The sequence below is a fragment of the Mercurialis annua genome, linkage group LG7 (assembly GCF_937616625.2).
Source record: "Mercurialis annua linkage group LG7, ddMerAnnu1.2, whole genome shotgun sequence".
NCBI classification, from domain to species: Eukaryota; Viridiplantae; Streptophyta; class Magnoliopsida; order Malpighiales; family Euphorbiaceae; genus Mercurialis; species Mercurialis annua.
In genome coordinates this window covers 7,224,897-7,287,029 of record NC_065576.1, presented here as the reverse complement: position 1 = coordinate 7,287,029, position 62,133 = coordinate 7,224,897, and the positions used below count along the sequence as shown (strand labels likewise).

The window sequence follows — 62,133 nt, the reverse complement described above, 5'->3', positions numbered from 1 at the left end:
TCCGTTAAATAATGACGTGTCCAAATAAAAAAATAATGTGGTTAAAATTCAAAGATCAATTAGCACTTTTTTCTTTTAATCTACTTCTCCCTTGTTCATCGCGGGGGTCAAAAAATTTTAATCCAGCCAGCCGGTTTCAGTGGTGGCATTTTTTACAGCACGGACTTTAAAATTTGGCAACCGATTTTCATTTTTTGACAAATCAAAACACCAAGCTAAAAAAATACTAATGGGGACACTATAATATACAACCATGTCAGTATTTTTGTTGTTGTATAATTGACCGGTGTTTCAATTTGCCAAAAAATAAAAATTGTTAACTGACATTGTCAAGTTCTAAAGGTCATGTTGTAATTGCAAATTACGCTAAAATTCATGATTTAATTTATAATTAATCCTTATTAATTTATAATAGTTTTATAATAATTAGATAACTATTTTATTATAAAAGGACTAATTTTTACTCATTTTGAGAGTATAAAGAGTCAAATATGTATAATCTTTAATCACAAATACTTTTGCCTTAAATAAATAAGGCTCAAACATAATTTTTTTATATAGAGTTAATGGTCAAGTTTTTTTATACCATTTTTCATGAATATATTGAGATAACAATAACTGGTGGAGTTTGCCTTCTGATAACAATAACTGGTGGAGTTTGCCTTCTGATCTGATGATTAAACTTGCAAAATAGAGTAGAAAGCTAATCAGACGGTAGTTGTCTGACTAACTCTTCGATGCTAAAATTAGTTTAGGATTTGAGCAGCGTTTTAGCGCATTGAATGTAATTGTGTTTTCAGGTAAGCTCAAACTCTTTATATAGTAGTTGAGAGAATACCTAATAGACTTCAAATAGGAAAGATATTCGTACTCAGTAGCATTGTGTTTGAATAGAAAAGAGATTCTTTATTCAAAAGAAGTTTTATTCAGGTATATCTTCCTGAATAAGTTTATCTTCCCGGATGGGAGTTTGTATCCAAATAGAAAATAGATCATGTATATTCGGTTTTCTAGATATGATTCTTCGAGTATTAGGTCTCCAACAATACGTCTGAGCGACATGCTTTTACCGAGTCTTTTGAGAGTCGGGCTTTCTGAAGATTCAGACGAATCTTCCTTTAATCTATAACCTTGGCGAGTTTTTTAGACTCGAGTGCCGATACCTCAAGGCTTTCGCCTTTTCGGCGAGTGTTAGGATTCTCTCATAAAGGTAGATCATGTACGACTCGATTTCATTATAGTTATATTGAAATTCAGTTTCAATCAATTACTATAAAAATTTAAATATTCTCGATCTTTTATCACAACGGCTTTTTAATGAATTATCCTCAAACTATTCTACTTTTAGAAAGTAATTATAAAAATTTAGGTCATGAATTGTCAATTATATTTGATATCCAATTTCATAAAATATTTACAGAAATATCTTTCTTTAACCAGCATTTATTCACCATTAATACATCATAAATACACTATAATTACACTATATATATACTATCAGAACTCCAACAATAAAACATAAGAAATGATATTTTTAAAATCAAAAGGGAAATTTGAAAAAAAAAAAGTGTGAAATATAATTATTTATAAAAGTTGGATACTGTTGTAATTATTTTTTAAAAATAGAGTATTATCCATTTTTCAATACCTTTTATCTATTTTAAAATAGAGATGAGTTAGAGATGACATAAATATAACATTTTTAGGGCATTTCGAAAACACTCTAAAATTGTCAAATTTTTTATTTTAAAGAGTCTGATAACAAATTAAAGATACAATGGATTCTCTATTTTTCAAATGTAGAGTAGAAAGTGAAAATGGTTTTCCACATGTAGATAGCCATTTTTACTTTTTACTTAATTTTTTAATAAGATTTGAATTTCAAAAAATTAATTAGTTATTTTAATTTTAAAATATAAGATTTTTTATTTATATTATTAATAAAAATAAAAATAAATTATATTATATTATATTATATTATTAATAAAAATAAGAAATAAATTATATTATTAATTAAAAAAATTATATTATTAATAACAAAAAATAAATTTATATTATTAATATTTAATATCTACTAATTGTTATTTATAAAAAAAACAAAAAAAAATAGAGAGTATTAAATTAATATTATCAATATTTTATAATTTTATTTTTTTATTAAATTAAAATAAATTAAAAAATTAATATTAATGAGTCTATTGGAGTAAAAAATTTCACTCTCTATCATTAATATGCTTTTTATTTTATAAAAATGTTTTTTTAAATAAAAAGCACCGTTCGAAATATTTTTACACGAGTTTAATCATTTGCTGTTTGGTTTAAATTTTTATTATTTATCTATGACTTAAGGTGCTTAGATATAAATATTTTTTAATCGGATATAAGTATTTTATTTGAATATAGATATTTTCTGCTTAGGTATTTTCTGTTTGTTAGGTTAAAATTACTTCGAAATTATGAGTGGATCAATAGTTTACTTTTGTTTTTTGTTTTTATATATATTTAACTTATATTTATAATTTATGTACTGTATTATTCATCTTTTTACTCATGTAAAATTTTCACTTCATATTTTATCTATGATAATTTAGATGTAAGTACTTTTATGATGTCATATTTTACCCTGTGAATTTTAAGGGATTGTGACTTTATTTGTTATTGGATGTATATTATCATAGACGATAGTTTTTTATTTTAAATAATTAATTGTTTTTATTGAAACGATAAATTTGTCATTATGCATAGAATCAAAAAGCCGGCCTTCATATCCAAAAAAATCCAGATACCTAAATTCTTTTTCTCTTTTAATATTCTTTTTTTATTTTTTTCGTCTATATATTACCCAATTTGTATAATTAGCTCTCAATAAATTAATTTCCTGCCTCCCAAGATGATGCGAATTTTTTAATTTAAATAAGGTTATGAAAATATTTTATCTACCAAATAATCGGTGGCGTAACTGTTGTAGATTTAGGGGTCGATGTTCGATGGTCCAGTTAGTAATCTGAAATTATTATAGTACTACGTCTAAGTCCTGCTTATCTACGCGAAATTAAATTAATAATTTATTTAAATAATTAATTTATTAAAAAACATATATAAAAACGTGAAAAAAATTCATAATATGCAGACTAATAAAATAAAAGTCTCTTTTAATGTTAATAATATATTATTTGGAGATATTGATTATCTCTAATATTAATACTCTTTTAACAATAAAAACTTAGATAATTTTATTTTTAAAGATTAATATTTAATAAATAAATAATTTGTAGAGATTAGAAGTTAATATATATTAAAAACTATAAAGTGTAGGGATTAGAAGTTAATATAGATTATAACACTATAATATGTAGAGATTATAAATTAATATAGATTAAAACACTTATTAAAATAAATATAATTAAATAAGTGGTTTAAAAGAAGTGGGATGAGATTTAACGACAAAATTCTATTTTGTTAGAATCAATGAGAAGCCTCCGACTCAATTATATAAATATATAGATATTAAATCTATTGAAAATGTCATAGACGGTTTTGAATAATAAATTTTGAATGAAAATAGCATGTATTAATATTGTAGTTAATGATTTTTTATCTATTTTATTAGTATTTTTGTATAAAAGCGATTATAATTTATAACTCATTCAATAATTATTCATACCATAAGTTTTTGAAATAAAAAGTTCTTTAATAAAAAAATTGTGAATTTGAAAGTGCCGCAATAGACGGATTTATCAGCAAAACAATTCGTCAATGATGGATGCGGTTTTCAGAAATTTAATAGTACCGTTTTTTTTTTAATAAATGTAAACATCCTCTTTTATTTATTCCGGTTTAGATTTGTATAGAAATTCGGATTCTTTCTTTTTGTAGCTTGTTTTTCTCATTTGAAGTCGTAGCCTGAAGTGACACATGTTTTGAATTGAGAAATTTTGCCACTTCTTGTGGCGTTTTATAAAATTTTATTCATAAAAAAAAATGTTTGATATGAAATCTTCCCAAGTCCCACCATGAGTAGATATAAACATAAATAATGATATAATAATTAAAAAAGATAATTTCATATAAACATTTTAAAACATATATATTTTGAATGGATGATTTTTTTTTGGCATGATATAATCTTCAGATGATACATTTTAATTTTATATTAGACGCTATAGCATTCATTTAAAGTTAGTTTTGATAAATTCTTTTAGTTCAATTAAATTTTTGTCATTAAATTTTAATTAATTTTTTGATTATTTGTATGAATAAGCTTAATATTATTTTTAATTGGATTATTTTAGAAAGAGATTCTTAGGTAGATTCGGTTTACCTTGTCATACATGGACTAACCTATTATATTATGACACGTCATTAAAATAGTGGCACTATTGTAATTTTGTTTATTACTTTTTTACACTTTTAAATAGTAATATTACGATAATGCCATTATTTTAATGACGTGTACTGATGTGATAGGTTTAGTTTATGGATGACGTGATGAATCGAGTCTACCTAAAAATGTCTCCATTTTAGAATACAAATACTAAGATCATCGCATCACTGTATTTTACTACTATAACTAAAATATACACTAAAATCGATTTCTTTTATAACTAAATCACTTAGTATTACATCGATTTAGTTAAATCGTTTTATTTTAGTATTTATATTTTAGATATTTAACTAGTGTAGTGATTTTTATTGTTTTAATTTAGCTACTTGATGCTTATTTTCTCCATTTTTTAAACTTGTCTATGTAGTCAAATGTATTTTTTTTTTAATTTTAAAATAAATTTTACCATTATCTTCTAAATATAAAATATCCAACAATAAAAATCGATGAAATAATTGATCATCCAATTATAACTTCTTCTTTTTTAAGGAATCCAATTATAATTTAGGAGTATCATATTTCATAAAAATAATTAATAGTTTTTATTTTTTTTAATTTTTAGCTATTATTTTTTAAAAATAACATATTTAATATTATCATATAATAAAAATAAGAGTGACACTTACATATGAGATTAGTTTCAAAAATCAGTAAGACTTAATCAAACTGGCTAAAACTTTTCAATGCATTTATAAAATTTTGATTCTGAATTTTAGTAGGACTAACTATTAGACCAGCTGCTAATGTAATTAGATTTTGTCTTTAATGACTAATAATCACCCATGCCCTGAACTTTAGGGCTACGGGTATAAAACCCCCTGATGTTTAATCCCCTGATTTTTGTGGCGGCACCTATCACAGCTCTTATGGACGAAAATACCCCTGGCGCCGTTTTTTGTTTAGCGGCTGTCTTTTAAAAAAAATTGACAGCACCATGTGTCAGTTGACACATCATCTAAAGACAAAAAAAAAATACCTAAAACACCCCCTAAATATAATATCTGATTAAATCAAAAAACTCAACCCAAAATCCAACCACCCGTTCAAACCCAAACCACTCGTTCAAACTCAAACCACCCCCAACTACAGCCGCCACCCCACCACCGCCGAAAAATTTTCCGGTCATCTTCTCCGAGTGAAAGATGACCGGAAAATTTTCCGGTCATCCACAAGGCGGATCTGTTCTTGGAACAGATCCGCGCCCGGATCTGTTTTTGGCTTTTCTTGGAACATATCCTTGCTTGGATGGGGTGGCGGCGGTGGTTGGGTTGATTGTTGTGGTTAATCAAATGGTCTAGGTTAGATTAAGTTGATTTTTTTGTCTTTTTCTAATTTAAATTAGGGGTATTTTTGGTGTTTTGAATTTTTAAGGTATTTTACTAATGTTGCAGTTGATGTGACGCCTTCAGTTTTTTTTAGAGACTGACGGCTGACTGAAAAAGACGGCGCCAGGGGTATTTTCATATTTGGAGTTTAGGAGTTTTGTGAGCGCCGCCACAAAAATCAGGGGATTTAGCGCCCATTTTTAAACATCAGGGGGTTTTATGCCCATAGCTCTAAAGTTCAATTAGCCATCTTCAACAGACACCTAGCCATCCATCCAAATTAAAACAAAAAAGAACATATTCCCTTCGGTCCATAGTACTTATCTTATTTGAAATTTTTTTTTGCTCCATAATATTTGTCATGTTATAATATTAAAAGAGCATTAATTGCTATTTTTCCATGTTTGCCTTCCATTAATTTATTGAAAAAATACAATAAACAAATGAAAATAATAATAATAAATATAAACAACTTTCAATGTAAGATTAATTTAGTAAAAATGTTTACAAATCAAAGTATATTAATTGTTTTCTTATTTCTTGTGTCAGAGACAAATGCGACAAATATTCTAGACCGAAGGGAGTATTATATACTTACTCATGCACACATGTCAATTATATACAGCTGTAAACAGCCGCACTAAATAAAATTGATGGTCAATATTATGTTATTGATCAGATAAATAAATAAATAAAAAATCAGAATAGTATGCTAGAAGTAATTTAAAATATACCAGTAACAAATAACATAATTAGATCTATTTTTGTAACAAAATATAATTTGAAATATTTTCTATTATTTCTCTACAATCATTCCACTTAATTGTTAATTTTGCTAATGTACGAATGCTTTATTAACTTTTCTAATATTTAACTAAAAAAATCAGGTTTGGTGGTGTTAAAAAGTCAATTTTAGATTTATCTAAATTTGACAAATTCATTGTTAATCTGTTTAATTTTTTAAAATTGATTTATTTATGTCTACAATAGCAATTGAATGTGAAATTTTTTTAAAATAAAAAAAGTATCAATAAAAATGACACATTGTTCGATAAATTAATTTTGAAAAATATCAAATTAATTTTGAAAAATTGAATAGTTTTTTCAGCGAGTTGCAAAAATTAGAATGAATTTACAATTTTTAAAAAGTTTAGATAGATTTCCAAAAAGTCAATAAAATTGACTTTTTAATAACATTAGACCTAAAAACGAATAGCAACCATGATAATAATAATCAATGTTATTATTACTAATAAAATTCAAAAGCTTAATTATTGAAAAAAAATTAACTTTTTTTTATTTATAAATAAAACTTTCAAAATCGTCAATTTTCGATCATTTTTAAAAAAATTATTTTCATTGTAACCTTTTGTTTAAATTGGAGTGAATAAGGGTTCAAATATTCCCTTCATATTTAGAATTTTTGATAGTAAAAAAAATAATTAGAACAATATAAAATAATATAAATGACATATTTGAAATTTTTTTCATTCTAATTTGAACAAAAAGTTAATTAAAATTGAAAACTGAAAAATAAACTAAAATTGATGATTTTAAAAATTTAGATCATAAACATAAAAATACTAAATTGTTTTAAATGATCAGATCAAATTTAAAATTATTTTTGTATTCAGCTAATAACAATCAGTTCTATTATTACTAGTTGGCACTATCTAAAATATTATAAATGCCCTAGCAAATCGCACCAAGAGCAGAAATTGAATAAATGTTCAATATGGAAATAAATTCTTATCTGAAGATTAAAAGGAATATTATATTAGCGGATCCGAAACGGAAACATGTGTTTAACCTCATCTCGGAAAATTGTTCTTTCCTACTAATTTTATATAGGACAATTAATTGTCGATCATAATGTCACAAGCGTAGGATTTTATTTCTATCCCGAAATTTAGCTTCATTATTTTTAATGCTGATAGAATTATTTAAATTGATGACCTCTTGCTCGTATCTTCTAATATATATATATATATATATACACACACACACACACACGCGCGCGCGTATATAATTGATAAGATTTTTTAGATCTATTTTTAAGATCATAGAATGTACTTATATAAAAATAATTTATCATAAATAAAAATATAAATTCTTCTTCGTTGTTTTTAAATCATGCAATTCACTTATGTTAGAGTAAGTCATTTGAACCGGGTCCAAATAAAATTCTATTTAACAATTTGCTTTTCAAACTATCCATTTCTGACTGACTATATGATAAAATAAAATTATTTTTTAGGATTAAGATTCCCTCATGTTCATTTGAACATGAAAGGTCATGTTCATTTGAACATGAAAGGTCATGTTCATTAAATCTACACCATTCATTATATAATGAATGATGTAGATAAAAAAAGTCCAAATTTAATTAAATTAATTTACACCATCTATTTTATAATGAATGTTGTAAATTAATAAACATGACCTATCATATTCAAATGGAACATGAGAGAATCCCAATTCTATTTTTTAACATGATAGTAATTCACATTTTAGGTACGGGGATGAATTTTAAAGCTAATTCCATATATATGCTAAGATTAATAGACCCATGCATTAGCATTAAAAGTAAACTCTGTATATAGAAAGATAAAAAAAGCCTCAAAGTTGTGCTGTATTAAATAAAGGCTTAATCACTTAAAATCCCCTCACCTTTTACCTCTTTTATAATTATATTTTAATGTGGGAAATTTTTCAATTGTACCCTAATTTAGGTTTTTATGTTTTAATTGTATCACAAAACATTAAATTGACCTCTTTTCATTTAAAAAAAGTTTAAAATAATCTTTAATTTTTTATATTATTAATAATATTAGGATCTAATTTAAATGTATGCTAAAAATAAAAAATTATTTTAATCTTTTTTTTAATGAAAAGAGGTCAATTTAATTATTTGAGAAATAATTAAAATACAAAATGGCAAATTAGGATAAAATTGAAAAAATTTCTACGTCAGAGTATAATTATAAAAGGGGCTAGAGATGAGGGGATTTTGAGTGATTAGGGCTTAAATAAATAAGTTATTTTATCTATGGTTATAGATAAAGGCTTTTGTTCCCTCATCTCACTCTTATTAGTAATACTTCTTTCTACTCCTAACAATAGACTTAAGATTAATTTCATTTAAATTGAGAAAAAAAAACAGCAGTAATAGAAAATCATAATTAATAAGGAATATCTATATTTAATTTTTTATATATTAAATTTTTTCTAAATATAAATATAAATTAGTAACAGTATGACAGAAAATCAACAAATATATTATGGTTTTAAAAACAAAGTAACCTATATTTGGGAGGAAAAATAACAACTTTATTATTATACAAAAGAGAGAGAGGGTGAATTAATTTATTACGCATATAATTAATATTTTTAAGATTGATAAAATGTATTTATTCAATGATATTTTTAAGCTATAATTAATTTTTTTTTATTTTTTATTATAACGTGAGAGAATGGAGTTTGAATTTAGAATTTTTAGATTTAAAAATTATATTTTTATCACTAAACTAAGTTAGTGACTAATTAAGAGGGGGAAATAAATCTATATAATATAGGAAGAAGAAGGAAAAAATAGAAAGAAAAATACACATAATCAAGCACCAAGACCAAGACTTTGAAATAAATCTTATATTTTCTGTACAAAAACCAAAAACATTTCACCTAAAACGTAATCCTATATTTTGACTAACAGGAATTTGTCATTTTTTTCCTTATCTTTAATTTGCTAGTTTTTTAACATTATTATTATAAAATTTCCAAATAGAAAAAGACACATTATTTATTAGTTCTTTTAATGATTTGTTTAAATAAATTAAGATTTTATCATTTATTTATTAATTGAAAATTGAAAATACAAATACAAATACATTTACTTAAGTGTCTTTTATATTTATATATTGATAAATGTGAGACGAATGAAAGTGTGCACGCGTGCGTGCACGTGTATACACACACCCACACACAAACACACGCGCGCATATATATATATATATATATATATATATATATATATATATATATATATATATATATATATATATATATATATATATATATATATATTTATTGATTGAATTAAAATTCTATGATATATTTATTATACATTATTTATTTTTGTTTTTCTATATTTATGACTATAAATAATTTATAGTTTATACATTAATAAATCACAGTGTGCAGTAGAATTAAAAGAAATTATAACATTTTTTAAATTTTATCTATTTTATCTTTTTTTTTTTGTAAATATCTTTTTTTATGAATTGATATTAATTGAAAGTCAATCTTATATTAACTTAACGTCCAGTTAAAATTAATCTACATTAACTTTAAATCCTTCTTATTTTGGATTGTGAGATATAAATGTAAACTTTGACCTTTTTCGAAAACAAGTACGCATAATAAATTTATGAAGTATATTAATGTAGATTTTTTTAAAAATTAAGACTTTTATATAAACAATCTTAAAAATATATATAGAAAAATGGATAGGTTGACAAGAGAAAAGCAAAATTCTAAGTCTTCGAATTAAGAGATTGAATGAAATTTATAAAACCAAGCTGCCAATGTTGATTAGAAAGAGAAGATAGGGAAAACAAAATTCAAAACATGTGCATGGCAGTCAAGTTTACTGATCGACTATTATTTTTCTTTTTGCATAGGTACGAAACTTTGAAAAATATTAAATATGGTTGTATAAGTAAGATGTTTATTTATTATTGTGACGGTTAATTTTATGTGGGATCTACTATTCAAAAATGTCGAATCTTAATGCTTTTATATGTTTAATAAAAAAAGGTGAATGAGAATTGATATTTAAAGGGTTACATTTTGAAAACAAAAATTGAAAAAAAAAAAATTATTCATTCATACATTATTTGTAAAATTTCATTAAAGTGATTTATATTAAATTGTTCATTTGTTCAGTTGCAAGCTACTGGACAAATCAATTAACCAATGCGGATGCAGCTTATTTTGTGTAATATTTTATAGCTTAAATGCACAAAAAAAAAACACTAATTTTTATGTTTTTGTTATTTGATATGAATTTTTAATTTTGACTTATAAATATATAAACTATCTAATTTTTGCATATAAAACCATGTTTGTATTTTCTTCAAAAAAAAAACGATGCCGTTTTAGGTCAAAAACAATGTCGTCTTAGGTCAAAAATGGTGTCGTTTTATTTCAAAAACGGTGCGCGTATTATTATTGCAAAAAATAGATAGTTCATATATTTATATGCCATAATTAAAAGTTCGTGTTGAATACAAAAAACACGTGAAAATTAGTGATTTTTGAAGAATTTAAATTTATTTTATATTGCATTTTTAAAGTGGATGAACCTTATAAGGCTCGTTATTCCTTAAGTTGAACATAGTTATTTGACTTATCATTGTTCGGCGAGTTCCGAGATCCGATTCGGTGGACGAATCAAGACTCGGTTCAAAATGATTATATGAAATTGGTTTCCATCATTTATCATTAAATAATTACTGCTAATTGCTTATTATTTTGTCCAACACAAAAGGGAGTAGATAGTAATATAGATATAAAATTTAAATCTACATGGTTTGGATTGGAGTGTTCTAAGAAAATTTATATAAATAATTTACTACATCCACTCCAAAATAATAGTGCACTTTTCTTTTCTTTTTCTCCAAATAATTGTCCATATTCTTAGCAAATCATGATTTAAAATGTTAATTTTTTTATAGGCCAAACCCTCAAAAAATACCAAACCTTTGCGATTTTTGTCAGTTATGACCAAACCTTTCAAAACTTGCAAATATAACCCGTTTTAGAAAACTATGTTTCTTTTATAGCCATTTTTTGAATCAGTTTGATATTTATTGTAATTAAACCTTTTATTATGACACAACACATAAATGTTTGATATTTTATTGTGATTAAATCTTTTTCAATCTTATATACATGGTTGTCATATTGTCAAAAATCGATTTGATTCGAATTTGGCTATAAAAGGAACATAATTTGCTAAAACGGGTTACATTTACAATTTTTGAAAGGTTTGGTCATAACTGACAAAAATCGCAAAGGTTTTGTATTTTTTGACAGTTTGGCCTTTTTTTATATTATTCTTATTTAAAATTTAACATTTAAGCCATTAGCATAAAAAATAAATTAGTTATAACATCTAGTAAGAATAATAATAACGAAAAAGAAGATAAAATTATAAAAAGTTAGAGCATTAATTATATTTTTTAAATTATGTAAAAAGAAAAAGTAAATAATTTTTAGACAAAGTATATACTTTAATATATTTTATAATTTTTTTAAAAAAATCATTTTAATAATATAAAACACAAACCATTAATCTTTTTTCAATTTGCAATAGTAGTTATTTTATTTTTATTTTTAAAAAAACTAATATAGAAATCAAAGCAGCAACATGAAAATATACAAGACTTTATAAAACTTACTATTTTTTTCAAAAAAATAAATTTATCCTTTCAAAAAAATTACATTCTATACTGTCTTTATTTCTTTAGACTGAATTTTTTAAAATATTATTTTTCATACAAAGTTTCATTTTTTTGTGATTTTTGATTTTTTGTATCCTTATATTTTTTTCATTTAATATTTACATTATAATAATATTTTAATATTTTGACTTTTTGTACCTTTTAAAAGAATCACATGTTGGGTCGTTTTTTATCAGTTTTAATATCAAACCAAAATAACCAAAAGCATAATAAACTGGGTAATTTAAAATTTTAAATCATTTTTACTCTAATTTTTATTTTTCCAATATTTTTCTTTGATATTTTTTGCTCATAATTTTTCCGCACTTATTATGTAGTACAAGATATTTAATTTTTTTCACAGTATTGTCTTCGTCGTCAATTTTAATATCATCTAATGATCAACAAAATAGCAACAAAATTTTAATATATCAATATTGCATTTTATTTTTTAGTATAATATTAAATTCGATCAAAGACTCTAAATACAAATTAACAAGATCAACCATAAATCAAAGGGTTAATTCCTAAAAAAATCACGAACTTTACACGAAGTTTCATTTTAATCATGAACTTTAAAAGTTGTCATTTAAAGGCACGAACTTTCATTTTGTTTCAAATCTATCGCCAAAGTAAAATCCGGTGTATTTTATCTTACCAAAAATTCCTAATACTAAATACTCTAACTAAAAGATAATAAGATTTAATGTCGATTTATAATTTTGGTCTTTCATTAATGGTTTATTGAAGAATTTAGTCAACAAAAATACACTGAAATGATAGATTTGAAACAAAATAAAAGTTCGTGCCTTTAAATAGCAACTTTTAAAGGTCATGATTAAAATGAAACTTTGTGTAAAGTTCGTAATTTTTTTTAGAAATTAACCCTAAATCAAATGAATATCAACACAAGAACAATATGCGTACAACACTGTAAAAAATAAACAATCAACCATCATCAAACTAATCATGTTGCATAATGAAAATAAAATCAAAAAAATAGTAAAACATAACTAAGATGCACAAGTAACACAATATAACTCCAAAAACTCACAATATTTGTTAAAAAAAAGCATTATAATGTATTAAAATGATTTTTTAAACACTTTAATATTGGAAAAAAATTGTAAGAAAAAGAATATCAAAATAAATTAGAAAAGAACTGGAAAAAAAAAACGTCAAGTGACGACTCAACATTTGTTGCTTATTTTTTTATTAATCAACTCAAAGCATTTTATATAGGCTTGATAATACATAAATAAAGAAATTTACTATAAAATGAAGCAACAACCTTACGAAATAAAGTAAAGTTTAAATAACTAAAATTAAGTCAAATAATATTAATAGAGTAATGTGTAAATAACTAAAATTAAGTCAAAAAAATATAACTTAACTAACTATAAAAATAATATTTTTATTACAACGGACAAGAAGAGGAGAAGATTCAAATCTGAATCTCGCATACATTATTATATACAATCACTAGACTATATGCCTACATAAATATAGACTTGATACATCATTTGACCCCTAAACTATACCATTTTACTCTATGTGACCTCTAAATTAATTTCGTGTTCTATTGAACCTCTTAACTCTTTATTTTTTTGTTCTATTTAACCTCTCATTCGAAACGTGATTAAAATGACAATTTTGGACTAATTTGAAACTTGAAATACGTTTAAGGACCAAAACTAGAGGTCAAGAACAGTATCTAGAGTAAAGATATGCAGGGCGGATGTATAAGAACAAATTAAATAATGACATTAAGTACTGGTACTCTGATTCTCCTTTACAAAAGATGTTGAAGGATGGAATTAATAGTATACAAACTTTAGGGTGGTTAGCATGCAACGTATACAAAAAGGAAAAGGCAATCAGAATCATACCAGTTTACTAGCTTAGTATTTGATAACATGGTGTCTCAGCCAAAGATCATACATGACCATATGGAATGCATCATATTTGATTGGAGGCGAATTCCACTGAAAGTGCTTCTGGACCTGATATAACATGAAATTGAGAGATTGTAGTCAGTAATGACTAATGAGTGCTGTTACGGAATATAAAGTCGCTATTACAGAATATATAGTCACTATTACAGAATATATAGTCGCTGAGGGAAATCTAGCTTTAAACTAAGAACATCCTAGCCAAATAAACAAAGTTAAGCTTGGAATTAAAAGGTTTTTTTACCTCAACTAAATTCTTATGCAGTGCCACAAATTCTTCATCAGATATATCCTTGAGAGCTTGCTTGAGCCGGTAAACATCATCTTCCTTGAGTATTACAGAAAATCTTTTCCAGTCGACTATGTCATTGAATGGCAAGTCATAGTAATTGGATAGAATCACTGCAAAAAATAGTAAAAGAACAATGCCGGTTATTGACTGTCAAATTTTGAAGAAACAGCCCAAATCTCAAACAGAACAGTACTGTGCAACTCTATTCATATGCGAAGTTGACAGGTTAATGATCACTCAAATGGTGCCAGAAACTATGCAGCTTCTCCGCCATTGTTATTGTACCATTGAAACAAATGTGTAACAGATGTATGTCAGAGATGCGCATTTTTCATGCTAACTAAAGAGGAAATAAAAAAAAATGGTATGTTCACTATCAGTTATGCTCTCATGTGGCCTTCATTTATTGCTATAGCACCTACAGGAATTCAACGTTCTCATTATAGCTCAAATATATAAAAGAGAGAAATTATAAATGTAAAACAAGAGTTTCATGGCATACTGAGCATGGTGCTGCAAAAACCACCTGTCATTACTGAAGTCAAATATCATAATTGCTAACCACCAGTCAGTCAAGCATCTAAAAAGCAACCAGAAACAGGATAGCAATACTGATAATACGGCAGGTCCTTTTTTCAGAAAGGGAAAGAGCAGGAAAGAGTTGGTGGGACCGAGGCAATTACTGGGAAACTTGATGTTAACCATTAACCTCATCAGTTGAGATATAAGATACATACAGATACTTATGGTTTTCGACAATTACCTGGAACACATCCGTAATGGATTGAATCAGCTATGCGAGCACTGTTAACCTGAGAACCACCGGGGCATATGCAAAACTTAGTCCTGTAAAATCTCTTTTGATAGACAAGATGTCCAGTAGCCCTATTTATCCGGTTGTTTGAAATATCAAGTTCAGTGTCATTCTCCCAAGTGCGTGCCAAAATGACTCTAATTTTGGAGTTCCTATGACCAGCCCAAAAACCAAGTGTTGTTCTGCAAAGAATGCTTCTTGTTAAATAATGAACTCAAGAAACCATTATCCATTTAAGAAATAATTTGATCCTTAACTGCATATGAATCCTACAGTATTTACCAGAAACTGCACAGGCAGTAATTCAAGCACATAGCTATACCTCCTCTATAACAATTTTCTTAAAGAAATGGACATAGACAACCAAATTACCAGTATCAATGATGTTAAATTTATCAGAATTTACAGTCATTATTAGAAAGTAATGGTACTACTGATTACTTAAGTTGTTTAAGATAGTAATAGTATCTTAAAGATACAACTTCTATTGTAACAAAAACTTGACTTTCTTGCGAAATATTATGCGCAAACTGAAAAGGAAATTTAAGGATTGAGTAGGGATGTAGAGAACCCTCTCAAAAATGAGCAGACTCAGGTTGGAAACACAGCCAGCTTACAGGTAAATCAGAGCTCCGAACAATCACAGAAAGCTCACAAGTCAGTTTAAATTATTACCTGTTCTCTACATCGTTTCCTCCAGCTGGGAGGGCAAATGGCTGTAGTACTTGAGGAAGAGCAACATCTTTGTGAGGAATGAATCCGACATCATAACTCGGGGAGCACACAGCTCGAATTGCGTTCTTCACAAGAAATGGTACCCCTTCAGTCGCCCTCACACCAACATCATGACAGGTAACAAAGAAGTGATCTGCACCCAAGGTTCTGTTCCAATAAGGGTACTTGGCTGCTAAGCCCTCAACATAATTCTGAACAATTATGGTCATATTCTCGTAAGACGTTCCCTAGACACAACAAAACAAAGCATCATATACCATTATTGAAAGGACCTCTGTTTTAGAGTAGAGAAACTCAATCTATCAATCGAAACAAACAACACCAATATATACTCTTCTCGGTATAGTATCTAATTCGTCATTATCATGCACTTCACAGATAACGAACTAATCCCTTCTCTCGATTAATTAATCCAAAAGAATTCAATTCAAACAAATTAAACTCGAGATTTATAATAACATTATCATCATATGATCATTACATTATCCTACAATATGCATAACATTATCATATCATTGTTTTCAGAATGTACCTTGCCGCGCATCTTATGGCAAGAAATAGGAATGAAAAACAAGTGAGCCTGATCCGGATCGTCAGTTCGAAACCGACTCTCGCGAATATTCTGGAAAAAATAACCCTCACTAGCATATTTACCAGTCAATTTCCTAGGCGTTTGATAAAAAGTTTTCGGATCTCCGTCAGGATATATATAAACCTTGAACTTCCGCTCCATTTCCTCATAGTTCAGTTTAAATATCTTCCCTGAATGATACAGATCCGATGATACCACTTCATCTACAGTATTGTCAGTGGCGGAATCAACGACGGAACCGGCAGGGACACGTGGAGGAGAAATGGAAGAGGAAGGGGATGAGAAGTGGAGAGAATTAATTGAGAGGTAAGTGAAGGAAATTAGGGTTAAGATAGCGAGAGTGAGAAGTGAGCCTTTTAGTGAACACATGTATAGTTGTTGAACTTGGAGTTTTCCGGCGATCATCGCCGGCGGCATTTAGGGATGGGCGACTGAGAAAAGAAGCGTGGTTTTTGCTTATCAGTACTGTTTCTGTCTGTATGAGTGTAACTAATTAAAACGAGTCAAAGTAAGTGCGATTTTGAGCTCGTTGTGTATGATTAGCCCCCTGTCTTTTGCATCTATGAAACCCTTTGATATTTAAAAATGATTACTAAACCACCTGATCTTTGTGCCGGAACTCGCTAAATCCCTCGAGTCCAAAAATCTGTGATTTTTTTCAAAAATGGTGATGTGGCAACGAATTTTTCATGTCATACCTAATAAAAACCTGCACCCGCGTCAAATGTCAGCCGACACTCATCACAAACCAAAAAATACTCCAGAATTCAATTAAAAAAATAAAACTTAAAAAAACCTAACCTAGTCAAACTCAACCAAACCACTCCACCTCTAACCGCCACCTTTTTTCCGGCCACAACCACCGGCCCTTCTGTCGCCGTCTCCATGGTCGGAATTTTTTTTCTAGCCGTCTCTGTTCTTGAAAGAACAGATCGGGTGGTGCTGTTCCTTGATGAAGGGGATGGCCGGCCCGAAAAAAAAATTGGCCGTGGAGGCGGCGGCGGGAGGGTGGTGGTAGCCGGAGAGCAGTGGCCGGAGAACGGTGGGATGGTGGGCGGTGGTTAGAGGCAAACTAGTGTGATTAGGTTTAATTGGGTTAGATTTGATTAGGTTGTGTTGTTATAATTTTTAATTAAATTTTTGGGGAGTTTTTTGGAATTTTTGGTAATGTGTCAGCTAACACCTGATATGGGACAAATTTTTGTGCTGAAATTTAAAAATCGCTGCCACGTCACCCATTAAAAAAAAAAATGGCAATTTTTGAGCTCAGAAGGTTTAGCAAGCACCGCCACAAAAATTAGAGGGTTTAGTGATTGTTTTTAAAAATTAGGGGGTTTAGTGATCACAATTCAGAGATAATGGGGTGATTATTAGCCGTATGATTATGATGAATTACAATTTTTAATTTTTCGATTTTGGGATTTCTTATGGTTATTTTAGTTTAGTTTTTTTATTGAACTAAAGTTCTTTTATGAGTGGATTGTTTTTAACATATATGACATAATTTACAGTTTTATTTTTTTTATTTGAAAATTAAATCATAGTTTTCACCTTTATTTTTATTAATATTGTAGACATTTGTTCAATTTTAGAGTCAATTAATTAAATAAGAACATTTAATTAAATATAAAATTAAATTTAGTTCTTGAATTTAATATAAATAAAAATAAAAGTTTATAATTTTATGAGATTTGATAGTTTAACAAATTCAATTTATATTTTTCTTATTTTTATTGACCATTAACCTTTTGAATTTTCCTACTTCTCTTACTTTTAAAAAATTAAATACTACAAAAATTATTTAAAAGAAACAGAAAAATGAATAAATATGTAAAAAATAAATTAAATTTATTATTAAATCTCATAAAAAATAGTAATTTTTATTTATACTTAAATTTAAATGAGTTTTAGAACTAGACAAAAATTAAATTATATGATTTAAGTTCTTTGACTTGATTAATTAATAACGGTAGGATTAATAAAAATTGAGGATTATATTATATGATATTCAAAAAAGAACTATCGATTATGACAAATATGGAAGTGTTAGAATAAGTTAGTCTTTATTTTTTTGGGTAATTGATCCTAAAGATCACTGAACTTTTGAATTTTTTCATTTCAGTCACTAAACTATTTTTTTTTTCATTTTGATCACTGAACTTTCATTTTTTTTCAATTTGGTATTTTCCGGCCAAAAATGCTTAGGTGGCAGCCGGAATTATTTTTTTTAACCTGAAAACTTGCCATATATGCATTATTTAATCTAAAAACTCATTTTAAAAGTGAAATTATGTATATGTGATAAATTATCAAAATTAAACTTGTAAAATCCGGTTGTCACACGTCAATTTCCGGATGCCACCTAAGCATTTTTGGCCTGAAATACCAAAATGAAAAAAAATGAAAGTTCAGTGATCAAAATGAAAAAAAAAATAGTTTAGTGACTGAAATGAAAAAAACTCGAAAGTTCAGTGATCTTCAGAATCAATTACCCTTATTTTTTTGGTATGAAGTTACTCTTATTTTGTTTTAGATCAAAAGAATGAATTGTATATTGTAGTGTTTTGTTTGTAAGTTTTGTGACGAAAAAATTGAGACAGAAGCATGAGTTGGTCATCCAACTGTCTCCAGATCAAGATCGAGCCACCATCACTCTGTATGGTCCCGTTGACAATGGCACTCAACTCTTTATGTGTGACAGCGGCTCGGGGGTTGGCGCTGCACTCGCTCTCGATGATCGGCCTCTAGTGCAATGTAATGACCCTCTTCTTCACTATTACGAGAATGATCAAGTATTTGGTGGTATCAAAGTTGGCAGAGCTTCTTTCTTGGTTGATTTTCAATGGACACAAATTCCTTATATTTCTAACCGTCTTCTCGAGAGCCGACTTGACCCGGGTGACCGGAATTACGAACCTCTCGAGAGTGTTTCTCCGTGGAAAATCTTTCTACAGTATGCTATTATGCTGCCCGGACTAGTGGCCAAGATTACTATTAAAATCGTAGACCACGGGGACGTGGCCTACGTCTCTGGTTCTATTTATGCTCGCCCTTGCTGTTTCCGCCTCAAATCCCACTTGTCAACAAGGCCACCCAGACGAAGGTGGATGCGGATGGGAAGATTCAGCTGAAGAGGTCAGTTGTGGCTGTTCCACCACATGCCTCTCTGGTCATTGGAGCTGATAACCTGTTTGACAACCATGGCAAGTCTGTTGCTGACCGTGCCATCACTTTCTTCATTCCGGCCCCGAAGGGGATCCATGATAAGACTATGTCCCAGCGAACAGAGTCCACTGGATATGCGCCCCTCCATGTTGAGGTCGAATGGATTTGGCATCAAGATTGACTTTTTAAACAAAGACAGTCGCGCCCAGTGCCCTAGTTCCGCCTGGTCGTGCCTTGCTCAAGCGGCTACTTCAGAAATTGTGGTCTCAGCTACTTCAGAAGGGAAAACTTGAGGGAAAACAAGAGGAATAATTTCCCATTTTCTGGTGACGTTTATCCAAACAAGGCACCAAAAATGTCAATGATTCCAGGGTTCTCATGAAGATAGCACAACAAAGAAACACTTAAAATAATTTTTTTAGACTATATAAGTCTACTACCTTTATGTTTATGTAATTTGTGTTTCTGTATTACCTATGGTTGTCATTTCTTGTGTTTCTATTTGTTTATGTTGTCTTGTTATTGTTGATTACAATGTTATGGTTTTTTAATATAAAGCTGGTACTACATTTAGATTTATTGTTAAAAAAAAAATATTGCAGTGATATAATTTTAACCATTTGTTTATGCTGACTAATTGTGATTTATTAAAATTCCCCATACTTATTTATTTTCTCACAAAATTGTGATATATTAACTATTACAAAAAGAAATAGTGGCAAATTACATTTAAACTGCAAAAGGAATAATTTTAAAATTTCAGGACTTCTTTTGTGTTAATCCCATTCCCTCCACTATAACAAAAATAACATAAAAAATTAACCTTGCCACTGTATATTTGGTAATGAATTAGTGTAAGTTACCTAATTTACCAATTACAACCTGATTTGAAAGATTTTATTTCTTCAGTCTTTCTAAGTAGACTTAACTAAAGTTGAAACAAAATTCTTCAAATTTACACTTGAAAAATTAACAAAATTGATAAAAGCAACTATTTAAATTTTTTCGAATCATTGTGCCGTTACTTTTTAACTCAGAACACCAAATGTCTGGTTTTTAGGCTGTAGCATGTACAAAAAAATACCACCAGCAACTGCAACATTGAGAGACTCATAGATTCGAGCCATAGATATACTTACAAGCTCACACTCTGTTAGAGATTTATGTGTAAGGCCATGCCCTTCATTCCCCAAAACCAAGCATATCGGCGTATCATCTAAAGAATCTGCAAATCCTTGACATAATTCTGATACGGGTGTCTGTTCGTCGTTGCTTGCCGGATGGCCAGCAAGCATTTTCATTTTGAATTCATCTTTTAGAGTTTCCAGATGATGCCAACTACCCGAGACTATAGGGACCTGAAAGGAAGCTCCACGACTAGCTTTTAGTGCCTTGTCGTTGAATGGATCACAACAGCCGGGAAGTAGAAATATACCACCCTGTTGATGCAGAGGGTACAGTTTAAGATATCTCATTTCAGGATATTGCTAAAATAAAGATTTGACTCCCAAACCTAAGAATTGAAATATGACACATGTCGAAATTAGATGGAACCATCATTGAACCTGCCTTGCACTCAGTTAAAGGTCAACAGAAGTCTGGTTTGAAGGAACAGATTGCCGGGTTTTCATACTGCAGAAATTTTCTTGCAGAATACTAGAAGTTGATGGTTAAGTTTACGGTGCTTGAACTTGTGCATCAAGATCAATTAACTTGCACTTAGCTATTTTACTCAATTAGAGACAATATTGTCTTAGATCAATTAGGGACAATACTCTCTATTATTAGGTCAATTAACTCCCAAATTAGGTCATTGCAGTCCGTGAACTCATTTATTTTTGAACAAGTGTGAGTTAATTGACCTAAAAATATAGAGTATTATCCTTGATTAATTAAAATAGCTAAAATTGAGTTAATTGACCTGACGCACCAGTTCAGGCACAGCGATGAATCTTTACACAATTCTTTTATGAAAAACTATGCTGGAACGTTTCCAAACTGTTTGTATCCTATTATACTGAAGTGGTACAGAACATCTCACTATGCTGGTACCACAATGAAAAAGACAAGATTTATAAACCTGACCGCAACTCTATGGAGATGAAGGTTTGGATCAACAAGTAAAAAACTAACAGGCCAACGATGCATGCAAAACAGAAAAAGGTATACATTTTTTAAAAAAAATTGTTAATACAGATAACAGGGGTAACAGAATAGCATGTGGAAAACCATATAAAGAAAGCTTTGAAGATAGAAAAGAAAACGTATGCATCGTGTTGCTTACCCATCTAAACGCCACAGCTGATCGTATTAATGTGCCAAGGTTACCTGGATCCTACAATAATCAAAACTTTCAAGTTAGTGATGATTCCTAAAATCATTGCAAGCAGCAGCAATCAGAAAGTTACAGCATTAAGCTTGAGTGACTCATTCGTCATATAAATCCAATTATGAGGCATCAGAAGTGCAAGGCACTTCAAATAATTAAAGTTTCTCAGAACAAGTAGTTCCAATTAGCACGTCTCATGCTTTACATTATTTACTAGAGCTCCTTCACAAATGGAATAGATCGTGCGATTAAAAAGACACCTCAACAAGAAAAAGAAACATTGGGTCAACAACAAGAACAGCTTTAGATGAGTTAGAATAACCTGAATCCCTTCGAGGACTAAAATCCGATGTGGAGCTGGAAACCATTTCCGACAATCCGCATTCTTTTGATTGTCATCTACAACAAAGTAGCTCGTCGGGAATTTCATAAGTGCCACAGCTTCAACAGCTTCCGCAGACTGCAACTGCGAAAGTCTTTTCATCACCAGAGCACTCGCGCGCAAAGTACGAGTGGAAGAACTGTCGAGCCCTTCGGGAACCTTAGCTTCCTCGGGAAGTATTAGACACTCCATTTTCACAGTCCTCTCTTTCAATGTATTCTGAAATTCACAAATGTCCCTGCAAGCAGTGGCGGACCCAGAAATTTTTTATAATGCGGACAAGATTGTACTGAAAGTTTGTAAAACGGGCAAAATTGAATTTTAAGGCGGAAAAATTTACTAAAACAGATATAAAATTATATTTCAGACCTTATAGGAGTAGTGCCGACAACAAGAGCAGAAGCGTGGGCATGGCGATAAGGGGAGCTTGAACGGAGCTTAACACAGTGCTTTATAAACGGGTTTGAAGTACTTGTAATTGAATTTAAATGGGTAGGTAGTGGAAATTTCAATTGTGCCGCCAAATTATCTGTATCTCCAATTCTTTCATTTGGTGAATTAGTAGCAGATTTTGTACTAGGGTTCCAGTTTGTGAGGTTTAGTGGTGGTGGTGGAGTTTTTGATGGTAAACAGAAAACGCAGGTGCTCTGCATTTCTTCTTTGTCGTCCCAACTCAAACTTTATAATGTCTGCCCATTTGAACTCCTTAGAAATAAATCCTTACAAGAAGAAATGGCTAAACTCGTCTCAAAGTCCATGTACTTTATTATCTTTATTCAAAAGGTCCTTATCCTTTACTTTTATGACAAGTGTGCTCACTCGCCGTTAACTACCAGATTTACACTTAAAAGATGTATTTTTATCATCTTAATAAGAACATCAATTATGTTAAGAGCTTTTTCTTCTCATTCTCCCTATCAGCGAGCAAGACAAACTTATAAAATATAATTAAGGATATCAAAATCGAAATAATGGTAGTAGGGATTAGAAAAATTGAAATTGAAACACCTTGATGGATTTTACCAAAAGAAATTCGTAATGCACTTTGGCGTATTTATGTTCAAAATTCAACATTAGATAAGCAGAACTTCAAAAGTGTACACTGCCATAGCTGACTCTGTTAAAGACGGGATGTTAAAAGCTAATTCAGCTAAAAATATCTCATTTGTTCTTAATTTTCACATTAATGTCCTTCATGTTCCTATATATATAAAATAAACATGACAAGTCAGTAAAACTAAATCTTTCGAGTCTCCGATGTCGGCAAATTCATAGATAGCCTCTCCGGTATTGGCCGTGGACCGCTGTTTCTCTGAATTATTGCCGGCATATAAATCGTCTCTGAAGATGGCATGGTATCAGCTGAAGTTCCAGTTACAGAAATCCTCTCGGATGTTGGCTGTGATGCAATATCAGACCTATGAGACGCCGAACCTAAATGGCCGTTCCTGTGAGCTGAAGCCGGTAAGTATCTCCCCTCAGATGTCGAAAGAATTGTCTCGCTCCTTTGAAATGTTTGATTCGCACTGTTCAATTGCGAGGCAGCTAATATATCATAAAACCTCTCGGATGGTGGATGTATAGTTGCGTCTGTTCTACGTGAGGTAGGACTCATGCTGTCATTCCGACGACATAATGGGTTATCGTCACTTTTGTATGTGCGCTCAGAAGTTAAAGCTGTTGCAGTATCACTACTTTTTGATGATGAACCAACATTGTCGTTTCTCAGCGACATAGGCAGGAAATTCCTCTGAGACGTTACAGATATATCTTCGATTCTCTGAGATATTACGGGTGGATTTCCATTCCACGTAGATGCCTGAGGTCTACAAATGCTTTCGGGTCTTTTGGACATTGCTTGAGACATTTCTTGGCTCTCCAATAAATCCCATGCAGCTGTGGTAGGCAAAACCAGAGACACTCTGTGATCGGGTATATCACCCTCGACTACATGGGGCAAACATGATATTCCTGAGTTTGGTAAATGTTGTCGCAACAGCTCCCTGCATTTTGGAATATCTCTCGCGGACGCTAATGATATATCTCGAGAAACTCTTTCATTGGGTGAGCCTCCCTGAGGTGGAGGAACTGTAGAAACTCCTTGGATCGCTTCCATATCAAATGAAGGCATGGAAACTGAAACTCCTGTGCTAGGCAAACTCCATTGTTGAGCCACAGTTTTAATCTGGGTATAAAATTGCGCACTTGCCTTTCCTGAAACTTATAAACGGAAGGTAAATTGAATAAAAAAGAACCCTACAACGGTACCTCATAAAATAACTCAACTAACCATGCTCCGTAATTATGAAAGAAAAAATTATACCGCAATAACTAAGATCACCACCAAATGAGGCCTCTCGTTCGTGCGAAGAGGAAAATGGTACTGGAATTGGAACAGGAACATTAACTCCAACCTGTTTCATTCATCTAATGTCAGAAACCGATATTCACTTTGCATTTAGGAGACAAATGCACGTTCCCCTATCCTTCGATTAAGTTTAGAAGCTCACTTAAGCTGTGTATTTTCCTATAAAAATGAACACAATATTTGAGACAGCGGAATCAAATGGAGAGGTTGATTTTCACAGCTCCTTCCCATCAGGCCTTTTCTAAGTTCAACAGTCAGAATTCACAATTGATTTTTAATTTAGAAAATCGTAACATTATACTCCCTCCGTTTTTATTTAGTTGTCCATTTAGCCAAAATTGTACATATCAAGATATATTAAGATAGTGGGTGTTTTGTCTTAATTTACAAGAGTAAATACAAATATAACCCTATTAGTTAATAAATGCATTCTAATACATTTGGAAGATAATAGCTAAAGTCACATTGAAATTCTAAATGGACAACTAATTAGAGACAAATATATTTTGCTAAATGGACAACTAAATAAAAACGGAGTGAATAGCAAAAAATCCATATAACCCACGGAAGGCCAAATGTGCCACCTGGAAAATAAGGTTAACGTACCAGCGCTGCATCAATGTCATTCTGAAACTTCCTTGCTGCAATACCAGATGATGTAAATATGGATGCTCCATTCCCATGCCTGCCAGAGCATCATTCTTAGAATTTGAAAACGGATGAGCTTCCAAGAAATACAGCAAAATATACAGATTCGGATTTTAAGAAATTATCATTAAATTTTACGCTTCAAAACTTGTAGTGTTCCCATATGTTGTTGACCACTATACTTTTGGAATTGCACAGCTTCCATTATTTCGATATAACAAATCGCAAAACGTCAAATTCTTGAGTCAGAATCTAATATAAATTCTCCATAGGATATGCAAGAAAATATTTCAACTTGATCCAGATATGGAAAGAGTGGGGATCGAGAAGAAAAACCTAAAAATTGCGCTATAGAAAGGATGGTGGGTCAAGAGCAGTCTAAAAGTTGCAATCAGACATTTAAATTATCATGAATATCAAATTGTAAATTAACTAAGAGCAAGCTCAGATGGCTACATGAGGATTAAAAGAGTAAAACAAGTACCTGTTTTTATTTACGATGGTTATTGCCTCTTCTAGGCTATTGGCCTGTTGGCAATTAAACAACACAACTGGTTAACTAGTCTCCAAAAAGGGCACGAGGCATTCACATAAAAGCAACAGAAAAAAATCAATAAATAGATACCTGCATACATAGTAGAACAGGACCAAAAACTTCTTCCTGCTCAACACAAACACTGCTGTCAAGAATAAGGCAAGACCTTTGGTTCAAGCATTCTTCAACCGAGTATTATAAACTATCCAACTCTATGTCTTCTGAAGCATAATATAGTTAAAAGCATCAGAAAATATACCTTGTAGCAATCCATGTTGAGTGTTACGTCACACAAGATTGTAGGACCAACAAAACTTCCTTTTTCATATCCAGGAACCTAACAAAATAATATACAATCTCCATAAGGTTTTGCTTAAAATATTAAAAAAAGACAAATCCTCAGCAATAAATTAAAACACCATAAAATGTTCCTAAGCACCATGTCTCAAAACGAGATAAAGGTAGATTTTATTGCATGAGTTCTTTCTTCCGCGATGAAGCACAATCATGTCAAATTTGGCTTCGGAGACATTTCAGAAACTGAAAATTATTGGACGCTCTCAATAACATCTTGAAAACTGAACTAGTCACAAAATCCCAATAAAGTTCCAAACAGCAAACTAATGAATCACAGTGACACAATCGGAATTAAGAAATTCAGGGTCCTCTTTTGTTACAAAGTTGAAATCAAAAGTCTTGAAGAGTTCTATAAAATTCAGGATGGGAATTCAAATTTCATAAGAAATTAATACATAAGAAAGATAATATCAACATTAAATAAATTAACCTCAAAAAAAAAAGTTTTTATCTGAAAATTATAGTTCAATTTCAAATCTAAAATTCTACCAAAAACAAGCGTCAATGAAAAATCTGCACAGCATGCCAACCAGTTCCAAATTTGGAGTCTAAGCCGAAAGTAGGACACAGCACAAAATGAAGTCCTCCTTCGTCCTTATAATCCCAAATACCTTATCAAAAATCTATTTGTTTGTTAAATCTGATCCACAGAAATATGACCGTTTAAGAAACTTATAAAGTTGAGAAAATAATACAAGATATCAGAATTGGACATTAGAACAGAGCCAACACATAACATTGGTCAACAATGTAAGGTCAATTAAACACAAATATGTTCTCTTCTAGGACACTCTCTCCAATATAGCTTACCTGATAGTGATTGTACAGAGGATTATTATACATTCAAGGTCTGGAACTGAATTAAATTTAATAATCAAAGGAAACCATATCAACTAGTCAAATTATAATCAGGTTTGCATCATTATTTAAATTCTTAAACTTTTTTTATTTGAACTTCTAATTTCTAATTCAAAAATAAAAGGGCCTTCTGAAATGCCCTTAATTTTTCAGGATAAACAATGCTCAGGCATACTGAATACTCGATGGAACCTTAGTCCCTGTTAAAAGCTTTAGAAAAATGGTAACAGAAAAAATAAATGAGAATCAGAATATTACTCTAATCAATTCCTTTTCTTGTTCCCCATACGAGAAAACTATTCAGTAGTACTATAGTAAATTATTAGATTTGATAATAAGTTAATGCAGTTTGGCTCCCTAAGAAGCTCATTTCATTCAGTTTTCAAAATAGAAAGTGCAATTTTTGAGTTCCACTTCATAGGTTTTAAAAGATTTAACCAGATGACATATTATTACAATTGGTGACAATTGTAAATAAATGATTTACCATTGCATACATACAAATAAAGGAAAAGTTGCATAATAAATTGTGCATCAAGAAACTATGGGTACGAACATATCCAGATTGAACTACGTATATCAACCTACATAACCCCTAAACGTTTAGGAGAAAAAGACCTGATTTCGCTTCCACATCATGGGACCACAAGTTATATATCTGTTTCCATATGGGCCAATACTACTAGTGTTACTGGGAAATAAACTTTGATTTGCCGTAGCATCAAGGAGAAATCATCACAACGTCCATAATTTTCTCCACCAATCCCTTCTACCTCCCATATTTTATTTTCATTTCCACCAGGAAAAACCTAACCTTTACTCTATGCACATTGGAATGTAATATCACCTCTATTCCTAACAATCCAAAATAATAGATTTAACTCCATGCAAGGAAACAAATCAAAACTCTACTGCATAACGTAATGTATGTTTCTGTACCGGACAATTACGGATAAAATCTTCAAAAGGAACAGGAACAACTAAATACCACAGTGTCTCTCCCATCAAGAAGAAGCCGAGCACCACTGTCTACACCACTTTGAATTAATCTGCTTATGTGATCCTTTACCTGTGAATTAACAATCACATAATACTCATTCAGAATAACATCAGACAGCCGGGAAGTAGAAAACAAGAAAAGGAGAATAACAGGCTTGCTACAAATAGTTTTAGAAGTAAAATATATTCATCCTAGATAGACAGCAAATTATCTCATGTCTGCTGTTTATCTTGTCAGCTCTAGATGCCGCTGCCTTGCCATAGTGCACGTTAATAAGATATCAAACCAACATTATTACCTCTTTACTAATAACTGGACCAACGTCTGCACTGAGATCAGTGCCCGCATTTACTTTGAGTGCTTTGGCGCGGTCCATGAGTTCATCTTCCCTGGAAATTCCAAAATTACTGCTACGAGTCGTATGTATAAACAACAATAAAATATGAGAACTTTCTTAGCTACAGCTTGCAAAATACAGTTGACGAACCCATCAATACCATATAAATTTCTATTACAAGTAGCAGCTAAATTCACTCCAACTGTCCCCCCTTGAGACTCCTAAAAAGGTTAAATCAGGTGTTTTTTTGTTGTCCGCTTGGAAGGCAGGGACAAGCATAGCTTTAGTCTTATGCGAAGATTAATAAAGCAACCCTTATACCGGCTTTCCAAGTGAAACAACCTTAAAAAACTTTACCAAATGCTTGAGGTTTCCTAGTCGCATCTATGTGAGGACAACAACACTAAGCACAGAGTCTCTAACAAGCAGAAATAACTTCAAGCATAAATTTGTAGGTCAGGAATTTGACAAGATTCTTGACCTCTGTTTTTAAGTAGAACTGTATGGATATAGGCAACTATGCTATCTTCTTTAAGACCGGAAACAAAGCAGAAAAAAGAGGCAAAAACAACACACTGGTTACTATTTCTTTTAGCCCTCAAGTTTCTGACACAACGTTTTTCCCCCTGCATGCATCTTTAAATTTCTTCATTTTGTTTCTTTCAGAAAAACTTGCATACACACAAATCAAAGACATCAATCATGACAAGAAGCTAGGCTGAACCCTAATTCTGCAGGAATGTACAAACACGTAATAGTTTTTTAATTATTTTTATTGAAGATAATAAATTTTAAATCCAACCCTTAGCATATAGTTGAATGAGCACAAGCCAAAACACCGAACAAGATAAGTACCATGCCATTGATCCTCCAACAAAAACCGCTGTGCTTAGAGACATGCTTCGTTGTCCTGCAGCACCAAAACCAGCAGCAACCAAAGCATTCAAAGTTTCATCCATGCTTGCGTCAGGCATGATAATTGCATGATTTTTCCCCCCTATACTGGACTATGGAGTCAACACAATAATTAGTCATCCAACAAAATTTGAGTGGATCTAAGGTTCTCAACATATGCTATACATTTTTTCCACATGTGCCTGTGCACAACAAAAGAGATATTGTGCATAATAGAAACAATGGTCCTAACCTGAACACGTTTGCCTCTAGAAGCTGCCCTAGCTTGTATGTGCAATCCAATCTTGCAACAAGTAAACAACAAAGAATGATGACTTTAGCATTAATATAATAAGTGAACAAAGTAAATGCAGTAGTAAGACTAAATGAGCTGAGGGAGAAGAATCACTACAAAGGATAAAAGCAAATAATGGATACACTATTTTTCAATAACTATGGACATTTAAATCCCTAATAAGATTGCAATAAAATTTTGAGATTCAACCATGAATTTGTCATGGTAAAACTATATTAAAAAAAAAAAACTAAAACTGTAACTTACCATGTCTAAACTGATGAATGATATAGCCTTTATATCATCATCGTCACATATATAATTAACAATGTCCTGCATAAATTAAATTCGAGTGATAAGGATTAAATAAAATAAACGAATGCTGATAGCTGGAATGCAAACCACCCAATCTTATCTCTGCTTTGTCTTTACTAACAAAATTTGTTGCTGCCTACTAAAAAGCAAGTCAACTCATCTTATAAAGGAGACACGTTCTATAAAGCATGCACCATTCCTAGGCACGCAGATGTGCATTAGCAATAGAAGAACTTAAACTGAGAGTGGTAAGTGATTGTCATCATAGCCTAGATTGCTATCTTTGGTTGTGGTGATATACATAAGCACCAAAGTCAATTACAAAATAGTAGGAAACCTTAACACCATGTAAAATTCCTGTTTTGCAAATAAGTATCCTGTCAAAACTCTCTGTTAACTGCCGCCACATCATTAATCATCCCCCTTAAAGAGACAGGGGCAAAACTGAGTTGGGAAAACCCCTTAAGCAAAGCAGAACAGCATCAAAAAAGCTTCTCTCATAGGTAGGGGATGCTAAATGGGCAGATAGTTTTGATAACACAAGTATCACGCCCCGAAATACTTATAGCATGTGTTGATACTTGATACTTCAATTAACTCATTGTGATGAAGTGAATGATTTAGAAACAAGAGGACTTCTAAGAAGCATAGACTCACATTTGTTCCATGAACAATATTTAACACACCATCAGGCAAACCAGATTCCATAGCCAACGCAGCAAGAATCGTTGAAGCCCCTGGAATTGTAGAGCAAGAGAAATTACCAATTGTATTCACATCCAAGAAATTCTCAATATCAGGGCATTGGTTGCAGCATTACAGTGTCAGGTAGCAAAACTCACCTGGATTTTTTTCACATGGCTTAAGAACAAATGTATTTCCACATGTAACTGCAATGGGGAACATCTGCAAAAGCAATAAACAATTACTATTAAGTATAAACCTTCTCTTTCTGTCTTTGTTCTATATAAATTCTGTTAATATTAACTCCTACAAGGCTACAGAACATAAGTTTCACTTTTTGAATTAAAAACAAAACCAAAAGTGCAGAACATAGAACTATGTTGCAATGACTAATCAAATAATCTGAATCTCACGATTCTCCAAGTATCATAGGTAACAGAAATCATGAGGAAGCATAAGAAGCTAATCTGAGAGAAAACATCAAGTCTATAATCCGAGACTGAGGGCCAAGCAAGAGGAAAGGAAAAGAGACGGAGATAAACAAATACCAAAGCAAAGAAACTAGAGATCATAATGCATAATTACACACCGACAAAGGAGTCATTGCTGGAAAGTTGAAAGGGCATATCCCGGCACAAACACCAAGTGGTTCTCTAACGCAGAATGTATCAATTCCATTACAGGCATTAGGAACAAACTCCCCCATCTGAAAAGTTGCCATTCCACAAGCGTTCTCAACTACCTCTATAGGAATATCAAGCATTATAGTCATTATCAATAACAGCGGATCAGCAGTGGATTAAATCTTCTTAAAACAAAGAAGAAATGGTAGTAAGAAAGATGTAAAATAGAGACCTAAACCACGGAGTATGTCGCCTTGAGCCCCTTTAAGTGTCTTACCCTGTTCCAAGGTAATATTCATTGCAAGCTTATCCTGAAATAAATTTTGGGCACATCAGCACAATTAATATAAAGAGCATAAGGTATAAGTATCCAGTGCTAGTCAACCAACCATATCCCTGCGGATAAGCTCCTGGAATTTGAACATGATCCGTTGACGAGTGCCAACTGGGGTGTTTTTCCACAAAGGAAATGCTTTCTTGGCTGCAATAACTGCATCCTTGAATTCTTCATAGGTGGTTAGCAGAAGTTGGGAAACAACCTCTTGAGAAGCCTAATTTAGAAAACAAACTGTATTCATATTAAGGAAAGTAAAATACGTCTGCCAAGAGTGAAAAATACATTGTAATATTTGTTAGCTTACAGGATTTAGCACATCGATGATTGTAGACCCTTTTGACTCCACAAATTTTCCTCCAATAAAATTAGGAACTTTCAGCTATGATGAGCATCCAATATGATGTTCAAGGAAAATACATCCAATCATTATTCATTATTGAAAGAAAAACAAACTAGAAAACTACTACTGTCGTATGATCCTGTCTAAAAAAAGAAAATTCAAATAAATCAACCCATACCGGCTGGTTATTTTGCTTTGATGACCCTCCAACAGAAGTACTGTTCACATTCACAGGAATTGATCTAGTAGGCCTCCATGAATTAACAATTTTCTCTACAACAGGGAAAAATATATATCTTCATCAAGAACAAAACTGCAGAAATATAAAATCTAAATCGATCACCTAACACATGTCTGAAATGAAAAATCTATAGTGAAAAATCATAAGAAAGTCTTATGGTGAAGGAAATAGGTCAGATCACTATTACCAAAAAGCCTAAATTATAGATTAGCAACTTAGTTTTAGTAATTCTTCTCTCTTTCTATTTTTTTGGCACAACTACCAAGAAGCCTCATTTTACAGCAACTACTTAAGTGTTAGTATTCATTCTTTCTCTATATTTTTTAGTTGAGAAGTGTGTCTTGATGGGATTCAAGAGCTTGATTCCCCATGAAACAACTAGGATCAGATTCAGACCTGGCAAATTTCCTTGACGGATCTTAGCTTTGAGGTTGTACAAATGCCTAGGCGTTGACAGCAGTTCCGGATTACTTTGCTTAAGATTTTTTAGCACTTGTAGTGGTTTTACGCCAGCTTCAGTCATCATCTTAATTTGCCTAACCTCTTCTTCAGTAAAACGTCGACTATAAGGATGCTCGGACATATCTTTTAAAGGTTCATGGTTGTGGTCTCCATTTCGTACACTCAATACCCAAACATCATCTTCTTTTTTACCAATTGCTTCAAAGGGACAATTTATAAGACGAGAAGACGCCTTCCTTTTCCGCTGCGTTTCTTCAATCTTTCGCCTATTCCGATAAACACCTCCTCTATCACAACCAAGAATAACTCTTCTATCCCTCCTAGACTTCTTAATGGTCACAACATATCCTTGGTTAGCTCCAAAATCGCGCACGTATTTGATTAGCTCTTCGCGATCTTGAAAATTTCCAGGTTCTGGAGGAAGCATCTGATTCTGTTCCGGATACTCCATTTGACTTTGCATTTCCATTTCTGATCACATAAAGCCAACACAAACAAAAAAAAAACGCTTACAAACCAAATTCTTTCCAGACTATATCGATAAATCACCACAGTATGGGCGATGCAGCCTCGACGACGTGTAATGTCACTAAGTCCAACAAATAATATTACACGTCGTCGAGGTTGCTTGCCCCTATGATACGTTATCATATCTTTTATCATCAAAATTCTCCTAATACAATACAATTATTGATATCAAAATCAAATGTTAACATTAAACATCAATTTAAACACTGTAACCATAGAATCTAAAGCGAAGCTAGATAATCACCTGATTATAGACAATTAAGATGGGAATAAAAACAGTAAAACCTAGGCAATTAGAAACTAAGCGATCAAATAAGCCAAAATTATTCCATGATCAAATTAACTACAGTAGATCAATGAATTAATTAACATAAAATTAGCGAATGAAATTACTCATACTTACTGGAATTTGATCAGTTGCTTTTCATTTTTGATTATAATTTGTTCAATTTTTTACTCAGTTTTTGAGAGTGGAAAGTGAGGGAAAATTCGAAGGGTGTGTGTGGGAGATGGTACAGAATTGTGAAAAGAGTACCGGCACGGAGAAAAGTCCTCGCCAGATGTGTTTGAAGTTCACGCGTTTTTCTGGAGCGTATGCATGAGCAGAAGAAAAATATCAAATCCATTTTTATTTTTTGGAAAATTACAGAAATGGTGTCTGAATTTTTTTTCAATTAAACAAATCGAGCTGCTTACGAGTAGTTCGATGTTGGAGTTGGTAAGAGTTTGATTCATATTCGTTCGTATTCTATATTATTTGAAATCGGGTTTAATTTTATACTAATTTATTTAAATGAGATGAACATATAGTGTTTTACTCGTTTATGTTCACGAGCATCTTGTATATGAGCTCGTTAATTTGTTCGTGAACAAGCTTGTATATAAGCTCAATTAAGAGTTTATAAAATGACTCGTATATGAGCTTGATAGAGAGTTTGCAAACTAACTGTCATGGTGAGCAAGAAGCAAATACTCCTAAATAAGCATCTAATCGCATGGGTTTCTAACACATAACAGATATAAATGAATTTTATTCCAATTGCATGCATAAAGCCGAAATCGGATGTAAATGTCAGATTGATTTTATTGTTATCATCTTGAATGCTTATGCAACTACTAATTACATTTTTCATGGCAATCCTATGATTTCTATATGATTTAATTCGTTTATAACTAGATTAATGTTATTATCTAATTAAGCCTATTAATAATAGATCTAAACATAAATTCAAAACAATAAACATTAGTTACATACCCAAAACAATAGTTGATATTCATGTTAAGGATACTTTTAAACCTCATTCTTGAGTGTTTGACGATTGTTTATCGTTAGTCTATTAATTCAGGATATGGCAAAAAACGGAAGTTATTCCTCTAATTACGAGTCCACTGGTTTAAATCGGGGTTGATTCCGAATCTGAACGAAGCAAAAAATATTGATGCAAGTTGATGAACCCGAGAGTTGGCTTCATGACCTATGATGCCATTGATGATTTGACACATGGTGCCATTGTTGATGTGGTGACAGCATGCTGTCTGGGATGGGTCCGGGAAATTACAGAAGATAATCCTACAACTAATTACGTTGCTAACAGTTCAAATGGGGATTGATTTAGAGCCCAGAAACAGGAAAACAAGCTACATTATCTGGATCAAAGATCTAAGAGTGTTGAGGAACGAATAGCTATGGCGTCGCATGGACCGATGACAACGCAGATGGACTGGTGGTAGCGCCAGTACACTATAGCGGAGGCGTCATAACTCTTGGTCTCTCGGGTTCAAATTTTCATCGAAAACCGTGCCAAAATACCAAAAAAGTATAATTAAACTTATGAAAATTCACAATAATCAAAATAACACATTAACAGCAATTAAAAACACTATAAACATGGATTTTAGGAAAATAATAATAATCATAACAATATATCAATAACACCAAAAAATACTAAACATGCATCTTAATGAATCAAAAATGAAAATGAAATGCATATATGATAATAATTATGTGTAGACAAGCTGATTAGGGTCCTCAGAAGTACAGTTATGAGTCATGAGGTTATTTTCTAGAGATTTATTGTAGAATCTAGTGAAGATCAATGTGCAACAGTAGATCTTTGAAGAGCGGAAGCGTAAGAGGTTGATTTGATTGCCAAAAGGTGCCTGAAATTTTTGTGTGTGTGTTGGCTATATCTAGAATTTTGTCAATGAGCTAGGGTTTTTGTTTCTGATTGTGTGCCATCCTCTTTTAGGGTGTTCTAATTGTACTATTTATAGAGGTTAGCTAGGGAGGGTTTAGTTAGAGTTAGGTAAGTTTACAACTCTATTTTTAAGTTAATTAACTATTAATTTCCAAATTATTAGATTGTGCCATGAAAAAGGTATCAAAAATGATGTATTGGTCCCTAGAAGTGTAAAAAGGGGCCTTCAGGGTCATCAAGGTTTGGTTTTGGGTAATTTTGTTCGTCAAACCTACAAATTTGCCCATAAAATTTCTAGGGCATTGTAATTAGTCAGATTTCTTAGACTTCTATCACAATCCCTTTGGATTTTTATGGGTTATTTGTGATAATTACGCTTCAGTATTTCAAGTTTGCCATTGTACATCATTAGTCCATTTGAATTCTAACAAGCAGAACACTAGCTCGTCATCTGAACGGGTGTCTATAAAAAAATTCACCTTACGATTCAGTCCCTTATCATTTTTCTATCAGTCCAAAAATAGGTGTCTACAATATATCTAATAACCCAGTTAGTATCTTTGAAATATTAAGATGAATATTGGTTATTTAGGTTAAAGCTCTGTTAGTGATGCGTTGGTCTGTAGCTAAAGATGAAATAGGTTTCTTTTGTGGCTATGGTTTGTTGGCACTTTTGGCGTAATAAGAAAATTGTGGTTTAAGAAAAGAAAGCTAGTTCGGTGGCATCAATCATCAATTCTGCTGGTAATCAGCTGTCTTATTAGCAGGTTGCGCAACTACGTAGCAGGCCTAGCCAACAGACAATGGTGTTAGAAAAATGGGATGGTCTAATAAAGTGGAGACCTCCGGAAGTTGGCTGGTTCAAATATAATATGGATACAATTTTTTTTTGGAGATAGCGGTAAGATAGGGATCAGCTGTGTGGTCAGAGATCATTTGGGTGATATAGTGCAGGCGAGAAATGTGGTGATGTCGGGTTCGTTTTCTCCTAGAACTGCTGAAGTAATGAGCATTAGAGAAGGATTATCTTGGCTTAACGGTTAGCCTAATTTGGTTGTGGGGTCCAACGCTTCAAAACTTATTTTGGACATTAGACTGCGTCCAAAAGAAGATTAAGATATCGTGATTGTTGATTGTGCGGAAATGGCGAAGCAATTTCATAATTTATATTTTATTTTTATAAGACGATCTGCTAACCAAGCAACGTATGTTTTAGTGTAAAATGTTAGGTTCATTTCAAATTATCAGGAGTGGTTTTCCAACTATCCTGAATTCCTTACAAGTGTAATTGCTTCAGATATGAATTAACGGAATTATTATGTTTTTCAATAAAAGGAGAAGTAAAAGGGCCTAATGTCTTAAAAAATCCTGACCTTTCAGCCCCTTTTCAATTCTACCCCGATGTTAAAAATTGGTCAATTTTACCCTATTTTACATTTTATCGTTTCACTTGTACCCCAATTTTTTAATCTTTGTCAATTTTTTTATTCAAATGATAAAATCATTCAATTAAATAAGTTAAGGATAAAATTAAATTTATTTCCATTCAAAAAATACAAATAAGTCCTTTATTTTTAAAAACCAACTAAAAAATATAATCAAATTAAAACTAATTTAAATTCTTATTTAATTTAACTAAATGTAAATAAATTTTAAACACATACAATTAATATATGCTTGATATGGAGAATGTTTTTGATTTTTTTTCAAATGAAAAGACGTCAATTTAATATTTTAGAGTATACGATTGAAACATAAAAAGACAAAATAAAATAAAATTGATTAGTTTTCAACGTTAGGGTAGGATTAAAAAGAGGTTATTCGGTCTGGGTTTTTTTAAAAGAACAAAGGGTCAACGCGCCCCCTAAATTTATGATATGAGGTCATCTAACCCAATTTATACTTTTATGAGCAACTAACCCCAAAACTTTTCATTTTTGGATCAAATAATCCCATAATTGTATTTTTAAAATGCGTAAAATACAAATCGGAGGTGAGAGATGCAAAAAATGTAATTAAATACTCCCTAATTATTGCGATATAATTATCCTAAATTTATTTTTTTAAATAAAAATATAAATTATCGAATTATTTGATTCAAAAATAAAGAATTTTGGGGTTAGTTGCTCAAAAAAGTATAAATTAAATTAGATGATCCCGTGTCACTAGTTCAGGAGGCGCGTTAATCTTTTATTTTTTTTTAAAATATTAGACAAAGTAAAAGCTCTATTTTTATTTACTTGGCCCGCTATGGTTGCATATATATGTAAGTCCATGTGCAAATGCAGCAGGTCCCATACTTTGGGTTATTTCTAAGAGGACAAAGAGGCATGCGGCCTCAACGTAAAAGGGCCTTCCTAAACTGAAAACCAAAACCCAAGAAATAGAGTCACCATCTAACATTTACATATTAGAAAAATTAGGATAAATACTCCATTTTTAAAAATAATTTAATTTCCTACCTCAATAAGAAAAAATTAAAAAAATTACCTCATATTTTTATTGTTTTTATTTTTTTACTCTAACAAATATTTATATTATAATTATACCTAGATTTTATTATTATTTTACTCCAGTTATAATTTTTTTACTCTCAAATGACAACTAATAACAACTGTCATTATTTTCTTTTTTCTCTCTCTCTCCTCTCTCCTCTTCTTCTCTTCTTCTCTGTTTTCTTCGCCATTCTTTTTCTTCTTCTTCTTCTTTTTTCTTCTTCTTTATTTCTTCTGTTCTTCTTCACTGTTACTTCATCGGTCGTCGTCGCTCCGCCATCACTCAACCGTCGCTCCGCCATCACTCAGCTTTCGCTCCGCCGTTCTTTTCATATTTTATTTTAATTTTTCTTAAATTCGTGGTGATTAATACGATTTATATTGATTTTTATATCTAAATAAATTACTCTTTGATTTTCTCAATTTTAGATTTCAAAATCTGCATGAAAAACGATTTTGTGATGAAAAAATGATTTTCTGCACAAAAAACGATTTTTCTGCACAAAAACAGCATCTGATTATCATATGAGTATCACTGCATTATCATAATATTATCATAACACTGCAGAAAAAAATGATTTTTTTAAGACAACGTCTGATTATCATATGAGTATCACTATATTATCATGTTGTTATCATGACACTGCAAGAAAAAAATAATTTTCTGGAGAAAATAATGTTTGATTATCATATTGTTATCATATGATACCGAGATGATAATATCTATGGTACATATATGATAATGTTATGATAATATATATGATTATGTTATGATAAAATAATGTCTGATTATCATGTCAATATCACTACATTATCATGTCGTTATCGTAACACTGCAGTATGATAATTAGATGATAATGAAGTATGATAAGATTATGATAATTGTATGATAACCTACGAAAAAAATAAATTATATAAATGTTTATGATAACCAGATGATAACGGAGTAAAATCATAAATATTTTAATACCCAGAGTGAAAGCATAAATCTGGAAAAAACATGAGGTATTTTTTGTAACTTTTTCGTGTTGAGGTATAAAGTACAAATATATTCATTTTTGGAGTAAATACCTAAATTTCCCTTACATATACCCATCGATATGTATGGAGGAACTACTTTCTACATTTGGACTAAATTGGTCTAACTACCAATATAATCAAAACTTAAGAGTGTGTTTGGATACATGGATTTGAATTTCAAATTTGAATTTTAAATTTTACATTTCAAATCCTACATTTGGACTAAATTGGTCTAACTACCAATATAATCAAAACTTAAGAGTGTGTTTGGATACATGGATTTGGATTTGAGTCAAATCCTCTGTTTGGATTGCAATATTTGTTGGATTTGGATTTGAGTCAAATCCAAGTTGATTTTAACACATACAAAGTTGAGGATTTGAAATAACTCCTATAACCTATGGATTTCAAATCTCATTATCTTTATTATTATAAAAAATTAACCGATTTAATCTACAGATATTTTTTAAAAATTAATTTTCGATTTTTTTCCGAAGGATCAGTCTCCTCCTCTTATGAGGTACCCGCTATGCCCGTAACACAAAAACAAATTTTCGATAAATTGTTTTCTATATTATTTTTAGAGGATCAGGTTCCTCTTTCGAGGTACCCGCAGCCGCCATCCGACTGAAATTATTTTCTGAAAATTTTTATTCAAAAAAATTTCCCGGGGGATCTGGATCCTCTTTCGAGGTACCCAATGCAGCCGTTAGAAGAAAATTTTTTCTGAGTAGGAGATTCTAAGATGCCCACCGCCACCCCCAGACGGAAATTTTTTATTTTTATAATATTTCTAAAAAAAAGAATTCCAAAATTTTTGAAAAAATAAATATGTCAAAGGGCTGTGGCGGATACCTAAAAAGAGGAGCAGGTCCCTCCTGAGAAAAAAAAATTAAAATTAATTTAATAAAATTGGAAAATTTTTGTTTTGAAAAAAAAATTCTTTCAAAATTTCGGTTTGGTTTTATTTTAAATGAATGAAATAGAATTGTTCAGATAAATATAATTTTATAAAAATTTTGTTTTTCGGTTCGATTTTGAAAATCAAAAATTTAGTTAAATTATAATATAAACCAAACCAAAAAAATTAGCCGGTTCAATATTTTTTGAAACAATTATTACTTTTAAAGTTTTGATTCTTTTTTATTTTTTTTAAAATAGTTTGGTTCGATGTAAAAAAAGATACATTTTTTGAATTAATATTTAAAAAATAGAAAATAGAAAATTAATTATTAGTTAAATATTATATATATATTGAGAGTTAAATTTTTTTTGTTCATCCAAACAATGGATTTGAAATTTATGAATTTGAAATGTAGGATTTGAAATGTAAAATTTAAAATTCAAATTTGAAATTCAAATCCATGTATCCAAACACACTCTAAGAGAATTCAAAATAATTGCACCAATAATTGAGTCACTATAGCTAAATATATTAGATCAATTTTACGTAAAATGTCTACATATATAAAATTTATTCTAACTGATATAAACAATATCACACCATATTAAATTGGACATATTCGATAAGAGTAGCAATTCTTGAAAAGAAAAACACTAAATCATCATATTCAGTGTTAAAGTCGGAACTCTAATATTAAAAAGGTCAAATCGCAATATATAGTATTCTATAAGGAGACAATTTTTAAATATTGAAAGTCAAACCGTAAAATATAAAAATATTATTTGCATATTAAATTCTACACATTTCTAACAATTTTATTTAATTTTTAGCACGTTGCATTACAAGTCCCAGTATTTCAATTTTCGACATTTTGTAATACAATCTCGTTCTATGATGTCGAATTACAATTTTAGCTTTATTTTTGATGAAAAACTATTAGAGGCTACACAATGTAAAAACGAGAAAAATTAAAATGTGTAATGCGCCCTTTCAAAAAATAAGATTAAATCGCTACAAACGTAAAATATTATCATTTAACCCAATATAAAAACTTGATGTACTAATTTTAACATTTTTAGAAAATTGGAGGGGGCTAAGACCTCCAATGCCCACTCCTTCCGTCGCTAATCATATTGTCATAATTTTATAAAAATTCATTTTGTGTTTGCTTCATGTTACATGAATATTTTTTGAAATTTATATTTTGGTAATTCGGTTTTATTTTCCGAAGATATTTTCAAAATTTAAATTTTCTATATAATTTTATTTATAAATATCTTGCTGTTTTCCATTTCCATCGCGTCTTCATTTACGTGCTAAATACAATGAATCATTAATTATACTAGCTATAAATGGTGAAATACAGAATAGAAACAGGTTGTAATTCAACTGTAATACAGAAGAGGAACCCTAATGTATAATGTGGAAGTGAAAGTTAGTTAGAGAAGATGGAGAGAGCCGTGAATGTGATGTATAAATAACGGTTGAGACATTTTAGTGTGCTGTGTTTTTATTTTGTTTTTAAGGTTTGGGTTTGGTTTGATCACGAGAATCAACCCACCCGACTCACATGTTCCATTTAGATCTTCCTTAACGGCTTTGGTCGGTACTTCTTCTAATCATTATGTTCTTCTCTCTAGCTGGATATGGGTATCCCCCGTTTCGGACCGGGTTTGGATACTAATTTTAAGGTTACGGCTTAGTCAATCTGAATCTATAATGGATTTAAAATTTCTATGAGCGGGTTTGAATATCTTATTATTATAAATTCACTTGAATCTGATCCGAGTTCATGTAATTTCAACTATTGAATAGAACTAAATAATCAAAAAGACGATCATTCCGACTTTAGGCCGGACTTGAGCTTACCTTATAATATGTTATTTATAATTTTTTTGTATTTGAATTAATAATAAATATGATATTATAATAAAACAAAAAAAATGAAATCTGAATTCAAATATAAGTTTTGCAAAAAAAAAGTTACAATTAAATTATTTTCCATTGCATTTAATAAATAGAAGTGATCAATACTCTATTCGCTATTTTATTACTTATAATTTCGTATATATACAATTGTTTTTCAAATTTTTGTGTTTAGATTATATTTTATTGTATTAATGTTAACCTTCAGAACTTTTTACTAAGAAGCCATCCTCAGAATTAATAAAAGGATTGAGATTCCCTCAAGTTCAAATGAACTTGAGGAGGTCATGTTCACGATCTACACCATTCATTATAAAATGAACGGTGTAGATCAAAAAGGTACAATTTTGATCAAATTAATCTACACCGTTTATTATAAAATGAACGGTGTAGATTATAAACATGACCTCCTCAAGTTCATTTGAACTTCAGAGAATCCCAATCCTAAATAAAATCTGTTACTCATTCACAGAAAAATCAAGACATTCTAAACTTTTCACTTTGCAACTACTTTATAGGACTAGTTTCGCATTACGTGTTATGCACGTGACTTGTAACATAACTCGTCAATGAACATATTAGTAAATTTATTATAATTATATCAATTTTTTATTTATAATTAATATTAAATTAGTTAAGAATTTTTGTAAAAGTAAATATAATATATTCGGTTATTAAATTTTTTTCCATACTGAATCTATTCTTCTTTTGGTTTTATAATAACCATAATTAAATAATTAACTTAATTTTATTAATAATATATTTAAAAAATAATAAGATAGAAATTTAAATAATAATATATTGACCAAATACAATATTTTAATTTTGTAGTTCAATCAAACTAAAAAATAGGTATTCCTACTAATTTGGAGACAATTTAGTTATTTTTTACATGCTAAAAACTAAATTGGAGATAATTTAGCTACCTATTCTAATTAGTACTTTAATTACAATAGTGATTAATTAAATAACTAATTAGTTAATAACTATAAAACCTTTATTTAATAGTATACTGAAAAGGATTATTCAGTAAATTTGCCTGCCCCCCATCCGTACTTTTATATATAGTACAGATAAAGGACAGATTCACTTCCTCAATTTGGATTTAAACTTCAAAAAGGTAATTTTCACCATTTTTTGACAACTAAATTTGATAATTTGTTCAATTTGGATCATTTCAACCCCTAAATAGTTGGATTGCGATTTGCCCAATTGAATCAATATTGTAGTTTAAAGGATCTATTTTTCAAATTTGCAGTTTAAGGACTAAAGTGGCTCAAATTGGATAAATGGTGATTTTATCCAAGTTGAGGGGTGAATCTCACAATAATTTAAAGTGCATTTCATTTTTGTTACCTTGGTCAAGATTCTTAAGTTAAATAAGTGTAATATTTTATGGACAAGATTAGAAATAGTCTGACTTTTATTAAGGTGATGTTCACATCTACAACAGAAGTTACATTGATGATACTTTCTTGTACTAACTGTTTACTTGCGGACAGAAATGAGATAATAAAGATAAAGAAAAAAAATGCATTTCAATGTTTAAAGAATCGGATCGACTGCCCGGTTCAATTAGTTTGGCCGCAAACTTAATCGGTTTGATTCCTTTTAAAAATCAAAAATACAATTCAACCGTTTTAAAGTAAAAAAAAATTATAAATCAATGAATTTTAGAACCAGTTAGTGCTAGACCATAAAAATCATAAAAACCGGCAATTTGTTTTTTTTTTTATAACTTTGATTGTAATTTATTTATTTAACTATTTTTATTTTTATAAAAAAATTATTATTGGTGTTTAAAATTTTCAAATATTCAATTTGGGTGTGTGAATTCCTTTTAAATTAATATTTATTTTCTTAAAAAATAAATAAAATAAATATTTTTAGTCATTTTGGATCGCATACTATTGATAAAAGTAAAAATATTTTTTAAAATTGCTATCATGATTTTCAATTTTGTTCTCCAATAGAAAAATATATAATGTATAAAAAAATATTATTATTACTTTATTGACATGATAGTAAAATTTAAGTAAAATGGAATTTATTATTGTCTTTTTAACTTGCCGATGATAAAAGAACGATCAAGAGCACTCATTTAAGTATTACTATTAGTTTAAAAAGTTGAAACATAAATTTAAAAAGAAAAGTTGGGACATTCAAATAGAAAATTTAAGAAAGTTTAGATACCATTATTAGTGAAATTTTCTTTATTTCAACTAATAATTAAACCAATTGAACCATAAATCGGTGGCCATATCGGTTCGGTCACCGATTCGATTTTTTGAGAGAGTGGTATATATCTGAGAGTAAACTAGATCTCCGGGTTTGCAGAGAAGAGTACAGTAAGCAAAAAGGTAGAAGAAGACAAATGAAGAAGAAAAATGAATCCCCACCGTTAAAAAATCTGATGCAGCAGTGATTGGGGATGGGCATCTTTTTCCAGCATTACATTGTACTTTCATCTCTGCATTTCTTACTTACACACCCTTATTTCAACCTCTTTATTTTAAGGCAAGGCTACTTATGATTTTGTCATTATTAATTATATTGTTTTTAACCACCACATTTAAATCCCAATCAAAATTCATTCTATTAATTAAAAGTTAAATTTTAGTTAATTAGAGTGTAAGGATATTTCTATAAATATGCATAGTTATAAATTAGTTAATTATAGTTTGATTAGGTTCGCGAATCTATCGAGCTGAATATATTTATATCCGTATGTGACTCAGTACTTTCAGTAGTCAAAGTACTCAATTTATATCAAATTGATTTTAAATACTTTTTGATTAATTCCGAATAGCATGCAAGTTGACGCGGTCCATAAGCTCACTTGGAGAAATTATTAGGTAAATTCAATCCACCACATCATTTATAAACTCAACCTATTATATTATGATATGTCATTAAAATAATAGCACTATCGTAATATTACTATTCAAATGTGTAAAATAGTAATAAACAAAATTACGGCAGTGCCACTATTTTAATGACGTGTCATAGCATGATAGGTTAGTACACGGATAACGTGGTCGAACGAGTCTATTTAAAAATCTCTCGCTCGTCAATTTGAACATTTGATGTTGGAGTTAGACAATTGATTTGCGTATTGTTGAAACTCCAGCTCAACTCAATTAATATAAAAATGAATGCAAGTATCAAATTAATCTCAAATAATCCATATATACATGGGCGGAACAACTATAAATCCGTGAATTCACAACTACAGGAAAATTAAATCGGTCGAAAGATTAGAAGTATCCCAAAGATTAAGTCCGGTGCAGATATATATATAGAGAGTATATTATGAAGGTGTAAGAAGGTGGGGGCTAGATAAATGAGAAAAAAGGGAATTTCAAAACGTGTAAGGATTGCATTTGAAGACTGAAAAGTAAGAGTAATAAAAGGGACAATACATGAGATGGAATAGACAATGGAGCTGCCATAATAAGTCCTCAGTCCCTCACTGCTATCTGCTCTTTTTTCTAACCTCTCCCTATCCCTCCCTACTATATTCTGCCCCCTCATTTTACTTCTCTACCCTACATTCTATCTAATCACATCATACCATGCATTTGGATCCAATCAAATCGTATTTATATATACATATAATGTGGAACTCTACTTGGTTCCTGGAGATCCCCGAGTCGAAAGTCGAACCAAAAATATACCTTTTCCGATATCATATTTAAAATTGGACCAAACCAAACTGGATTTTAATATGATTCTTAAGATTTCATTTTAGAGATTTTTAATTTTATGTTTGATCCTCAAAATAGGACGGATCTTATCAGTCTATGTCAAGATTTGGGTAGGTTTAAGTTCGGGCTGATGTTGAATTTTTTTAAGAAAATGAGATAAGATATATAGTGAAGTCGGAATTAAAGAAAATTTAATTCAGGATTTGTGTCGTGCTGCTGAGAGGTTAGAAATAAACTAAAAGTTAAATCCAGACTGAAAATTTTTTTCTGATTCTGCCGCTGGCTCGTGCACAGTCCAATGCAATGCATTAGAAACATCTCTATATACCTAGCCTATGCTGTCTGTTTCATTTCAGTTTTAAACAACTTATAATACTGTTCATTTTGACTACTATAGTTTCATGAAAACAGATTTTTTTTACTTTAATCTACATGATATTGTTATATAAATAATTAATAAAAAGAGATTGGTTTGTCAATGAATAAGGAAGCAAAGAACAAAAAGTAAATTCCCCAATTTCCTTGTCAAGCCTCGGATTTTTCATGAGTTCGCCTTATGGCACATCAATTCCTATCTAATTGTTTTGAATATGTGTAGTTGAGGATCTCTCTATTCTGCCAGATCAGTTTCAGATCATCTGCTTTCTTGTCTTCACCCTCATTTTCTCTCTCTCTCTCTCTATATACATCGACATAGTCAGTGGCGTAACCAAAAATACTTTCAGTAAAATTAGTAGAATTAATCGTAAAAAAATTATAACCGACAATTTTTTCATATCAACTATAACAAAACTTAAGATCGGGTTTTTTTCTTCAAAATTTTACGTTTTTAACCAATTTCGACCAGAGTAGACGCATGGACCCATTTGTAAATGGCTTCATCACTTACATATAATATGACAATATGGGTCTAAGTTGAATGGTTAAAACAATTCTAAATGTATCGAGAGGTTGTGGGTTCAAATCCGCCTCTATAACTAAAAACTAATAATTGAGACTCTAAGAGTCGATTATCATTTTTAATAAAAAAAAACTTATATATATATTATATATACTATTATAATACCGACCTTTTATTCTTCAAGTGAGATCGTCATCTCTCCATTTCCTCAATTATCTCTCTATATCTCTCATTTTATTTATTCCATCAGATCTAACTTCTAAACTCAGCCAACTTCTGTACTATTTTATTTTCATCAAACACTTTAAATTCTTGATGAACATGCATGAAATCATCACTCAATTAAGAAACTGAACAAAACAAACCTATCTTTTTTCTCCTCCTCTTTTTGCTTCCATGAATTCTCCAAATAAAGAAGAGAATCACAGCCCCAGCAACCGGAAAACATCATCATCAGCAACAAAACCACAGCAAGAACAGTCTCTAAAGTGCCCGAGATGCGACTCACCGAACACGAAATTCTGTTACTACAATAACTACAGCCTAACTCAGCCGAGACATTTTTGCAAGACATGTAGACGTTACTGGACTAAAGGAGGAGCTTTACGCAACGTTCCGATAGGCGGCGGTTGTCGGAAAAACAAGAAGATGAAGTCTTGTTCAAGACTTTCAGGAGCTGACTCAAAAGACTCCAGCGGCTCTTCAGAGATCGGTGGGTTCAAATTCTTTCATGGTATATCTCCTGCCATGGATTTTAATCTCGGTGGTTTATCATCATTTCCCAGACTAAACCCTTCTCCGGCGGGACTTTACAATCAATTCTCTTCGTTTCCGGACATTTCTGCAACTTCTGGAGCTGCTACTAACCCTTGTTTTAATCTTGATCCATCGGGAAGCTCCCCGGTTGGTTCTTTGATGGGATTTAGTTATAACCCCAGTGGATTCACCGGTGCAATTCAAGATCATATGGGAAATAATAGCGGCTGCGGTGGCGGAGGAGGTGGCGGTGGTGGTGGTTCAATGAATGTTCATACTAATCTTGCATCTTCTATTGAATCTTTAAGCTCTATAAATCAAGATTTGCACTGGAAATTACAGCAGCAACGATTAGCTATGCTGTTCGGAGATTCTGATCATAAAGATCACAGTGTTTCTTCTGATCAAAATCCAACACAGATTAAACCACAGCCTATTTTGTTTCAAAATCTTGAAATTTCTAAACAAGAAGTAAGCGGTGGTGTTGGTAATAATAATAATTCAAGAAAAGATGGCGACCCGGCAACTGAATGGTTCTTCGGAAACGCTTACGGATCACAAGTCAATCCAACTCCGACGAACAGTAACAGCAATGGGAATGATAATACAGCCGGAGGTAGCAACTGGAATGGAGTTCGAGCGTGGGGTGATTTGCATCAATACAACGGTTTGCCCTAAAATCAAGAACATTATCATTTTATAAAGAACTGAGAATATTATCTGAAACCTAAATTTAGGTATTTGGTTGTCCTTCATATTATTTACTTAGAGTAATCTGGGGCAAGATGATGAACTTGTGAAAGATTAACAAAGAAAAAAAAAGTATTTTTTTGTTTTTGTATTTTTTAAATTTAGTGAGTTCGATGTTGAACAATTTAATTAGTTCTTATTATCGATATAATCTTACTCATGGTTCGACTAGCTATAGCAAAAGCACTTCAATCATTCTAATATTTTCCGTTTCGGAAATATGTTAGATATTTAACGTTTCAGATATAAAACTTCGATTTTAACATAAAAAACCTCAAAATAATACTATTTTACGGTGTTCAAGTGTTCCGTTTTTCTGTATCCGTATTTGTGCTATGTTACGATAAAGATGCAGAAAAAAGAAAATGATAGTAATTATGGATATACATAGGGCTGTCTGTTACATAAAAATATGAAAACAGAAAGAATATGAAATGTATTTGGATGAACTATAAGATTAAATTGTGTCTTAATCGTGTCAATCTCTTTGGGATCTGTGATGAAGTTTTTGGACTGTTAGACTTAATGTGCCATATTCTTGATTTGTTTTATGTTCAGTCACTCTTCAGAACTCTCACTGTCTCAGTTTTATGTTTGTCTTTAACTGAGTTTCACCATCCTCAGCTACTCATCTCTTGTTTTAGGTCTGCAATCTTAAAGCTAGGCCTAGTCAGTTTGCTTTGTTTAGTGTCTTTTTTTTTCTTTCATTTTTTCTTTTAAGTCTTGTAATAATGAGTTGCAGTGTGATTGGATTTGGTGGTGTCTGAAAAAGTGGTGGTTTGAATGAGAAGGACTTTACTGTCAACATTTGAGTTAAATGGGTAGTATGATCTAAAAGAGCTTAGGGTTCATTCTTTTGAATACAAAAAATTATTTTGTTTAGCTTTTTAGGGTATTGGGTAGTGAGCCCTAATTGCTTATACTATATACTCAGTGATTCTGGTTATGCCTGTTTAAGAGACAGAAAAATAAGCTTTTTTTTTCTTTCTTTGCCTTTTCTTTGCTATCTCTTTATTCTCTTCCTCTTGCTTTCACTGCCATATGTGTCAAAGATTCAAGAAATGGAAAAGATCGACTCCATCATCTTGAAAAGAAAAAAGATTATAGAATTATAAAAAATTATAAGACCTTTATCGAATTATAATTATTCTATAAAAAGGTATCGTCTTGCTTCTCATATGTTTATCTATATTTTGTCCACATTTATTATTTAGTAACCGTTTTATAATAATAATAATAGTTCGGTAACCGTTTTACAATTTTTTATAATTCAATAATTGTCTTACAAAAAAAAAATCGAAAACTGTTTCGTAGCTTTTGTAATTCATTAATCATCTTGTAAAATAGTTATAGTTCGATAAGTGTAAAAATATTTAACACAAAGATTAACAATTTTGTGCCCTAATTAAAAATGTTTTTTTATTACATTAATAAAAGGAGGATCCAATCTCCGACTAGGGTTGTATGCAGAAAAAATAAAATCAAACTGAATGATTGAATCAATAAATCCAATTTGATTCAGTTTAACAATATAAGAAATTGAATTTTAGTTTATTTCGGTTTGGTTGTGAACATAAATTAATTTCTTTTACTTTAGTTTTTAGTACAAACTGAATTAATTGAATTAACCGACTCGGTTCTTTTATGAAATTAAAAGAATTAGTTTAATTTTGATACAAACTAAACCAGATAAAAAAATAAACTGACTATTTCGATGCGGTCTAGTTGAAATAAATTACACTATGATCTTATAAATTTAGTCTGATTTGATTTAGTTCAAACTGAAGGCACACTCTTATATGCAACTCTAATAATGAAAATAATAGCACATATTTGATTTACCTTTGAATCGTGGATCAATTATTGCAATCTCTTAAGTAGTATAACTAGATGAATGATAATATTTTTTTTTAGATTTGAGCCACCATCTACATTCTCTCTAGCTATATACCTAGACCTTTGTAGCTTAACATTCTATATGTTAATACAAAAGCAATATTTTACATACCAACTTTCCAAAATTGGAGAATAATAATAATATATAAAAGTTAAAAATCCACATCTTTTATCATCTTGTTGATGCTTTTTGCTATAACCTAATTTCTCTCTTTCAAGAACATAATGTTAGAATAATACAAACATATAACAAGTTCACTCAAGTTAAATAAATAACCATTTATAAACTAGGCAATCATTTGCATGTATTTATATTATTGTTATGTATTCACAATTGATTTGGTCAGAAATTTTATTTTCAATTTTTTTTAATATTCACATGTTGCATGAGAAAGAAACTGAAGAGAAGATGAAGATTGCGTGATTAACGTGAAGGACAAATCCACTAGGATAACACTTTTGTTTGCAAGTGTTTGTACGTTGTGTTAACTGTCTTTGTATTACAACTTATAATCTGCAAGAACCTCATGATATATATATTTTACATAAAACATATTTATCTACCCCTAATTATTACTCGTTTATCAAATACATAATAATTTTTAAAAAGAATTATCGGTTTGATCTGTTATCTTTTAAAATATTGTCAGATATATTAATATAAACTTTAATTAGCTGATATGGCATATTAATGTTGTATACGTCAACTAGTATAAATTTTGTACATGTGAACGTGTAGTATTATATTATGTCAGTTCTAAATAATTTGTATGATGAATCAAACTGGTTTTGGTAAATGAGTCAAATGTAATTGTGAATAGATATAAAGATTTTGTATATGTTTTTAATATAATTTCATTTAGATGGGTAAAATAAAAAATTAGAATGAATAAAAGTATATTTTGTTATAAAATTAATTTATAAGAGTAAATAATTATTCAGCATATGAATACATTTTATATAGATTTTTGCTCATATGGTGCATTCTTCTCAATTCATGAACAACCATTTCTGGCCCCACCTTACAACTACTTATTTATATGCACACAAAGAGTAATATTATGCTTGTGACTTGACAACAATCTCTAATTCTATGCATGTAAAGTCTGGCAATTCAACGGTTTAAATTAATAAGATAAATGCAAGTTATAATAAGTTCTCTAATTTTTCAACCAGTTTTCTTTCTTTTTGAAATAGTATGACATAATATCCAATAGCAGATACTAGAAAAATGATAATTTACCGACGGAAAAATTCTGATTTGGGACGGATTTTAATTTTTTTAGCGACAGAAAGCTGATATAGAGACGGATTTCAGCCTTTTAGCGATGGAAATATCCGTTGCTCAAGTGTTGTTGGCATAACTATATATTTTTTCCCGTTCTAACTAAATTTTATTTAATAAAATAATTCATTGCTGATTGTTTGACAGTTTCGAGGTCAGCTTTTCTCTAACACTGATTTCACTATAAATTTTACTTTCTCTTTTTAAAAATTTCTAATGACGGTCAAAGACAGAGCCTATTATACTCGATGTGGTACCATTCATGAACAGAACTAAAAGACACGATATATATCTGCTCCTTATAATTATTCACTAATTATTTTCAGCTATCCTTTTATCTCTTTTCATATTAATTATTTTTCTAATCGTCTTATCATATTCAATATCTATAGCAATTAATTTTTTTTATTTTCTAGTAATTATAAACTTAATTTTTTATACACAATTAAAACTATAATTTATATTATAATTTCAAAATTGTACAACATGCTAACAAAATAGTGTTTTTTTTGTTTCATTTTGGATTTGAAGGGAACCCATTTTGATAAAGTGATAGAATGATTTAGTTATTGGGCAGAAGTAGCCCATATTGTGGCATACATCACCATCTTCATCACAATCAAAAACCTTATATTATAATTACAAATATAATAAATATCAGATGGACATTGGTGGTAACTTCACTCAATGGAAATTTGAACAAAAAATTGCCATTTATGAGAGAGAAACTTTCTCTCTCTAGATACATATCAGAAACCAGTAGTGAAGCTTAAGTGGCAAATAAGTAATCAGACATGTCATCATCATGCAAAAATATTCCAACATCTTGTATTATTTATTGTGTTTTAGTAATGACGTGTTATAATAACGCCTTTTCATAGAAACCCTAAAACGAGAAAAATGCAACTTTTTTTATTTAATTTTTCATGATCATCACCATCTTCTAAATTTTTTGTTTTTTTGGAATCAGAAAAAAGACAATGTATAACAAGAATAGTAACACCATCTCCTCACACCTTCCCACCAACCCTTCTCATCATTTCTTTTTTTGGCTTCTTCTGCGGCAGTTTTATTTAGGCTGAATACATAGTTTGACCCCTGAACTTATACCCTTTTACCCATCTAACCTCCAAACTTAACATCTCACCTATCGAACCCCTGAACTTATCAAATAACCCGATTTGACCCCCGAACTTGATAAATACGTAAACATTTAACCCCTCCGTACACAATTTCTTCTAGAACGTTTCAAGTGACAGGTGGACACGAAGGGTTCAATAATTACATATTTATCAAGTTCAGGGGTTAAATCGGATTATTTAACAACTTCAGAGGTTCGATAGGTGAGACGTTAAATTTAGGGGTTAGATGGGTAAAAGGGTACAAGTTCAGGGGTCAAACTATGTATTAAGCCGTTTTATTTAATATCTATGTTTTTTTTTCTTAGAATATGAGATATATTAGTACTTTTTTTTTATAATTAAAAAAAGAACACATATGAAAAAAATTGAACCTACAAATTAATAATTTGTTACCAATATTTATAACATATAACTCATTGGTATATTTATCCCTTTTCGACACATATATTTTGTACTAGAGAATACAATTTTCATTTTCTTATAATTTATAGAAAAATTTATATTAATAATAAAATTCTTAAATAAGTTATAAGTAATTAAAAATTAATTATGAATTTGAAAAAGTTATGTTGAAATAAAGCTTACAAATATTTGTTCACGTACCGACTATCTATAGCCCAAATAATTACGTTTATGAGACGACATTCTGCTTAAATTGTCGGATCAAATTTTCGCACAAATGTCAAAACGATGCCTTCCCAAACAATTTAAAAATATTATTTGGTTTATATAATTGAAATTAATTAAAAAAGGAGTCCTTTGGATGGAATAATTAGTATCAACCTTTTGTGAACTTTTAAAGTTTGATTTTGAGTTTGGCATTATGATGACAAATTTAATATTTAGAATTTTGTAACTTTTACAATTTAATTAAAAATTCATGATGGTAAATTTAGAATTTTGTAACTTTTAAAACATTTAATCAAAATTTTATGATGATAAATATAGAATTTAGAATTTTTGTATCTTTAATTAAAATTGTAGTTTAAGTTAAAGATCAATTATAAAAATTGAGTGTTTTTGCTTTATATATTAATTTTAAAAGATTAAAATATAAACATATAGTACACAATAAAATAATAAAAAAAGATCTAAGAGTGTTAAAAAGTTTTTTTTTTAAATTATCCAGATATTTTAAAAGTTGTAAATCTATTTCAATTTTAACCAACTCGCGGAAAGTCTATCCAATTTAAAAAAATTGAATTGAATATGTTTTTTGAAAAGATATTAGCAAGAATAACTACAGATTGAAATGTCACATAGTTAGAGTAAATTAATTTTAAAAAATACTAAATCAATTTAAAAAAAATTGGTTAGATTTTCAACAAATTGACAAAATGATGATAGATTTAGAACTCTTGAATAGGAAAAATATTTGTGGAAATTCAGTTCACCATTTAAGATTGTAAACCATCTATTAAATGTATGACACGTAATGTTATTGAATATCATATCCAAATAATAAAGTGCATTTAATTTTAATTAAAATATTAATTAATATGATATTTATTGATTGGATATAACATTCAATAATGCCACGTGCCATGCATAAAATTGCACGTACACAATATCGTGATTAAATAATAAAAGATAAAGAGTACACAAAATTGCATGTACACTATATCAAACAACTTTAATTATTACATGTAATGGAGAATAAATTAAAAATACTAACTTGCTATTCCTAGTTATTCTTAGCTTATCAATTATAACCAATTACTTTGAATAATCCTTATTATCATGGCTTATAAAATAATAGAAAATAATTGGAAATTTATAATCAATGCATTATCGAATCCTTTATCCACATAAACCACATATTATAAATATAGTGTTTTGATTCATGTTTTGCAATTGTGTTCTTATTACCTCTTCCAATCGATTTGTTTTAATTCCTTACTCACAAACTAATCTAGCATTGAATGATTAGTGGCGAATTCATCACAAGCATTAAATTCAATAATAAAAATCGCATTAATAAAGAAAATAGATAATTAAATTTTAGAATTAATCAATATCTAAATTTAGCTAGATACAGTAAAATTAAGCAAGCAAACAAACATGAATTGCATAATTAAAAAAAATGGAGGAAAAAAAAACAAATTTAATTTGACTTGTGCTTCAATGAAATTTTGATAAAATTATACTTGAATAATTTTACAAGTTAAAATAAATAACAAATAAATTAAAGGTTTGATTACTCAAAACTCCTCCACCTTTAGCCCCTTTTACAAATATACCTTGATTTATGAATTTCTCTAATTTTATCCTAATTTGTCCTTTTATGTTTCAATTGTACCCCAAAGCATTAAATTGACCTCTTTTTACTTATAAAAAAGTTTAAAATAATCTTTTATTTTTTATATTATTAATAATATTAGGGTCTAATTGAAATATAGGCTAAAAATAGAGGATTATTTTAAATTTTGTTTTCAAGTGACAAGAGGTCAATTTAATGCTTAAAAGTACAATTGAAACATAAAAGGGCAAATTAGAGTAAAATTGGAGAAATTCCAAAAGGGGTTAAAGGCGGGGCATTTTGAGTATTTAGACCGAAATTAAAACTAAACTAATTAATAAAAAATAAAATAACGAAAATATTTAATTTTTTTGGGGTGAATGATGTATTTACATAATGATATAACTGTATGAATAGTCTTGTACTTAGCTCTAATCATAGAGGTCTTTAAATTTGAGTTGTTCATAGTCATGTGAGTGTTTATCTCATGAAATATGATGGTGTCATATCATATTTATAACAAATTTTAAAGAGCATTTACGATAGGCAATTTTTTAATTGTTTTGTTTTTATCATCCATTTTTCCACATAGACTAACGCACAATTAGTTTGTTGCACAAATGATATGACACAACGGTTTGATTGAATTATTTTTCAATCATAGGAATAACTCTGATTTGTTTTGTTTGATATATCAGAATTGACAGGATTTTTGTGTATAGCCTGCTTAGCTTTTGTGTTCCTGTTTGGCTGAGTTGTAGCCTCAGGTGGTTGTTGTGAATAGTTTTGAGCTTAATATATTCACTTGGTTTCTACCAAAAAAAAAAAATTATTTTTCTAGCCATGCTCCTTTTATGATTAGGAATAAGTATTGTATGTGTGTACATAAACACTTCTAATTCAATTTGCAACTTGATCTTTGATCTCAATCTCCCAAATATAGAAGATTCCACTTTTATGTTGTAAAAAAAGTCCGAATAAAAATAGAATTCTCCCTGATGAATTGCGTGCATTCAAGATGAAATTTTTGATCTCCGACCCAAGAAGTGAAATGACTCCAGGAGCCACTTTTATACTTTTTTTTTCTTCCGAATGCTCCAACACTCGACTATAGTGATTTTCCTACAAAACTGACACCCTAATAAGCATTATATCACCAAATTAACGAATAATAACCAAATAAATTTAAGGAAAAATATATATAAAAATTGTGTATTATAGATTTTCAAAAAGTTAAAGAATCTTCTTTTTATTAAAATCGATAAAAGTCATTATGATAATTTTTGGCTTAACGGTAAAAAAACTCAAACCTTTACGACTTGTTGCAATTTAAACCAAATTTTTAAATTTTTGCAATAATAGCCAAATTGCACTTTTTTGTTGCAATAATAGCCAAATTGGTGGCCAAACTTGTTGTTTTCAATTAACATATTAGGCTACTATTATTTTTTGATGTATAATAATAATATACTAAAATTTACAAGAAGTGGCAAAAAAAAAACTCAAACAAATTCACATGAAAAGTGCAATTTGACTATTATTGCAAAAATTCAAAGCTTTGGTTTAAATTGCAACAAGTCGTAAAAATTTGGATTTTTATTAAGTCATAATTTTTTTGGATGAATAAACTAACTTAGTATTATGCATTAGAGAAGACTTGCTGGTTAATTAGAAAGGAAAAAAAAAAAATTAGGCCAACTTTCATGATTGTATAATATGGTGAAGAATTATACTTTCGAGGATAAAATATACATAAGAATCTAAATGAAAAAACCAGACATTATGTATCTAAATACAAAAACAAGACAATAAATCAATCAATTAGTGTTGATTGAGTGGTATTCAAGCAACAGAACAGATTTAACACCAAATCTTTTTCTTAGCATCCCTCTCCCTAAATCCTTGCCCTTGATCTCTAACAACTCTCTTGTGGTTCAACGGTCCATGACCACCCGGTGTGACCGCCTTTGTTGCTCTCGTAACTCCGCCAATTTTTGGAGGGTCCGATTTTCTGATTCTGCAGTTGTCATTGAACATAATGATATTGTTCTCTACTTCACCATTTCTGGGCTGTCTCTTCTTTCTCATCTGATGATCATGCACACTATTTTCATTATTTCCTTTCTGCAATGTCGCCCCCTGACTTAGTGGCCGCTTGTTAATCGAGTTTGAACTCCTCAGGATATGAGATTCCACATCGTTCCACATTTCTTCATCTTTTGTACAAGTTTTTTGTTCATTAGCCGTATCCCTTGCGATACCAGGAGTATCGTGAGCTTGTCTGCACTCTAGTTGCTCTCTCAGCTTGTTCTCCAGGTCTTTAATCTGCTAAAAAGATATACAATATGAACTTTATATTTGTCAATTATGTTGCACGAAATCAAAAATAGTAAAAACGGGACAAAGCGAAACATTATTTCTTGCAAGAATAAGTTATAAATATAAAGTTTTTAGAATTTTAGAAATGTATCCAAAAGCAGAACAAGTTGAAACGTAGGACTCGAGACATGTAAAAATTCTGACAAACTAAACAATTTACCTTCTGATGAAGTAAAAATACTTCAGTGTTATGATCCTGCTCCATCAATTTTCCCTCAAGCTCCTTAATCTAAAGAAAACAGGAAATATAAATGTCAACCATGCAAGCAAATGACCAACTCAAATATCGTCATCAACCAACCTTATGTTGAAGGGTGCAGGAATGAGACTCGGACTGCTGCGCTTGCTCTTTGAGCTTGTTCTCGAGATCCATAACCTTCTGTTCAAAAACAGCAGTATCCGACAGTTGTCGTTCTTTGAGCTTGTTCTCGAGTTCCTTGATCTTCTGTTGCAGACCACTGCAAGAATCTTCCTTTCCTTTCAATCTTTCTGCTAACTGTGAGACTTGCTTCTCTGTCTGGCTATACAAGGAACTTTTGTATTCAAGCTGACCTTCAAGTTCTTTAATCTTCTCTTGCAGATTTTTGTAAACCTGGTCTTTGGATTTTGCCTTGTTCTCCAAGTTTTGTAGGTTCTCTTCCAACTTCCTTAGCGATTCATCTTTCAACTTAGAATCCTGCCTTGCTTTATCAAGCTTCGCATCGAGGAAAAGAAAAATGGGTGCCGTATCAGATCATTAAGCGTAAGAAAAAGGAAGAAAAGTCGTTGAGGAGGTACAAACTATTAATGCAACAATTCTAGATCTCCAAACTCACCATCATTTTCATCTTTTGATGCTCATTCGAATCAATTTGCCTCTTTGCAGGGCCAAACTCAACCCCTCGAACTCGAGTTGCAAAATTCAATGAACTCAAAGTTTCACTCATGTCATATTCTGAAGGACTAATTTGCACAAACATCAAAGTTTTCGAGTCACCCCCTGTAACACGCATGAATAGCTATATCATTAAACTCATAAAGACAAACCGTTTGATAAATGGTGCAGAATGCATAATTAAGATATGTCAAGCTCAAAAACCATTCCAAATTTTTTGATCGAACAACACTACTTACCCAATGAATCTTGAAGTAAATGTGTTAACTTAGAATTCCTGAAACCATAATGGCAGAAAATGTTTTATTAGAACTAGTACAACCAATTTGATGGGAAAACATTAAGAAACCACATCATTAGTACAAACCTGTATGGAATATGAGTACTTTTAGTTGCTAAAGCATATATAACATCCCCAAGAGCAGAGAGAGATCTGTTAATATTTTGAGCTTCCTTTAGTCGTTCCCCCTGCACGTCAGTTTTGGCCAGCCTCTCACTGCCTGCCAGATCTACAAGCCAAAGTCTGCTCTTGGTGCATTCACTATTCATCAAGTTCTTTGCTTTTACCGTTACACATAGCATACTGATTCAAATAAAGGAGATTAATCGGAATGGTCAATCATCAACAAGAAGGAGGGACCTTCTCATAAATAAAGCAGTCACATACTCAGGTTCTAAAAATAAAAACATAGCCAAATACCAGTGTGATCGGCTGCTGTGTTCATTAACATTATTGGATCCAACAGCTCTAGCATTGCTTCCAGCCTGCAGTACATTCCAGGCTTCCTTGAAGTCATCAACTTTAGCTTCAATGATCCCCGGAACATGATGAGACCCTTCAGATGATTGTTTTATATCCAGCCTATGGAAATCCAAAAAAAAATGAAATTAGAGTGAGAACTGTCTTCTCAAGAGACTTTCCCGAGAAAACTCGCCTTTAAAATTCAACCTAAAATGAGTTCATGCTATCAACATTATTTCAGTTCTGAAACAGTACCAAGTACAAAACAACAGGAACTTACTTCTTTGACGTTGGAGACGTAGCCAACAAGTCCCTGATTTGCTCATTATAGACTTCAAGCACACTAACAGATAAGCTGTATGAAAAAGTATCACTCCTTTCTTGAGCGATTTTAAACAATTGCTCAAGGGTTCTATAATTAACTCCCCTGTTCTGATCAGTCCCCTCCATTGTAAATGTCTTTCCTGTCCCCGTTTGACCATACGCAAAAATGCAGACATTGTATCCATCTAGTACAGAGAGAACCAGTGGGGAGGCATCCGCAAACACGTCAACTATCCAGACAAAACAAAACACGTTCAGTTTAAATTTGACATAAGAAATACATACAAAGTGAATCAATCAAATGTTATTACAACATCATTACCTTGATTATCTCTTGGTGTGTACACTCGGTCAAATTTAAATGTCTTTCTGGTCGAGCCACCTGCCAAAATACCAAGATCTCCATCCTTTGCTGCATCAAAGTCAACAACTGTTGTACATCCAGATGATGATTCTGCTTTACTCAATGGGCGGCAGCGACAGAAAACCCGAATATTTCCTGATGATAAGACATAAAGATCAATTTTGAGTCAAAACTTCCTTATATAATGCAGCAAATTGACTAGTTAGATTGCTTAGCAGGAAGGAACTTTGCCTTTAGCCGCTTGAATTTGGTTATAAAGCTCCTTTCTCTTAGCTTGCTCTTCGCTGTACTTTGCCTTAAGATCCTCACACTGGGCAACTGTCAAGTGACTCTATAATAAGTCCACCCGAGTACTACAAACTAGTGCAAAAACAATCAACTATAAGGTTTCCTACTTACCCAATCCCTGAACTCCTGTCACCATTTTACTCAACTCAGGTATGGAATCAGCACATTCATGTGCCTCATGGGAGAGCCTAGAATGCTCTTCTTTCATCATCTATACACAAATCAATTACAGTAAGTATATGATGATAGTCGGCCAAATATTAGAATGCTGTTGTAAGGAATGGTCATACCTTACCTTAACTTTTTCTTGTAAATTCTTAACTGCTGCTGCCCAGTACTCTTTATCACGTTCATAAATGCTCGTAATTTTTCTAAGATTCTCAGCTTGTTGCCCTACAGTTTGATCTGACACAAAAACAGAAATGATAATGCTCGTGAATATTAACTTTTGCTTACGAGGAATATCTCGATATAAATCAAAGAGTTACCTAGAGGAAAGTAAGAAATTATATGCGGAGTTACCTAGACAGCGTGACTGATGACTCTTGTTGTCAAGTTCCATTCTCACCTTCTCCAGTTGTTCATTTGCAGCAGTGAGCGACATCCAGGCCTCATGACATTCATTCGTCTTGCGCTGGCATTCAGCAATGAGTTCTTGTATCTTTTTTTCATATTTGTCAGTAGCTTTTGTTCGCAAGAATTTCTTCTGCCATTCCCAAAATAAAAGGTTAGGTAAGTAACAATTCAACACTTCAAAGCTGAATTGTTTTCAATATGAAATGCATCTAACCTTAACTGAAGAAACTTCAATATCAGCATCACAGTTGTTGCATTTAAGAGAATCCTGCGGCGGACAAGGTACTGTACACATTCACATGTGAAGTGAATTAGAGCTATATTCAATGTAATATGAATCATACTCAATCCTGTAAAGTATGAATTTAGTCAAATTAATTAAAAATCTGTTACCTGACGACTCTGATGCTTTCCTTATGCAAATTCCACTGACAACTGGACTACCAATAATCCCTTCAAATTTTATCAAAACAGTTCCATTCTCCTTCACAGAGACCCTCGAGTCAACTAACTGCAATGGCTTATTGGCGCCAACAACCGAAAAGATGTCGAATTCAGATAAGACCTGCATTTTCCATAACCAAAACAATCTTTAAGAACTAGTTCCATATAACCCTAAGACCTACAAAATCCGAAGCAAGACCAAACTCTGCAATTTAATTGACTTGCCTTTTCTTCTTGAATGAATACATCAAACACCCTAAGTCCTCTAGGCCCATTGGTGTTTATAATCTCTGCAAAATGAAGATCAACAAAGTAGTTTCCAGAGGGAAGATTATCAAACCGATAGGAAAAGATTCCAAACCGAGCAGATTGATAAATGAACGGGTAATCTCCAGCTTCATCTATCTTCTCATTGGTTCTCAAAACATTTCCTCCTTCAAAATTAGAGTCACCCTGAAATTTGATTTCGGAATCTGCTTCAGTTGATGCTTCACTTCCAGCATTTATAAACAGGACAAATTCATCTGGTTCAAGAAATTACTACTGATATTAGAAAACATTAATTCTACACTTCTCACTCTTTTACAAAAGAACTACAATTGGTTCTTTAGAGTTGGGGATATTAGCTATTGACTATCCAGCTTGGAGCTCAGATCAATTAGAATTAAGTACACAGACACTTCATCTGATCAACTTGTCGTCTCTCGGAAATGTGTCAGACAATTAACATTTGGTACAAAAAATTTCATTTTTCACACAGAAAACCTTAAAATAACACCTTTTCACCATGTCCCGTGTCCGTGCTACCTAGGTGAAGACTATGCAACATCACATGAAACATTTGAAAGTATTTGTCTAATAAAGATTTCTAAAGTTCAAAACCTTTTCATAGAATTTCATCTTTAATTCATCATAATCAAGAAAATTTTGATACCCATAATCAGAATTCACCCATTTTCTTCAGAATCAACTAAATTAAGAACTTTTGAATTGGGTTTTGAAAAAAAAACTAACCTGTGCAATTGGGTTTTGAAAACCCAGATGGGATTAGTCTGGAATTGGAGTCACAAAGCATAGAATCAACCAAAGAACCCCAATCTTCACGTAATGCAGAATCTTTGATTTCTTGATCCAATTTCACATCTTTCTCCCACTCAAAAACCCTAGAATTTGGGGAAAGATTTTCTAATTGCATATCCTCCATGAAGATCAACGAAAGGTTTTAAAATTGTTCCACAGAAGAAAATAAACTGGCTTTTTGTTATTTCAGCGAAAGGAAAACGTTTGAAAGAAAGAAATAAGAGAGAGGAAATGTTTGTAATGACCATAAATGAAGATGTTTTCTGTTCAAATTTGAATTCTAAAATGTGACCGTTGGAATTGTTTCTTTACCGTTACCAAAAAAAATGGAGCCATTCTTTTCAAGACTTACCCTAATAAGATAATTTCTCCTTCAATTTCACAAATTAAAAAAAAAGTAAAAGATATGTAATGCTGAATAAAATTCTGTATTAAACAGTAAATGTTTTCACAAGGGCTTAAAAAGTTGAATTTTATTTTTGTTATATTTTAGTCCTTCTATTTATATTAGTAAACTAAATTAAAAAATTTAATTGAAAAATTATAAT

General features: G+C 30.7%; 5 protein-coding genes across 7 annotated transcripts; 1 reads left to right on the top strand and 4 right to left on the bottom strand.

The window, feature by feature from the left end:
* Window positions 1-13,955: 13,955 nt before the first annotated feature.
* On the bottom strand, window positions 13,956-17,135 carry LOC126657502 (probable glycosyltransferase At5g03795). Its single transcript, XM_050352199.2, has 5 exons — window positions 16,538-17,135; window positions 15,946-16,232; window positions 15,220-15,452; window positions 14,409-14,566; window positions 13,956-14,215 (listed from the first exon to the last, which is right to left on the bottom strand). Exons 1-5 carry the CDS (start codon window positions 17,012-17,014, stop codon window positions 14,114-14,116), a joined length of 1,257 nt encoding a protein of 418 aa, XP_050208156.1. The 5' UTR covers window positions 17,015-17,135; the 3' UTR covers window positions 13,956-14,113.
* A 3,596-nt stretch (window positions 17,136-20,731) lies between these two features.
* LOC126654695 (uncharacterized) lies at window positions 20,732-23,182 on the bottom strand. The gene is made up of 4 exons (XM_050348639.2): window positions 22,843-23,182; window positions 22,414-22,711; window positions 22,047-22,097; window positions 20,732-21,201 (listed from the first exon to the last, which is right to left on the bottom strand). Exons 1-4 carry the CDS (start codon window positions 23,124-23,126, stop codon window positions 20,791-20,793), a joined length of 1,044 nt encoding a protein of 347 aa, XP_050204596.1. The 5' UTR covers window positions 23,127-23,182; the 3' UTR covers window positions 20,732-20,790.
* Window positions 23,183-23,526: 344 nt separating this feature from the next.
* Window positions 23,527-33,859, bottom strand: LOC126655362 (methylmalonate-semialdehyde dehydrogenase [acylating], mitochondrial-like). Of its 2 annotated transcripts, none has more exons than XM_050349509.2 (20): window positions 33,699-33,859; window positions 32,702-33,238; window positions 32,243-32,337; window positions 32,029-32,103; window positions 31,777-31,938; window positions 31,620-31,698; window positions 31,354-31,508; window positions 30,923-30,986; window positions 30,738-30,817; window positions 30,033-30,098; window positions 29,724-29,774; window positions 29,432-29,583; window positions 28,538-28,628; window positions 28,228-28,308; window positions 26,284-26,361; window positions 26,115-26,150; window positions 25,974-26,017; window positions 25,448-25,526; window positions 24,797-24,887; window positions 23,527-24,693 (listed from the first exon to the last, which is right to left on the bottom strand). In XM_050349509.2, the coding sequence occupies exons 2-20, from the start codon at window positions 33,234-33,236 to the stop codon at window positions 23,711-23,713; spliced, it is 2,997 nt and encodes a 998-aa protein (XP_050205466.1). In that variant the 5' UTR covers window positions 33,237-33,238; window positions 33,699-33,859; the 3' UTR covers window positions 23,527-23,710. The 2 variants fall into 2 exon arrangements, with proteins under 2 accessions (XP_050205466.1, XP_050205467.1); XM_050349510.2 differs by having other exon boundaries at window positions 23,527-24,687.
* Window positions 33,860-46,634: 12,775 nt separating this feature from the next.
* LOC126656114 (dof zinc finger protein DOF5.7-like) lies at window positions 46,635-48,112 on the top strand. Its single transcript, XM_050350599.2, has one exon. The coding sequence runs from the start codon at window positions 46,843-46,845 to the stop codon at window positions 47,878-47,880; it is 1,038 nt and encodes a 345-aa protein (XP_050206556.1). The 5' UTR covers window positions 46,635-46,842; the 3' UTR covers window positions 47,881-48,112.
* An 8,128-nt stretch (window positions 48,113-56,240) lies between these two features.
* On the bottom strand, window positions 56,241-61,873 carry LOC126656543 (kinesin-like protein KIN-14R). 2 transcript variants are annotated; one of them, XM_050351133.2, is made up of 17 exons: window positions 61,520-61,873; window positions 60,731-61,029; window positions 60,455-60,626; window positions 60,276-60,346; window positions 60,008-60,191; window positions 59,781-59,890; window positions 59,597-59,696; window positions 59,429-59,515; window positions 59,156-59,332; window positions 58,790-59,063; window positions 58,468-58,629; window positions 58,135-58,350; window positions 58,007-58,044; window positions 57,709-57,872; window positions 57,195-57,587; window positions 57,054-57,122; window positions 56,241-56,842 (listed from the first exon to the last, which is right to left on the bottom strand). In XM_050351133.2, exons 1-17 carry the CDS (start codon window positions 61,707-61,709, stop codon window positions 56,375-56,377), a joined length of 3,174 nt encoding a protein of 1,057 aa, XP_050207090.1. In that variant the 5' UTR covers window positions 61,710-61,873; the 3' UTR covers window positions 56,241-56,374. The 2 variants fall into 2 exon arrangements, with proteins under 2 accessions (XP_050207090.1, XP_050207091.1); XM_050351134.2 differs by having other exon boundaries at window positions 56,242-56,839; window positions 61,520-61,872.
* Window positions 61,874-62,133: the final 260 nt, after the last annotated feature.

Coding starts and splice junctions, on each gene's coding strand:
- LOC126657502 (XM_050352199.2), bottom strand. CDS start 17,014: ATGCCGCCGGCGATGATCGCCGGAAAACTCCAAGTTCAACAACTATAC. Junction 14,567..15,219: donor CCATTACGGATGTGTTCCAG/GTAATTGTCGAA, acceptor TATTTTTTGCAG/TGATTCTATCCAATTACTAT. Junction 14,216..14,408: donor TGCATAAGAATTTAGTTGAG/GTAAAAAAACCT, acceptor ATGTTATATCAG/GTCCAGAAGCACTTTCAGTG.
- LOC126654695 (XM_050348639.2), bottom strand. CDS start 23,126: ATGCAGAGCACCTGCGTTTTCTGTTTACCATCAAAAACTCCACCACCA. Junction 22,712..22,842: donor GTCGGCACTACTCCTATAAG/GTCTGAAATATA, acceptor CACTGCTTGCAG/GGACATTTGTGAATTTCAGA. Junction 21,202..22,046: donor CAGCTGTGGCGTTTAGATGG/GTAAGCAACACG, acceptor CTGCATCAACAG/GGTGGTATATTTCTACTTCC.
- LOC126655362 (XM_050349509.2), bottom strand. CDS start 33,236: ATGGAAATGCAAAGTCAAATGGAGTATCCGGAACAGAATCAGATGCTT. Junction 31,509..31,619: donor CGACATACTCCGTGGTTTAG/GTCTCTATTTTA, acceptor ATATTCCTATAG/AGGTAGTTGAGAACGCTTGT. Junction 24,694..24,796: donor TGGTGATCTTAGTTATTGCG/GTATAATTTTTT, acceptor TCCGTTTATAAG/TTTCAGGAAAGGCAAGTGCG.
- LOC126656114 (XM_050350599.2), top strand. CDS start 46,843: ATGAATTCTCCAAATAAAGAAGAGAATCACAGCCCCAGCAACCGGAAA.
- LOC126656543 (XM_050351133.2), bottom strand. CDS start 61,709: ATGGAGGATATGCAATTAGAAAATCTTTCCCCAAATTCTAGGGTTTTT. Junction 61,030..61,519: donor TTCAAAACCCAATTGCACAG/GTTAGTTTTTTT, acceptor TTCTTGAACCAG/ATGAATTTGTCCTGTTTATA. Junction 59,333..59,428: donor CCAAATTCAAGCGGCTAAAG/GCAAAGTTCCTT, acceptor TCTTATCATCAG/GAAATATTCGGGTTTTCTGT.